This window comes from Podarcis filfolensis, assembly GCF_964270895.1.
Source record: "Podarcis filfolensis genome assembly, chromosome: 3".
NCBI lineage: Eukaryota > Metazoa > Chordata > Lepidosauria > Squamata > Lacertidae > Podarcis > Podarcis filfolensis.
The window spans coordinates 96495007-96567095 of NC_139606.1; the positions used below are offsets into that span (position 1 = coordinate 96495007).

At 44.7% G+C, this 72089-nt stretch overlaps 1 long non-coding RNA gene across 2 annotated transcripts; it reads left to right on the forward strand.

Annotated features, from left to right (window-relative positions):
- The first annotated feature begins 16482 nt into the window (after window positions 1-16482).
- Window positions 16483-36652, forward strand: LOC310758890. Of its 2 annotated transcripts, XR_014546060.1 has the most exons (5): window positions 16483-16742; window positions 20137-20286; window positions 22065-22181; window positions 22809-22900; window positions 36340-36652. It is a non-coding gene; the product is annotated as an uncharacterized lncRNA (long non-coding RNA). The 2 variants fall into 2 exon arrangements; XR_014546061.1 differs by lacking the exon at window positions 22065-22181.
- The last annotated feature ends 35437 nt before the right edge of the window (window positions 36653-72089 follow it).

The window sequence follows — 72089 nt, forward strand, 5'->3', positions numbered from 1 at the left end:
ACAAACACTCTGTGAGGTGAGTGGGGCTGAGAGACTTCAGAGAAGTGTGACTGGCCCAAGGTCACCCAGCAGCTGCATGTGGAGGAGCGGAGACGCGAACCCGGTTCACCAGATTATGAGTCCACTGCTCTTAACCACTACACCACACTGGCTCTCAATCCCACTGTAGCACTGTGAGGGGAATAGAGCTCTCCCAACCACTCTCAGCACCCTTAGCAAACTACAATTGCCAGGATTCGGGGGGGGCACAACTGCTTGCAATGTTGTGGTGTTGCTTTTAAGGTATAGTGCAGATGGGACTGCGGGGTCCGGGCTCCCACGCAAGTGGGTTATCATGCCACAAGCAGAATTTCATCATTCACTCCTGCAAACATCAATACTTCAAAAGTGACCTGGGCATGCCAGAAGCTGGATCCATGTCCATACACATGAGCAGAGCACCATATATTACGAGCAGGACTGGCAGGGCACAACACCAGAGACCACACCTATAGACCCTCCAAGTGACCCTATTTTCCAGGGAGAGTCCTGAATTTGCAGAAGCCATCCCGGTTTCTGGTTTGATCCCAGAATGTCCTGCTTTTCCTTAGAATTTCCCTATTTTCATTGGAGAAATATTGGAGGGTATGGAGTTAGGTGACCCCTGAGCCAATGAGATAAGTAACTATACAAACTCTAGAAAACATCTAAGGCAGACCTTTATAGTTTTATTGTGTTTTTATATATGCTGGAAGTCACCTAGAGTGGCTGGGGCAACCCAGTCATATGGACAGGATAATAATAATAATGATGATGATGATGATGATGATGATGTCTCTATTTTCATCAGAGAAATGTTGAACGGTATGCACCTGTTCATTTACTTTGCTGAGCAGGTTATCCCTGTTGCATTTAGCTGAGGAAGGTATACAGAAAGATCAGCAAATGGGAAGGATAAGTTGAAGATGAGACTACTACTTTGCCTCCCATTTCACTGGGAAATTTTTAAGATACTCCTAAATTCTCCCATTTCTGGGCTAGCAATTCCAGCTAAGAGCTGCACATGCAGCCTATTCCCATAGCCCATGCAGCCTTGTGGAAAGGTCAAGAAATGTTCGTTCTCCTTTTGTGTCATCTACCAGTTGACCACTGTTGGAATAATCATCACAGCTGCTCAGCAAGCTAAGAAGCTTTTGCCCATTCCCACCCCGCGCCCTTTCTAAAACCCTCCTTTCCTTGCACATTTAAAATGTGAATTTGCATTCCTTTTTTTTCTATGTCTGCAATATGATTCCCCCCCCCTTGTGCTAACATTTCTTGGGGGGGGGTTGTTGTTAAGGATTTATAATGGACTTTTCTTCCAAAAAGTATATGCAACCCAAAGTAGCTGATGCACAACCCATTCATTGCAATGTGAAGAAATATATTTGAAAATAAATGGCTCAACAATAGGAAAACGGAGAGAACAAGAGAAAGCAACACCGAGTGAAATTGAATGAAAATTTATGCCTAAACAGAAATGTTTTGGCTTCTCCTCTGGAGGACTCCTTGCAATTGTGCCACACCCCTAAGCCGCTACTGGAATTCCATGTGCAAGCCTTAGTGTGGGGTTTCTAGCTTTCTACTACTGCTCATGACTGCCAATGACAGTTCTCTTTTGGCACAATGCTTCTGTTTCCATCTGCAAAACAACAACAAACCTACGGTTACGTGAAACATACTCAGTAAACACACAAGACGTAACCGGCTGTACTTTTGAATAAATAAGGTATACTATTCATTGTATCAAATTGTAGATTTCAACGGAAGTCTCATAAAGTTCAACGAAAAAAGCAGAAGACCCAGTGGATCAGTTCATTCTTTAGTCAGTTCATGCATAAGGCCCATACATGTATAAGTATCTATTCCACCTGTCTGTTCTTAGAGTCCAATAATCCACATGCAGGGTTGTTACAGTTCCACAGAATCCTTTCACAGAGTCGAAGACAAGTACAATCTCTAATCCAAGAATTGCTAGTTGATCATAATCAGTCTTCTCCACCAGTGCATTTTTTAATGGAGATTCTAGATTTAGTTCCATCGAATAATTTCTTTAGGTTTGGTTCAAAGTACTTCATTCAAAAACAAGGTGTAGCTTTGGGCTTGAAATGTGCTCCCAGTGTGGCCAACATCTTTATGAGAAATTTTGATTTAGAACACATTGTTCATAATAATCCATTTAGTGAATATATTCTGTTTTATGGCCAATATATAGATGATTTGATATTTATATTTTCTGAGGATATTTTTGAACCATTTAACCGCTGGATCAACAGTGTAAGTCCACACTTGACCTTTGAAGGGACATCAAGTCCACATTATTTACCTTTTCTTTATCTAGAAATCGTTGTGGATGTTTTAAGAATCAAAGTGCGTCCTTATAAGAAAAACACAGATAGAAATTCTTTGTTACATTACAGATCTAACCATCCCAAACATCTCCGTGATAATCTTCCCTTAGGTCAGTTTCTAAGATTAAAAGACAATAAATATGTGTTTATTGAGTCTTTTTCCATCTGTGCAAGGAGCAACAAGTTCAATAAGAAAGAGCATGGGCTTCTGCTCAGTTATCTCACTTTTTCTGTATAGTGGTATGGGCTAAACCTAGATGGAGAGGGCAAGAGGGAAAGGCAGCAGTAAAATTTGCAAGGAAGGGAAGGGTTCACTGATTGCATTGCAAATATGATGATGATGATGGAGATATGATTGGCAAAGGATATAACACAAAATTATAAAAACTCATGTCTTTAAAGTCTAATTAATTGGCTGTTTTATGGTCTTTTGCTAGGACTGTCTTTAGCCCTCAAATTACTAATATAAATATTGGCCCTTTGCCGATATTATATGGAATCGAAAGTCCACTCGTCCTAAGCAGAAGTAAACCCTACTAAGTTCAATGGCACTTCCTCCCAGGTATATGTGTATAGGAATGCAGCCGTTGCTTCTTCCTTTTGTCAGGCTGCAAACAAATACAGGCTACATTCAAAGGAGTAATTCACCATGACTTACTCCTTATCCGCCCCCCACTTGTAACCGAAGCTCTGAAATTCCAAGTGCTCTTCTGTTCTTTTTATTTTAGCTGCAGCGTGTTTCAGCTATCCTTCCCGGGCTCTGTGTCAACCTGGCACTGCAGATTGTGAACTGTTTGCTTCTGTTAGGCTGATCTACTTTTTAGGAAACAGCAGCCTTCCTGGAAATGAAATCAATTAAAGTAATCAGGAGGCCTCTAGTGGCTTACAGTTTCTGAGGATATTTCCTCAGAGGCTGTGCCCATAAAGTCATGTAGAAACGCACACTGGGATAGCGAAAATAAAGAGGATTGGTGTATGTTGTTGCCTGGTGTTTAGAAATCAAGAGCTCTTCTGTTATATCAGGCTCCGGGTATTTATGAATAGTTTTCCTTGAAGTCCGTTGAGTATTTTACACAGGGCAATCAGCATTTCCTAGGAAGCGAAAAAGAGGCGGCCTTTGCTCGCCTGTGCAAATAACAAGAGAAGAATGTCAAAGCGATGACCTGTATATATTTGGACTGGCTTTTGAGGTGGTCTTGATCCCAGCTCCAGCAAAGTCCACTAACTAGAAATGCTTTTTGGGGAGAGAAATATTGTGCTTCATAAACTGAATTCCTCCCAAATAATGAATTGATTTTAGAATGCTGTATTATTTTACTGTTGTTAGCCGCTCTGAGCCAGGCTTCAGCTAGGGAGGGCGGGATATAAATAAAAATTTATTATTATTATTATTATTATTATTATTATTATTATTATTATTATTTTGTTCATTCAGCAAGGTTTTATAGGAAAGCTTTGTATCCCTGCTCCCTTTTCCTTCCTTTTCTTTTTTTAAAGTGGAGCAGGGTTCCATACCCTCAAGCTGTACCTATTTAATGCCATGATGTTATGTACTGAATTTATTCCTAGTTCTGGAACTTCCCTTCCCCTTAGAGTGACACAGTACTGTCTGTTTTGCTAGGGAACTAGATGAGACAACTTAGCCAGGCTGCACTGAATGTTCAGTTAATGTTTTGGGAGAATAAGACTTTGCTCAAAAACAGAAGTGTGGCAATCATACTACATCTCAATGTTGCACAGAAAAGAGTATTTGAACTAGACCCGAGAAGAAGACACTTCCTTCTTTAGAGTTTGTTTTTGACAAGTTGTACAACCTGTGGCCCATTTTTCAATTTCCGTTGGGTCCTCACTTAGCATTTTCATCTATATTCATCTGAACTTGGAATGTATCTCTTGGCAGTGAAATCATGTGACATTGGGTTGCCATTTTAGCATCCCCTCCTGCCTGCATCTTCCCTGAGTGGCTGTCTTCACCCATGTTTGATTTTGATTTGATCTTTTGCAAGTGGAGGTCAAAGCAGCTCACACCAACAATGAAGCATTCACAAATAAAAGCAGTATTTCCTAATTGTGAGGGATACAATAAATATATAAATATAATAAATGGATTGAAAATGATAGCATGACAAATACAATAAATGAATCGAAACTGTATAAATCAAAAAATGAGCACTCACACTTTACATTGTGGGTGCCCTTTGCAGGATCACGCGCGGCGTTACAGTTCCCAGGGAACTTAATGGCAAACAGGGGCTGGCCTGCCTCTCAGTGTTATTATTTGGAGGTTCACACCCAGCCTCAGTGGTCATATTTCGTTACTGGGAGGTGGGGCCAGTCCCATTTATATATAGGGGGTGGAGCCAACAGTAGCAGGCAGTCAGCTCAGGAGATTCACCCACCCTCCCCTCACTTTGTTGTTGTTGTTTAGTCATTTAGTTGTGTCCGAATCTTCGTGACCCCATGGACCTCACTTAGTTTAATGTTTTCTTTTTTGCAGGTTAACTTTTTCTTACTTTTTAGTGGGTGCTGCTGAGGTCTTTGACTGGTTGCTGTTGAAGGACCGGGAAGAAATTTTCCTGCATTGGCAGGTTTTGTCTTCCCCATAGCAGTTTGTCACAACTTTGGTGGTTTATGGCCTTGGGTGGAATCCTTTAGTCTTTTCTTCCCTATAATGGGGGGTGGGGGTGAAATGGTGACTCACCCCCCTGCGGCGGCGATACCAGGGTCGCCTCTCAAAAGGGTGTCACTGGCCATACACCGAAAGGTTGTCAGTGAACTACCCTGCATGCAGGGATATGGGCTGGGCTGCCTGCGTACACTTACGTCTCGCAGTGCACCTCCATATCCCATTTACCCTGATGTTCCCCAGTTCCCCTGGCTGGGGGGCTGGGAGGAGTACATGTCCAAGGCCTAAGCCAAGATCTTCCTAAATTCAGAAGTTTAATAAAGTTGTGGCCTAATTTTAATTCCATAACGCATTGTCAAAGTCTTTATTCCTTTCTTATGATCCCTGGGGGCTGGGGCTGTCGCTGCCTGGTCACACAATACGGATCAATCGTAATCAAGCGTCTCCACCCCCATCGTTCTGCCCGGACACTGAGGTCCAGGGCTGAGGACCTTCTGGCGATTCCCTCACCGCGAGAAGCCAAGTTACAGGGAATCAGGCAGAGGGCCTTCTCGGTAGTGGCACCCGCCCTGTGGAACGCCGTCCCACCAGATGTCAAAGAGAAGAACAAATACCAGATTTTTAGAAGATATCTGAAGGCAGCACTGTTTAGGGAAGCTTTTAATGTTTAACAGACCACTGTATTTTAATACTTTGTTGGAAGCCGCCCAAGGTGGCTGAGGAGACCCAACCAGATGGGAGGGGTATAAATAATTATTATTATTATTATTATTATTATTATTATTATTATACATCAATCAACCCTGAAGCACGACCCCTCCTCCAAATAAAAATAATCTATAACACCATCAAACAAGTCAATCCATCTCTCACCCAAGGTGCACATGATCTCCCCCCACCTCTCACCTGGGGACACAGGTTTCACTAACTGGGCGCAGAGCTTCGGGTGTGCTGCGGGAGGCAGCACAGCTATGATGTAAAATGGAAGGCGAGAGGCAGGTGGCACTAAATTTTGGTGTCACACAGGGTGCCGCTGAAATCTGAGTCTCCAAGCTCCACCACTGAACTGACTCTCATCTTCTCTCCACCTATGCCTTCGTTCACCACATCTCAGAGACATAAGGAGGCCGTGCCTCAAATTCATATTACAAGCTCAGCCCCTCATTGGTTGCCTAATATCCCCTGACATTAGTTATCCCTGCCGACCAATGAGACATTGGGAGGCAGCAGCTCTTGGAGCCCTGAGCGCCATCATCATGCAAGCTGACAGTACTGTCCTGAGTAGTACCAAAGGCAAACCAAACCATCGCTACAGATTTTTAAATAGAACACGTTTTTCAAAGAGGACTTCCACAAGATGGTGACGTTTTGCAGTGCTGCTGAAGAACACAGAACACGGTGGGTATTACAGTGCAAAGGAAAGAGAGTGAACAAGTGAGCACTAGTCACTTAAAGAAATTTCAACAAACATAGAAATAGTTTTTTCCAAAAGAAGTGCGGGAGAGTCAGTGAAAATCATGGTCCCATCAAATTAAGTCTGTTGTTTTTTTAAATGAAAACTGAAGCTTTAAAAGAAATCATCAAGTAGTCCTTTAATAAAGGTGACACCTAATTTCTCCTTGAACAGAATTTCCAGTGCATTTTTCCTACCTGAGATGAATCCGAAAACTCTGAGGTAAATTTGATAATACAGAACCCATATAAAGGTCTGTTGCTTTCTGGTAAAATACCTGTAGAATTTTGAGGGACTTGGGGAGAATCCAATTTCGGCCTTCCACAAGCAGCTTGCGTAACAGCGTTCTGACCTGGGATGTTTACCACCACTTTATCACTAGTATAAAGATATAAGGAATGCTTCAATTCAGTTTCAGAAAGGGTTTGTGGATATGGAATTGTTTCAGCTCACCTTTGGCTGGCTCCATGTACTTATGTCTATCATTGTTACCCATCAGACTGTACACTCGCTGAAGGTTGCAGGTGAATAACTACATGAGAGTGCAGCTCAATTGTTGGTGTTCACAGACTGTACACTCATTTAATGTGGTGTGTGCAATGCCAGCGCCTGGCTATTTTGTGCCCCAGGAAAACTACTTACTACTTGCCCTCTCCCTGTCCCGCTGCCCAAACGCTCAATAATGCCTACACTGACTGGCAGCAACCACCAAATGAGTGCAGCTCAGAATTGTCTACACTGACCGGTAGCAACCACTGAACAATACGGCTCAGTACTGTCCACCCTGACTGGCAGCAACCACCAAATGAGTGCAGCAAAGTATGACTGAAACTGACTGGATGCTAAAAGCAGGAGAGTGAGAGACGAGGCTGTGCAGGCAGAGAACTCCCCAGGCACTGGGCTGCTCGATCCAAGGCAAAACCAAAAGGCTTAATCCAAAGGCTGCAAAAGATGATCGCCACATAGGATCCAGCGAGGAAGGGCAAGATCCAGCGAAGGGCGAGAGAGGAGCATTCCCTGGCCATGCTATAATTTAAATTTCCTGTGGCCATGCCCCCTACCAGCACTGATTGGACAGCGGGGTCACCCCGGGTGTGGCCCCACCCACCCAATGCTGTTGATGTGGCCAGGACGGCACAAGGGGGTGTCAATCTCCACCCCCACCCCCACCAGATCACTGCAGGAGCCCGGAGGCCTGGCTGCAACACTGCCCACCGGAAAAGGGGAGCAGACTTAATACTTGCCCCCCCCCCAAGTCCCACTGCCAAATTGCTAACATCAGTTTTCAAAAAACAGGCGTCTTGTAGGGAAAATGGCAAGCACAAAACTTGAAACTGCTCCGTTTATTTTAAATTGCAAGAATAAGTAATGCAACCATCTTTGATTATCTTTCTCAAATAGAAAAGAATTTTTTCCAGCACAAAATTCATTTTGAATAATCTGGTGAATTATGATGTTAAAATTTCAAGTCTCTTCAAAGTTTTGATTCCAGGCACATCCGAATTTCGCTACGTGTGCCATTTCCTTTGCAATTTTGGACACCAGTTCCTTTAAGTCAACTGCCGATGCTTTGGGCATGGTCAAATGATATCGCTGCCAAGCCAACTATTTATTTTATTATTTTCACTAGTCTCTTTTGCAACATTGTACGTTTTTATAGGTCTGAGCTTTGGGGTGTGGGCGGGACTGCGTTCAAAATATAAAAATAAAATTATCAGAAATTTATAAGATATAATCAAAATTAATCTGTATAACACTGTGCCCCTCAAACGTCTGTGCCCTAAGCGGCTGCCTAGTTGGGCTAATGATATTATTGACTCTGAACATGGGAACACGCCGGTCAAGGTGGCCTGATGAGAGGGTGCTTAAAGGGGACTCACAAAAGTATTGCTAATTCTGGAGTGGTGCTGGTTTAGACGTTCTTGCTTCGTTCCATATGAATTTCCCTTTATCTGTTCCTGTATTGTGTTGCTGACTTCCTTTTTTTCTTTTCTTTGTTACAAAAGTTCTTAATTCCTAGCACTCTGAATCACCTCCACAAACTAAGCCTTGTAGGTGACTTAGTCACCATGTGATCTGCTTATTATTAGAACACATTCAGTTCTCCAACACCCTAAAATCTCCCTCTCTCTCTGCATATATATATATATATATATATATATATATATATATATATATATTTCTCTGTATCCTAGCAGAAAAGTGGCACATGACCTCCTGTCCTCAAGAATACTTGGCACAAATCCCTGCATCTTCACTGAACTCTATTGTTCCAGAGGGGAATAATACCAGCATACAAAAGTCTTGCTGACACGTCTAACTTGAAACACAAAATGCCATTAATCAAACGGTTGAATCTATTTGGGGTGGGTGGCACAAAATCAAGGCAAACACAGGAGGTGATCTTCCTTGGACAACCTCAAGAAGAAAATGAGCGAAAGATACGTTTTAAGACTTTCATTTTCCTTTGCACAGATATAAAGAATCTTCCTTTCTACATATGTTGAAAGCTGCTTCATACCAGATCAGACTTTGTCAGCCGTGCCCCGTGTTAGGTATTCTGACCCACAGTGGCTGTTCTGCATCTCAGTTAGAGGTCTTATTACCTCTTAGCTGATTCTTTCAACAGGAGAGGCCATGGACTGAACCAGGAACTTTCTCCATGCAATACATGTGCACCACTAATGGGCTCCAGTCCTATCACTAGATCAGATGTAGGGAACCTTCAGACATTGCTGAACTACAACTCCCATCACCCCTGGCTGTTGAGCATGCTTGGTGGGGCTGATGGGAGTTGCAGTTCAGCATTAGAGGGACTGTGAGTAGGGATCAACTCAGGCAAGCAATGGGTTGGCAATTCCCTTCCTATGCTAGAGGAATTGGTGCATGCCTGAGGCAGAGATGTAGTGGTCTGGAGTCATGAGTAGGGTCAAAGTTCCATTGCCATTTCTGCAGCAGATTCCTTATCTCCAACATCCTACGGCTGGCCAATCAGCTTTTTAGCTACTGAGAAGTCTTCTCACCCTTTGCGCTGATTGAAGCCAATCAGAGTTGAAGGAGGTGAGTCAGCCACTGATGATTGGCTCCTAGGGTGTCTCTGGAGAATATGTAGGAAGAACACCGTATGCTTCAAAGCTGAGCATTTGAGAAGGCTGAAAATATGAGGTGGTCAGTTTTAAGAAATGGCATGCAAGTTCTGTTACTTACAATGGATCTACGAGGAAAACACAACTTAAGTCACTCAGAAAGAACACATTGGAGCACTCTAAATCAATTGCACATGGATGTGCATAGCAAATAGTGGATCTAACTGAAAGGCAATGCATGCAGAGATCTGCATTAATCATTGCAGTGCATCCAAAATTACTGTTATTGTAGAATTATAAAATTATTGTATAATTATAAAAGTATTGTATAATCTTTGAAGGGGGCATGGCTGTGGGGGGCGGTGACTATTGTGAAGGGACCCTGCACTTCTGAATTTGCCACTAAACTACTGACCTCGGGTAGGGCTTGAGGAGAGATTGCACCTGTGACAATATGCCCAATGCCACAATTTTAGAGCGGTGCACAAATGGCCCGTGTACAAATCTGATGCGTTATAGACATCGATGCTGCACCACCACCGCATTTTCCAGAAGTTAGCGGCAGCCTCTCGTTCACGTCAATTTGGCAAAAGGCCGCTGAGTTTGTGCACCAGTTAGCTGCCAGCAAGGCAGCCAGGTGCTCTGCTCACTGGCTTAATAACAATGGCCTGAAGTGAAAGCATTTTCCCAGCTTTGCCTTTTAGTTCAGCTGGCATAATGGTAAGACATTGTTTTCCTCAATTCATATCCCAATCCCTGAAGCTGCTTGCCAGTTCTAGGAAGTCATAAGGTGGTCTCGTGTTAGCTTCACTCTCCCCCTGCCCCTTGCCCCTGGGGAACTGTACGTCTGTCTCCAGCATCTGCCCTGTCTTCCTTTTGTGACCATCTTGAGGCACAGAACACAGGACAAGCAGATGTCAGAAACATCTTCTGTGTCAGCACATTACCTCTGTTGTGTCTTGAGCGGCCTTCCTCCTCCTTCAATGACCTCATGCTTCTTCTGCCCTTGCAGAACATTGGCCTGTTATATGCCTTAATCTCTTGCACAATCCTCAGTTCCTTTAATTTTTTGCCTTTGCTTTCCTTATCATTTTCATTGCACTGAACTTCCATTCCGTAATCTGTCCACTTTCTCCAATGACCATGGTGTTTTATACCGTGTGCGTCTTTCCACTACTGTTTGCTCCTCGTTTTCCATCCATGTCAGCTCCTACTATGCCTCTGCTTTCTCTAAGGCCTGAGATGAGCATAAGAATATAGGGACATAAGAAGACCCCATCTCATCCTGCACCCTGTTTTCATCGGGGCCAACCATGGGAAGCCCACAAGCAAGACCTGAGCACATGAGCACTGTCCCCTCGTGCACTTCCCAGCAACTGGAATTCAGAAGCATTCCTGCCTCTGACATTGGAGGAAGATGCTTTGCAACTGGAAACCTACTGGGAAGCTTGCAGTGTTATAAAGATGAATGTGAGAGCCTAAATTTTGTTTAGAGTAGGGTATGGTAGTTGGTAGCCAGCAGGCTTGATCTGATCCTCTTAAGATTGCCATATCCCACTCACCCATCCCACCAATTCACAATGCTCTCCTCACTCCTTTCTGGGCCATGCGCATGACACCTGGTATATATGCACTCCCCAAACAATGATAACCTATTTGTGAACAGTAATGCAGAGAAAGAAAGTCAGGCAGAAGAACATTCTGAGGGGCCACTACAGAGAAGGCCCTGCTTCATATGGAAACTAATCCAATCTCCAAATAGCTTAACAACTTCAGCAAGGCTCCAATAGCTGATCTCATACTGAGCAGGGGGAGTCTGATGGGGAGGAAAAACTCTCCTTGAGATAAATATTTTCCTTCTTTTGGCATTCATCCTGGGGAAAGGATTATCCATTGAAACAGATAATAAATTCCTCTCATTCTTGTGCAATGTGCCTTTAAATGTTTGTCTTAAATGTCCCTCTGATTTCCGAGCATTTTTTCCTTCTTTCCATTTGAGAAACCCCTGGGATCTGTGTGTGCATAACTGTGCCCTAAAATTGCTGCCTTGGCCACTGACCACAATCTATCCCCTCTTTAGCGGCTCCTGGGTGCAGATGCAAGCCATCTCTTAAACTGCCACTGTTCTTTTGCTTTCAGTACCGTCCAAGGCTGGGCGAATCACAGAAATCCATAAAAAGGCTGCTACAAAGCACCTAATTTTGCTCTATTATTCCTAAGGGACACATTTCTTCTGGGCACATCTGGTGATCACATTATTATGCCCTGAAGCATGAGGACTCATCTTCCCTCCCATGCTGGTTCTGCACATCCATAACCAGAGATGTCTTAAAACAGACAAGACCCTCCGCGCTTGGAGGGCACCAGGTTGGTGGAAGTTGCCTTAAAGAATCACTTCCCTGCATCACCCAAAAGGACTGGCATGCACCATAGACAGTTAACATTTTATTTCTGAGGCCCGTGAACGGAGTGGCTGGAAAAACAAAAGGAACACCTGGGAATACATATCTGACAACATTTTACAGATAAAAAGCCCCTATTTTCACCCTATCCCTTATGCATTGCTGAAAGATCTTTTTCTCCAACTGCATGTTGTATTTATTTTCTCTTCAACAACCTAAACAGCCAGAGGTGCTGACTTCAGCCCCAGCCTGTGTGTGCCACATGATGTCATGATGTCATGACACCCGCACACCCATGCCACCACTGCTCTCTGGCGCCACTTTCACAGTGGCGATGGGGGTCGTGTGGCACAGCGTGGGTGCACGTCTGCGGCATCGGCAGGCCCCAACAGAGGTCCCACAATGGAGGCAGAGGCCCTGGACCAGTTGCCACCACAGCACCAGAGAGCTGGAGGTAAGGCAGCAGGCAGCGGTGGGTGGAGGCCGGGTACGCGCAGTGAAAATTTTGTTGGTGCCCAGGCTCCCAGGGCCCCCAGGAGTTGTCGCCCATGTAAACAGCATGGTAACCTTGTGCCAGCAACTGCCTCTCAGCCTAACAGAGTTATTGTGGGAGAGAAGTGCATATTGCGTTATGGCAGAAGCAGTTCCCTGCCCCAAGGAGCTGACAATCTAAACAGTGAGGAAGTAAGAGGGGGCCTGGGATAGGGTTGCTGTATTTCAGACAGTGAAAATCCGGACAGAAAAGTTGCTGAGCTTTGAGCTATTTTTATGGGGAAACGACAAAAACAGTGCTGCCAACATAGGCTGCCATACATCCGGATTTCCCCAGACATTAGACCAATTTCCACCCAGACACTGCTGCCAACTGCAGTATTCCAAATAAGTCCAGGAAAATCCAGACATATGGCAACCCGAACCTGGGATAAACACGATAAAACTATGAAGATCAAGGCAAATGTGGGGAGAAACATGAGCAAATCTAGTTTGACATGTTTGGAATTTTTCAAAGATCAGTTCAAGGTGTAAAATGTTGTCCTTCTCTTTACTCATTTTTGTGGGTCCCATTTTCTACCTTACACCCAGTTTCCTCTCCGCAAAAAGACCAGCTCTTCTCCCTGCTATGCTAACAAATGTCAAAATCCCCCCTTTCAGTTTCATCAGCAAAGAATGTGTTGAGATCACGCTGTTCCGTAACAAGGACTGCAGACAGGGATTTAAACGCTGTATACTCTCCATTCATCTTCAATATCATTACAACTTGTTTAAAGCATTTCCGTCCATTCAGTGAGAAAAGCCCGGGAGGCAGCAGGGGCTGTAGCAGGCTTCAGGCTGCTAAATGTTTCGCTTGAGAGACGGTATCATAAAAGCTGAAGGGTCTGATTTCTGAAAACAGTTTAGGTTTGTTGTGGAAGCGTTTGCGATGAGCAGACTGGAGGAAACAGAATGCTCAGGCACCTGTGCACCTGCCTGTACGGGCCCTCTCAAAGAGGAAGTGATGTCATTAAGGTCGCGCCAGAGTAACAATGAGGAGAAACTGATGAAGAGCTGTTTCATAGCCTTTCTCTAATCCTGATGTCCTGTCTGTGTCTAGAGGGCAAGTATAAAACATGTTTTTCCAAGTTGCAGAAGGAAGTATAAGCGATTAGTACTCACCAGACAACTCGCATAGAAGATTAATCAGGCATGAAGCTTGTTCTGAAGTGAAAAGTCTTCATGGTTTTTTTAGTGGGGGGGGGGAGAGATAGAACATTTCCCACACGTAGAGAAATTTAGCATAATCAGGAGCATAGTGGGAGGTGTGAAAGTATGTGAAACCTGCATGTGTAAGAAAGGAAATATTTTAGAAACTTCACTTTTGTGTCATATAATCATAGAATTTTAGTGTTGGAACTCCAGTGGTGATCTATTCCAGCCCCCTGCAATACAGGAATCTCAGCTAAAGCATCCATGACAGATGTCCTTCCAACCTCTGCTTAAAAACCTCCATTCTACTGTCAAACAGCTCTGACTGTCAGAAAGTTCTTCCTGATGTTTAGTTGGAATCTTATTTATTGTAACTTGAAGCCATTGGTTTGAGTTCTACCCTCCAGAGCAAGAGAGAACTTTTTCGTGGTTACATTGAGAGAAACGAGGGGGAAATTATTTCACTTTGGTTCAGCTTTGTTATCAAAGTTGCAAAGTGGCCTTCCTCATTCACCCAAGATGGTTTCCAAGACAGTACAATCACATCTTGTGGGAGGATTACATTCTGAAGATAGTGTGTATATGCAAAAAATGTGTATACTCAAACCTCCACCTTGAACCATCCCCGCTCAGGCATCCTTACTATTCTGGAGCTCTGCACCGAGTAGGCCTTGCCCCCCAAGCAAAGCTTTGCTTACCAGGCTCTAGGATGCTCTCGTGAGATCTCTCGGGGCCATCCAAGTTCTTGCGAGATCTCTTGAGAGCACAGTAAGCAAGGTAGAGAGCTCTTTCTGTGCTAGGAAATCCCTGTGCAAAAATAGTTTTTAAGCTCTCTGCCTTCCATGCATTTAATTTGTGTGATTTCAAGCTACTGGACTTCAACCGCCTAAGGTTGAAATCACACATGTGTGTAAGTTGTGATCGTACTGTACTCATAAAAACACAAGATGAGCCAATGGCCCATCTAGATAGATGATGATAGATAGATAGATGATAGATAGATATCAGAGCCCATTTGATCCCACCCTGCTAGAATATAAACAGAAAATTAAGGTCACAAGATCAGGGTGAATGAAAATCTTGCATCGGGGAGAGTGTCCAGAGGGCTGGTGCCACTGCAGAGAAGTCCCACTTCCATTTCGTCACTAGATGACAATCTGCAAGTAGTTACTGAGAGATAAGAGGACCTGTCCCCTTATCCCCTGACTGCTCTACAATATATCTGTTTTTTATATATTTGATATATTTGATGTACAAAGCTTTTTGAAACTATGCATGACAGCTTTAAAGCACATTCTAAGCACATTCTTTCCCTCAAAGAATTCTAGGCACTCACAGTTACAGTTCCCAGAAATCCTGAACAAACTACAGTGCCCAGAATTCCTTGAGGGGAAAATGTGTTTTGAACGTGCTATAAATGTATAGTGTGTACATAGTATATAGTTAGTGTCTTCTGGATCTTTTCTGTCCACCTGCTTATTGGCATTTTCAAAGAACTCTAAAAGGTTAGAGCTCTCCTTTGCAGTTCTTCTTCAGCAAGATGTCTTCTTTTATATGCTTGGCAATTTTATTTTTATTATAGCTTTCCATCAGTTATCTTGGAACATACATTAAGCTAACGAGTCTGTAACTACCCAGATCCCTGCTGCCAGATCCCTTTTTTTAAAAAAACTGCTGTTAGATCTCTTCTCAGTTATGGCCGCTGATCATAGTGATATGTTACATGTTAGAAGATTTCATCACCATTTTAAATGAATATTTTATATCTCAAGTTAAACAGCTTAGGAGTTATTTGTTGATTAAGTAGTAAATAAACTTGTAAAATAAATATATAAAAGGACTTCAATTTCTTTAAGAACTCCCAGGTGGCTACTGTATGGAGCTGGTGGGTTGTACATTTTTTTATTTATCAAGAAGGCCTATTTGTCACCACTATTTCTCTCAGCTCTTCAAACTCATCTCCTAAAAATGTCAGTTCAGGCATGGATCACTCCCCTACATATTCTGCAGTGAAGACAGACATAGCCATGTGTGTGGCTGATGAAGCATCTCAGCCCCAGTGCCTGTCATGACTCTTGAACCCACCCCTTGCATTAGCCTAAGGAAAACAAAGATGTAGAGAAAATACAGACCACACCTCTGTGGGGGCTCCCAGCACCTCTGTAGGCCTCACCTTCCTTAGACGTAACTCTCCCACCTTCCTTAGACATGGAGGTGAATTCTCCCCATCACTTCCACTGTGCCTACATAACTGAGCAGAGCCTTTTAACTTTAGCAAAGCTCAAGCAGACAAGACCGAGAGCTGTGTAGGCCCTGTCAGCCTACACAAGGCTTCCGAAGGTCTTGGCTGAGATAACACCTTCCAAAGCTCAGCAAGCAGGGCCCATCGGGAGTTGTCCATGGTCCTGACCTGCTTAGAGGGATATGCCTTGACATTGCCTGGACCTGACCTGCTTGATGTGCTTCTACTTCGCCTGCTAGTCCTAGCAGCAAAGGATAGCATCAAGAGAAACAGCTAAGGAGACTGGTGAGTGGAGGCGTGTAGAGGATGACCGTGGCTTTTTCTGGGCATATGCTAATGAAGACCCAGGTCTGGTGACTTGGGAAGCTGGAGGCCCACCTCTCATCCGTCTCACTTTTATAACTTTGAGACTCTTCCCTTCACTTTGGTAATAATGTAAAGTATCAACTCAAAATTGCAATGCATGCATTTCATTTGAGTTTTATTGCCTTAACAGACAGCATTAGATTACAAAAGAGAACATTTTTCTTCTCAGTTTTAGCTTATTCTTATGATTTACGACGAGATACAGCAAGAGTTCATAAACTTCCCTGACCCGCTGACAGTTTTTACAGGCTCCTTGATTTATTTTCCATCTCAGATTTAACAGCTTTCATGTGACTGATATTTCTCGAGTCCCGGCGTGGCTGCCGCGCAGCCCGAGAGAGCTCCTCTAATCTCCATGTTACTAATTTAAATGAAGTCTTGGTCTGTTGTTTAAAAAAGACATTTGTCATCTTGCTGAGGTTTACAGATCCTCTTGTAATGTAATGTCAGACACTTCTGAGATATGAGTTTTATAAAGCTTCCTGATATCGAGTGTTGGAAGAAGACATGCCAAGGTCAGTTGGATTTGCCAAACCAGTATTGGGGAAGGCGGCGAGGAGGGAGGGAGAGGTTTTTGCAGAATTGGAAAAGAGGAGTTCTTAAGGAGCCGAGCACATTTAGATACAGATTTATATATGCTTCGAGTACATTTTGCAGATAAACTCCGTGCTGGGGGAGCGAGGGGTGTGAGAAACATTTTTCAACCCAAGGAAAAACAGAGGCAGCCACTCAACAGCTACAAACTTCTGATTAAACTTAAGTAGGCATGCAGGGAAACAAAACTCTTCTCACAGTCATGTGGGCTGTTAATATCGCCGGTTTCCCAGTGTGCTCTGAAACTGTGGTGCCAGGCCGCCTCATTCAAGAAACTTACAGCTGGCTGGCTGTTTTCTTTGTACATCTGCAAACAACGCAGGAGTGAGCTGCGTTTTGAGAATAAACAAAGACCAAAGCTAATAAGCTAAATGGGAGAGATAAGGGAAGTATCTCTCATCTGAAATCAGAAAAGTTCTCTTCCCCGTCCCTCAAAAGAAAAAGGAAAAAAAAACGTCTGGAGGCTGAGAAACACAAACAGTGGCAGGGAAAGTCCAGAGACTATTGCAACCTGCTGTGGGTTTGTTCCAGAGGCTTCTGCTAGTGCAGAGTGCAGCAGCCAGCCTGGTGGTGGGGACAGACAACCGCCAACAGATGACGCTAGAGCTAAAAGACCTGTCCTGGCATTTCTTCTGCTGCCAGGTCAGGTTCAAGGTTCTTGTGCTAGCGTACAAAGTCCTAAACAACTTAGGCCCAATTATCTTTTTGTATACCTTTCAGTAGCGTTTGGCTGTGGAGCAGTTTATAAATCTGCTATTAAAATTAGTAAATTAATAAAATCTGTCAATTTCGGTTTCTCCCAGTGCCTCATGGTGTGTCCCCCCCCCCCCAATCTTAAATCCAATTGGCACATTTCTGCATCAGTTTGCATTTGTTTAGAAGACTTCCTAAAAATCAATTAGCATTTCAGGGCACATTTCTCCCCTTTATAATGCACTTTAGCTTAATATACTGTAGCGGTTTCCACACACACACACACACACCCAAAAAAATACATGCATTATCGTGCCTATATATGTATACTTTTTGTTTGGGGAACTGCACTGTCAGTTTGGGAGACGTACGAATTTTGAAGGATAGCTCTGCTTTTGGTCGTTGATTGTTTCAGGAGATGCAAATAAGGTAGGTTCACATTAAAATGTGAAGTGAACCGAATTTCTCCCCATCCCTGCATCCTACTAACAGATGCTTCCTCTTTACACAACAGTTATCATCTCTGGCCTAGCTTCACCAAAAGTATGCACTGGATTTTTAAAAGATTTAAAAGTTGCTAATTTTTAAATGTGACTATATATATATATATATATATATATATATATATATATGTTCTGATGTCCTAAAATGTTGCTTGGAATGTGCTCGAAACAACCCTTCAGAAAGCCTGCCTTTAATAATATTTTTCAAGAAAAAAAAAACAGAACACAGCCATTGGTCTCTCTCTGAGAACCCATGACAGATGAAAGACGAAGGGTTTCCGCTTTGTTCTCCAAGGTTTACTCATTGAAAGGTAGGGCATACAAGACTTCAGTTGTTGTATATGGAGTGTATGGCTTTATTTTCTAGAACAAAGGCACTGCTCCTTCAAAGAATACAGAAGCAGCACAAGAGAAACTCACATTAACATTTGATATTTTTCAGGGGTTTCAGCGCTAAGGCTTAGTTTTTGGTCCAGCTGAAAGGAATTTGACATTGCTAATTAAACAATTGATTGCATAGTTCAAAAGACAATGTTCAGGATTACACTACAAAGCATATTGTGTTTCCCACTTCAATTGTACCTTTGTAGCTGAAATACGGGTGGAATTGAGATTCTGGAATACCAATCCTGGGTTCCCCTAGGCAAATGGCTTGGCAGTGCACCAGGATGGACAGATCAGACTAAGTCAGTTTTGCGGGTTCTCAGTCTGCAAACCAGAGCCGTCTACACACTTGTCCCCCACAATACATCTACAATATGTCCCAAGTAAAGAGCAGCATAGTGACTTGAACATAGAGGAAATAGTTTCATGTCTTGGAGCCACTCAGAATTCAGGGGCCCCAGTTCTCATACAACATTGCATACAAAAAAATCTGTATATATGCTAAAATGATCACACCTTTTCATGAGAACTTTTTTAAATATTTTTTTAAAAAACCCATGCAAACGGATGCATGGGTTTAAAAAGACAGGAGTGCCTGGCGTGCCTGGCGTGCTCTGGTCCATGGGGTCACAAAGAGTCGGACGTGACTAAATGACTAAACAACAACAACAAACTGATGCTGCAACATTGTGTCAGAAATTCAGCCTGGAAAAATGAGAAACTGGGAGAGACTGAAAGTGACAGATTTTTCAATCCCCTAGCTGGGGCAGATGGGGGTCCAACACCACCTGGAGAGCCCCAGGTTCCTTATTCCAGTTCCAGCACCTGGTAGACACCAATATTTGTATTGCAGCTGTATTTGTAGATCACATGTTGTGAAGGGTTGAGCTGAAAGATCTCTCTTCCACATAAGCATGGTTCTTCTGCCACAGTTTTGCTTAGCTGTGCCTCCAGGCATATCCAGGCATTGCTGAAGGACTTGACTTTGGCATCACATTAGAAGCTTTGACCCTTTGCACTAGGTAAATGTTACAATGGTACCTCGGTTTACGAACTTAATCTGTTCTGGAAGTCTGTTCTTAAACCAAAACCGAGGTGCGCTTTCCCTAATGAGGCCTCCCACCAGTGGTGCCCTTCCACCATTCGGATTCCATTCTTAGACTGAGGTAAAGTTCTCAAACCAGGACACTATTTCCAGTTTTGCAGCATTTGTAAACTGAATAGTTCCTAAACCGGACTGTTGTTAAACCACTGTATTTATTTTTCATATTTATATTCCTGTTTCCCATATGATTTGTGAGTGAAGATGGAGTTTAGGTTTCTTTTACAGAGCATTGTGTTTGCAGTTCTTTCCTAGCTTGCAGTTCTCTCTTAGCATTCTAGAGCAGACTTTTTACTTGTTTGTTTGTTTGTTTGTTTGTTTGTTTGTTTGTTTGTTTGTTTTGCCTTAGAGATTCTGAAGTAGCGTAGTTCCACAAACATTTACTCCACTCCTATCTAATTTTCTTTAGGAAGGTAGATAATAGGCTGGGAAGCCCTTGATTTAGACATATGAAACATGTCCACGAAATTTACATGTGTTAACAGGATACTTTGCTCTAAGCTGCACAGCTATCTCCTGTCCTTGCTTAGTCACCATCTAGCTCTTCCTTAGTTGATTGGTAAAAATTCTAAACCTTCAACAATGGGTTCCAGAGCAGGTTACGTACAAACAAAACAAAACATTACATTACAGACATTTGGCTATCCAGATCTTGTTGGACATCTAGTCCTATCAGCCCCAGCCAGCATGGCAATTTCAGGGGAAAGAGGAAATATCAACTGTAGCCTGAGGAGCCACAAGACCAAGAATCTGAACTTCATGATCCAGTACAGAAGAGACAAAGTGAGTCTTATTGATATTTTTTCTCATGTCTCTGGCAGTAAAAGAATTGCACCGACGGCATCTGATTCTCAACAGTCACATAAATACAGAATAGTCAGTTTCTCTTTCAGAACCTGCCATTGCAGAAGATAGCACCACCAGGAGTGGAAACCAATCGGCAGTTACTAAGTGCATGCAAACTTTGCAAGGCATTCTGAAGAGTTATATTAAAAGCATAACATCAATTGTATGGGATCATTGCTGCCTTAGACTGCAGAAGTGATTGTGGCTAGTAACTGCTCCGGTGTTTCCTTGCGTAAAAATGATGGGGGCTGATGACTGCATTCCAACAGCTGTGATGTATGCACTGCATCCATGTAAGTAAAAACTTCCGATTTTTGCCTGTGAAAATGTAACATATGGCATACATAAGAAGAGCCCAGCTGGATTGGGCCAAAGGCCCATCTAATCCAGCATCTGTCCTCACAGTGACCCAGCAGAAGCCTATCAGAAACAACAGCACTCTTCAAATCCATCTTCCCGTGCAACTGGTATTCAGGGGCATAATGGCATCTGATACTGGAGGTAGTCCACAGCCATCGTGGACTATCTGCAGCCATTGATCATCTTATCCATGAATTTGCCTAATGTCCATCCTTCCATCTTGCAGTAGTGAGTTCCATTGTTTAACCACATGCAAGGTGCCCCTTTTGGTTGTCTTGAATCTTCCAACACTGAATGACCTTCTGTTCTAGTAGCAGAGGTGCCGTCTTGTGCCTAAGATTGAGGGGGCCTGGTGTGCAGTGTGTGTGATGTCATGTGTGCAATGCATGATGCGTGCGTGACGTCGCATCATCAAGAGGAGGCAGAGCATGGACCCCAGCACAGCACAGCTTCATTTCTTGCCCTCAGGAGGAGTCAGCCACTGAACTGGGCTGTGCCCGACTCCACGCTCAGCTTCCTTCAACACTGAGGGGGCCCAACATTGAGGGAGACCAGGGTCCGAACACCTACTCAGCCATGAAGCTCACTGGGTGATGGTGGACCAGCCACTGCCTCTCAGTCAGTGAGGGAATTAAATTTGGAGGAGAACCATGTATACCACCTTGAGTTCCCTAGACAAAAAGGGGCGCGATAAATAAAATAAGCAAATGTTCTGAAAACACCCCATATGTGCTGACTTAGGGGAGTTGCTCCCTCTCAGACAGAACAGAAATTGGGGATTCCTGTTCTAGAGAGAAGACTGGGAAGCCCCCTGCACATGCAGAGTTCTGTGTTAACAACCCTTAATTCTAAAAGTGCTGCAAGAGTTTTACAGCCCCTGTCAAAAATGAGGAGTGACAGCCGGAGAAGTTAAACGTCACTTTCAGTGATCAGAAATGGTTGTGCGCAAGAGTGTAAAGGTTGTGTTTTCAGCATTTTACTTTCATTTCTTCCTCCCCTGTGCTTGGTTTATACAATGGCATGATTAATGTCTCGTTTGTGAGACGCTTATTCAATAGCAGGGTTTTTTAACGTTTCACGGGCCTGACTGAGAAAAGACATAATAAGGGGGTTTAAGGCCTCCCTTGTAATCAGAGCTTGTCAAGAGAGGATAAACATGCATTGGAGCAAGCTAGTTACCAAATAGTTGTATATTTTTTATATATATTTAACTTGAGGGCAAATTATGAGGGAACATATTCTGCTTTGCGGCAGACAGCAGAGGAAACAAGCCTGTGACATGTTAGGAACAAACCTCACATTGCACGAGAGATCTGTGATTTATCTCACAGTGTTTCTTGCTTTTACTTCAACAGTGACTGAAAGTGCTCAAAATGTTATCAGTGCCAGGGATCGAGGAGGTTTAGCCCTTCACCCCCACAATGCCTCTTACCTCCTTTGGGCTGCTGTTGGGTGGAATGGGGGAAATGCAGGTAAACTATTAGAACAGGACTGGGCCAGTGGGCCAGATCCTTATCTCTCTTACCTCTCATACCCGTCACAGACAAAATTATGACATCAGGTGACGGTAGACCCCAAGCAGGGTCCTAGAGGGAGGGGAAAGTGCAAATGGGACCCCAAGAAGTGTCTGAGGCTGGGAAGGAGGCCAGTGGACTGGGGAATGGACAGATAGATTGGAAGGGGGGTGGATCAAGTGGGCTGGAGGAGGAACCCTCAGATTCTTTGGGGGAAGTAATGTATGGGGTGGATGTGACCCCAGTCCTTTGGCCTCACTGCCCTGATACAAATCCTCTGGCTGCTGAGTGGCATGATCCCTCAGCCCTGGCAGATGCTGGATGGTCAAGCTCCATGCAAGCACTCACTTCTATGATCTGCAAACTTTCTTCATTATAACTGGATCATTCTTCACTCCTAAGTATAGAGATGGCCATGGTCGGTGAAAACATGCCAGAATATTGCCTTGGTGGGTAGACTACATTAAAAAGCTGAAGACTGCCTGAAGTAAAATATGGTTCCCACGAGTTGTTTGGAAGTCTTATTGATTTGTTGTTTCTCTTATGTTTTTATCCAGCCTTTTTTTCCATCCTGGAACCCAACAGGGCCAGTGCAAGAGGCTGAATTGACTGAAGAAGGGGACCCACTGCCACCACCTCATTCTTCTTCCTCCTACCTGTCCCTCATGTCTCCTCAGGTTCTTTTTCTCTTTCTTTTTGCCACCACAGCGGTGGCAGCTCTCCTTCTCCACCCTGCTGTGCTATGAGAAATTGGCCACTGAGGCAAAGCAAAGTTCTGACCACCCTACCCAGAATGCATTGCTCTGAGAATGGACCCCTCCTCTCAAGCCGAAGCACTGTGTCTGCGCATGCGTGCAGTGCAATTTAACACTTCTGCACATGAGCGAGTGGCAAAACCCGGTAGTAACCCATTCCGGTACTTCCGGGCTGCCGCGGGACGCAACGCGAAAACACATAACCGGAAGCAGATGCAGCATGAGGTATGACTGTACTGTGCTGTGTTCCTGCTTGTGGATTTCCCACAGGCATCTGGTTGGCCACTGTGAGAACCAGATCCTGGACTAGATGGGTCATTGGCCAAATCCAGCAGGACTTTTACGTTCTCATGAGCCTCTTGCAGAAGACTTGCAAAGGCAATGGCAGCCCATATAAGGCTCCAGTGGGCCCAGATCAGCAGCAAGGCAAGCAAGAGGGGGGCAGCACCAATTTGGTGCCTGGTCTAGCCCTGAAGGCAGTGTAGGTGTGGTCCCTAGGCAGTCCCCCATCCAGGCGCAGACCAGCCCCAGACCTGCTTAGCTTCAGAAAGGTGCTGGCCTCACATGCCTTCAGACCATACCCGGGGACTTCCACTTGTTCAGGAAAGAAGAACCTGCACTCTCTTCTCTGTTTTCGACTTTACTTTGACAGCAGCTTTAAAACAATTAGCAAGCAGGTGCTGCCTGGTTAACAGCATGTGTGCACGTGTGTGCTAGTTCTGCATCTTTGTCTGCCGTTGGTGCCGTTTCATTAACTGAATCTTTTTAATTAGCAAAACATCTGCCAACTCCTGCAGTCTGTCAGGGAGCCCCATGGATGTTCTCTTTGTTGTACCTTTTTACAACATATGCCAACAGGTGGAACGAAAAGCTTGTTGTTTGTATCTTTGGGGTTTATGAGTAGGTGAGAGCTGGCTCACTTGTATATTTACTTATACATCTCTCTGTTCTGCTCCCCATATATTGATATCTGTAAAACCTTATCTCTCCTCGTTTTACAATAGTTATCCCCACCTCTGTTCTAAACACATTATGCAGAACAAAGTGGAGACAACATCTATTGTTGCCGTTTTGGTTTCCAGAATAGGTATTATCTTCACACTGAATTGGCTTCCTTTGCTGCCCGTGATGCCATCATGCAGGGAACTCTGATTGGCCATCACTGTTTTTAGGAAGCAGCTAACGTGGATGGCTCTGCTTGACTCACCTTTATTTCCAACTACTTTTTCCACTCCTTGTGAGCATTCAGAGCTTTTAAACAATGATATGGCATTGTGAAAAGCTGGTGGCTATTGATAATTGTTCTACAGTCATGATACTGTACATTTTATGTGTGCTGTAAGCCGGTCAGAGTGGCTGGGAAAACCCAGCCAGATGGGTAGGATATTATTATTATTATTATTATTATTATTATTATTATTATTATACCTGAAACTAGCATTTGCAAACGTGTCTTCATTCCCAGCCATTTAGCAATCCAGATATTTGACTTTGCCTCCAGTGCCTAGTCTACTGCATAACTGCCAGGTGCAGACCCAACATTTCATTTGCCTGTATATATTTATAAGGTTTATTGGCAAAGATAAAAGCAAGCTGAGGGGAAGGATGAGGTTCTGCACATGTCTTGCACTGGAAGAGGGAGGGATTGGCGAAAAAGCCATCTTTTGACATTGCCTGACCCTTGCAGCCTACAATAGTCCATTCAGTTAAGAATCATTTTGCCATTGTGGACGAAACTTCTTTTGTGATCACCATGCTTAAGAAATAATTGGAGCATGAAAGACAGCTAGATAGAAAAAACGGTGCCTACAATATCCCTTTGGGAGAATAAAGGTTTCCTGAAGCTGTTCAAACAGGTAAGAACAAGGACAAACAGGAACTCTTCTGTGAGAAGACATCCAGCTATCCCACCTGTTCCATTGCTGCCCACGTAGCCTGAAGGGGTGTTCCTCTGCTTGGCAGAAGTGGTGCCTGTCTCCCATTTTAAAGAAGATGAGTCATTTCTGGGGGGAGGCAGTTGGGATGGGAAAGCTGCAGACAGTGGCTAGAGCACAACTAGGGAATCTGGCCCTGGTTGGCCGGGGATTGAACATGGATTTTTTTGCAGACAAAACAGATACTCTATCACTGAGTTACCTGAGGCCCTTCCCCTCAGTCTCCAAACCCTTGAGGGAAAGTGGCTGGTGCACAGAGAAAGTGGAAGGTGGGGGAAGCATCATTTCCTCCCCCTTGCTGTTGTTCCAGTACAAAACCCTCCCCTCACCATGCTCAGCATATAGGCAGGAAAGCACAAAACATGGGCTCGGACTGCTATGTTTCTCCATGCAGAAGGAGAGTATGAATGGAGAACGTGATGGAGGTGCACAATTCAAACTGAACCTGTTTACAGCAGGGGCACTATGATCCTTGAATATTTTGTCTGGAAACTGGGACTTCTCATGCTATGTGTTTCGCAATAGTTGTATTCCTCCAGAGATCCTCAACCTGCTTCTACTGCAGGGCTTCCTCCCTCAGAAATACTGTTGAAAAACGAGAAGCCCTCTGGATTCCTGGGCATTGGGGTTTGATTGGTGCCTCTCCCCATATGAAGCAACCAGGATGCAGCAATCATCTGAGGCCCTTCTTTGTGTGCCTCCTCCAATCATGGAGGGTGTGAACCCGAGAAGGGGCCTCTTCTGCCGTGGGTCCCTATTTGTGGAATACTCTGCCCTGGGAGACTCACCTGGCATTTTTGTTACATATCTTTAGGCTCCAGGCAAAAACACTCCTTTTAAACTGTGGCAGAGGGGAGCTCTTGTTTTGTTTGTTACTATGGTATGTATTTCTGTGTTTTTATATTGTAAACTGACCTGTGATCCTTGGGTGAAGGGCAGTACAGTGGTACCTCGGGTTACATACGCTTCAGGTTACATACACTTCAGGTTACAGACTCCGCTAACCCAGAAATAGTACCACAGGTTAATAACTTTGCTTCAGGATGAGAACAGAAATCGTGCTCCAGCAGCAGGAGGCCCCATTAGCTAAAGTGGTGCTTCAGGTTAAGAGCAGTTTCAGGTTAAGAACGGACCTCTGGAACGAATTAAGTACTTAACCTGAGGTACCACTGTATAGGCATCCCGTAGGCATCTTGTTGGACATTCTGGAAACATGATGCTGGATTAGATGGTCTAATAAACAGATCTAGGAGGTTCTTTTTATTGTCATGAGTTACACAAAACAGTTGAGATCAGGCTTGGATGGGCAGGCACTGACAGAGGAGCAGGAGCAGGAGGAAATGGAGAGGGTGCTGAACTGTGGAAACCTGGTTTGGAAGAGGGGGAATTCCCCCTTTCCACTTCAACTACAGCCACTTTGGAAGGAGGGAAGAGATGCTGGCCCTCCGGTCCAACCTTCCTACAGAGCAAAAAGGTATTTAATTAGTTGAGAGCAGGAGGCTGATCAGGAGGTGGCATCTTTGTCACCTAGAGAGTGGACCTACCCAGCCACAAAGCACACTCTTGCAGTCTCAACATTCCTGCAAGGCGAGAAAGTCTGGCAAGTGATTGCACTCTGCCTCATCTTTAAAGGCTTGGCAGAAGGAGTGGGGGAACTTATTGGAACATCTTTGTTGCTTCCATCCAGTTCGTTCACTTCTTGCCGTGGTCCTGAACTCCTATATCATGGGTCGGCAAACTAAGGCCCGGGGGCTGGATCCGGCCCAATTGCCTTCTGGATCTGGCCCATGGACGGTCCAAGAATCGCCACATGGATCAGCATGGGGATTCAGATAATTCGGGCTGCACCATTCCCACACACACACCGCGGCGGTGCCCCCTCCCTCCCTCTTCCTGGCTTCTCCCTCCCCTGCCTAGAGGAGGAAGGGGGCTGGGCTTTGTTGAGCTGTGGTTGGCTGAGCGCCATTTTAAGCAGCCCCTCTCTGGAGCCAGCCCTTTCAGGCCACTCATTGTCCCCACGCCGCCAGCCCCTGCCGCTCGCAAGACACAGGTAAGCAGCCACTGGGGCTCGTCCGGTGCTATGGAGAAGGGAGGGGAGAGCTGGGGGGGTTATTTTTCAAAATATAGTCCAGTGCCCCCCCACAAGGTCTGAGGGACAGTGGACCGGCCCCCTACGGAAAAGGTTTGCTGACCCCTGTCCTAAATTGTGATACCTGAGCACCGTGTCTGCTGTGGAACCTGTACCATTACTTGCTCAAATAATGATCTCTTTCCTGCAGTAAGAACCTCTGTCTGCATGTTTGGGCTGGGAGCCAGACCGCTCATTGGCCATGCTGTCTGGGGCTGATAGGAGTTTGAGTCCAACAAGATCTGGAGGGCCACAGATTGCTCACCTCTGTGGGGAAATATTCAGAGACAGGGTACCAAATTAGACACAGTGTTGGTTTAACGCGCTCAGGCTTTCCACTCTCTTCAATGCAAAAGGTTACAGCCAATGAAACCACTCTGCAATTATCATCCTTTCCCCTCCATCCCTGCGTCCTGATGCTGTTTCTGCTTAGAAATTGCTCCAGTCAAACTGTGACAATCTCTCCTCACACAATACAAAAGACATCCCTTAGCATTTTCTGACAACAGAAGGACAATGGATATCACAAAGAGAAGGCCTTGCCACCGCCACCTTTTCGAAAGTGCTCACAACCACATCGAACATCAGAAGTGTTTGAACTTAAGCAATTAGAACAAGTTGTCAGGGACACAAGAAGCTCTTCAGAGGAACACAAAAGCAGCATGGATGTTGCCCAACAGTGTCTCAAACCTTCCACCTAGGTATGGTCACAGCTGAGTTGGTAGGGTCGGAATTTTTTAAAAAAATAATAATAACCCTTCATGCTAGCCATTATATAGTCACAAAGGATTTTTTCTCTCCTGTATTACATCTTCTTCCCTGTGGCTTTTCCTTCTGTCTCCAAGTTCTTTTTAAAAATGCATATTCTTATATCTGAGCTCCCCAGATACACACACATACACACATTTTCCAGTTAGATTATCCACCTTCTTTCTTTTATTTCCCATCTTTTATCCTTTCACCTCGACTTTCCCTTCCATTCATTAATTATTTTTGCAGGGAAGGGGGCTCCCTTCTGTGTTCCCTTTCTGTGTTTAAATCTGTTCATTGCTCTCCTTTCTTTTGCCCGATTGCTCCCATATCTCAGGTGAGTGTCTTTGCGTTCACCTCATTGTGTTCACTCCACCTGCCACCTCGGAGTTTTGACTTGACTCTTTGATCCTTTACTGAAGTTGTTAATGGGGTAGATTGCATGCCAAAGTTGACACGCAGCTCAAGATGCTCCATTGAACTGGGAGGAGAAAAGGCAGCTTCTGATCTCGCAGAGCATGATGTGACCCCACAGGATCCTCTCACACAAGACGGCATTCTTGGGAATGCGTCTCTCAAAAGAAGGGTGTGCAATATGGCACAAGAGTGCATCAGAAATACCTCTCATATTCAGTAACCAATATGTAGCAAGAAACTTGGAGCGGCACTGCCAAGAGAGTGAGCCCAAATGCTCCCTGAATTTCACAACCCTCATTGTAGACTGCAAACAGAGACACCCTCTTGATTTTCAGGGAACTCTTCAACCAGGAGTGAAACCTTTGCCCTACTCATAGCTGGCAACTATCACACTTCCTTCATTTGCCAGACATTTTTCATTTGTTAAAACAGGGGTGGGAAACCTTTTGGTTTGGGCTAATATTGGGCAGGTTCCACATCAGCAAACAGGTTACTCGAGTGCTGGGCATGGTTTGTCCTTGCGCTTACTTCAGACCTGGGCTTTTTTCAAGCCAGGAACTGGCCTGATCCAGCAGGGCTATTTTTATCTTCTTGTAATAGATAATGGTTAAATATTTGGTGCAAGGTTCACAACAAAGTGGTGTCCAAAACTGAAAAACCCTTGTGTCAGGGAACTGCCATCGGAGCCAGAGGGAGAGGGAGGGCTCCAGAGGGATTCCAGAGAGCGTCCCGGGAGGGAGAGAAGCAGCCCATCTTCTGGAGAAGGAAATCAGTGTAGCACCAGTGGAGAAGGGGGGCAGATGGGGGAATCGGCGAGGTGGCTCCATGACTCCTCGCCGGAGACCAATGGGGGGAGCACGGGTCCTCCGCTGCCCACGCCCTCCCTGCGCAGAAGGCTTCCGCGCAGGGAGAGTAGGCGGCGACTAGGCGTCAAAGAGCTTCTTTGCTGGAAGAAGTTCAAGAAACGCCCACTGACGGATTCTGCCAGCAATTGAGACAGCCACGGGTGAGTGGCTGTCCGGACAGAAAGAGTTCACCCAGTTAACCCAGCCAGGTGTGGCACCAATTTACGCACGAGCAACCCCTAGAACCATTACAGCAATCCGTCAGTCACTGACGTTGCTTGTGCGCAGCCCCGGAGAGGCAGCACGATGAGCCAAACAGGGACAGCCAGAGAGACGGAGCAACCAGCTGCAGTGCGGAGTCTGGTCGAGAGGAACCGAGACTTGGAGCAGCATGTAGCTATCCTGACAGCGCAGCTGGACGAAAGATGGACTCAGGATGCACAGGTCAGACCCACCCCCATCGCAAGGAAGGTACCGGGGCTGGTACACAAGTTTGGTGGGAAGCCCCAAGACTACAATGCTTTCCGAACGGAAGTACAGTACGCTTTGGAACTGCAGAAAGATGACTTTGCTGATGACGGGGAGAGGGTGGCTTACATTGTGGGGCATCTGCAGGATGGGGCGCGCGAATGGATCAGGCCCCTAATGGCAACGCAAAATGATGCCTTGAAGGACCTTAAGAAATTCTTCCAGGCAATGGATGCGATGTACTCCAGCAAGGTGGAGCAAAGTGTGACTCGGCGGGAACTGATGGGGTGCAAGCAGGGGAGCCAGTCCGTCAGAGACTACTGGTCACGTTTTGCGATGTTAGTCCACCGGCTCGGGTGGGATCTGGACTCTGAACCGATACAAATGTTGTTTGAGGAGGGTCTGTCCCCCGCAGTGAAAGACGAGTTGTCCCGCGCGCCCCAACCACGGTCGCTGGATGAGCTCACAAAGGCTGTGCTTGCGACTGGCGTACGCCAGGAAGCGCGGGCTCAGGAGAAGCGGGAAATGAGAGGGGAACATTTCCATGACTACCGCATTCCTGAGATACCGAGACAGCCTTCCCAGGCGGCGGAGCCAATGGAAATTGATGGCGTGCGCGCGCGAGAGGTTTCAAACTCCAGTGAAGGTCGTAAAAGGGAGGGAAAGGAGTGGAAAACTACCAAGAAGTGTTTCCTCTGTCAACGACCAGGACATTTTGCTAAGGTCTGCCCTCAAAGAAAAGCCTGGCAAGGGATGGTGGGGGCTGCTGGCTGCGAGGAGAAGGGGGAGGAAGGGCAGGTGCAGGGAAACGACAACACCTGGCTGCCAACCAGCAGGGGCAGCAACCAGGCCAGCAACCAATAGAAGTGCCCCAGCCTGATCCTCCCAAGGCAGCTATAGCCATAGAAGTGGTGCTAGAACTCCCAAATGGGCACACTGTCAAAGTTAAGGGACTGCTGGATTCGGGCAGCTCGTGTAATTTCTTCAGCAGAGACTTCGCTCTGGAGCACCAACTCCACCTGTTGCCTCTAGATTTTCCCTTGCAAGTGACCACCATCGATGGCAGGGAACTTCTGGGGAGGGGAGTGACACACCAGACCCCGCCAATGCGAATGAGGGTTTCCAGGCACACGGAGACCATTGCCTTTCACGTGGCCACACTGGCAGGACCCCCAATAATACTGGGGATGAGCTGGCTGGCACTGCATGATCCAGTAGTGTCATGGCATCAGCAGTCAGTCACCTTTGGGTCAGCTTACTGCTTAGGACACTGTCTGGGAGGGGAGAACCCAAGAATGACAGTGGCCAGGGTGGCTGGGCTGGCCATGGAACAAAAAGGGGAGGTGCCACCACAATATGCTGACCTGAAGGAAGTCTTCAGCGAGAAGGAGGCAGATAGACAACCCCCCCACAGGCCCTTTGACTGCCAAATCAACTTACTCCCAGGGGCTCAGTTGCCGGTGGGTAAGCTGTATGCCATGTCTGACCGGGAGATGCAGGAGTTGCAGCAGTTTATTGACAAGAACCTGAAGAGGGGGTTCATAAGGGAATCAAAGGCGGTGGGAGGCAGTCTGGTGTTCTTTGTGGACAAAAAAGAGACTAATCAGCCCAGATTAGTCGTGGATTACCGGGCCTTAAACCTGGTGTCAGAACCCGTGACCTTCCCAATGCCCAGGATTGACGACATTTTAACACGGGTGAGGCAGGGGGAAAATTTTACCAAGCTGGACCTCAGGGGAGCATACAATTTGATTAGGATAAGGGAGGGGGACGAATGGAAAACTACCATGTTCACCCCCCTGGGGGCTTTTGAGTACTAGTCATGCCATTTGGATTACAATCGGGCTCCGCCTGCTTTCAAGCATTCATGCACCACGTGTTGGGGCCCCTGCTGTACAAGAATTGCGTGGCCTTTTTGGATGACGTCTTAATCTATTCAGACAATGAGAAGCAACACGTCAGAGACGTCAGGGAAGTGCTACAGAGACTGCAGAAGCACCAGTTGTGGGTCAAGCTGGAAAAATGCCAATTTCACACCAGAGAGGTCGAGTTTCTGGGGTACAAGTTGTCAGACAAGGGCCTAGCTATGGATCCAGGCAAGGTGAAGGCAGTGCTGGAATGGAAAGCCCCCAAAACCCGGAAGGATGTGCAGAGGTTCTTAGGGTTCAGCAACTTCTACAGGAAGTTCATAAAGAACTTCGCTCACTTGACAGCGCCCATCACAGATTGTCTCAGTAGCAAAAAGAAGTTTGCATGGACAGAAAGTGCCCAGCTATCCTTTGAAAGACTGAAGAAGGCGTTTGCTTCAGAAGAGCAGCTCCTGCACGTTGATCTGGAGAAGCCCATGAGACTGGAGACGGACGCGTCTGACCGAGCCGTTGGAGTGGTCCTTTGCAGCCCGGGGCCAAGCAGGGCTGGAGGCCGTGTGCCTTTTTCTCAAGGAAGCTGAGCAAGTTAGAGCAAAACTATACAGTGTATGACCGAGAACTGCTTGAGATCTATGCGGCTTTTCGGCAATGGAGACATCTGTTGATAGGGGTGTGGCACAAGATCCAGGTTTGTACTGACCACAAGAACTTGGAATACTGGAGGACTGCGCGAGTACTCAACCAGAGACAGATTCAGTGGGCCCAGGAGTTCTCCAAGTTTTCCTTCGAGATCCGATACGTGCCGGGAGAGGAAAACGTAAGAGCAGATGCTTTCTCCCGGAAACCGGAGTACATGGAAGGAGAGGGACCGCCGGAGGTCCGCCACGTGTTTCCCGAGGACCGATGGGTGTGTGGGGGAGCGTTAGTTGGGAAACGAGAACTGGCCGGGCTTACTAGAGACGACGCGTTCGCTCAATCGAAAATCAGGGAACTCCGGGACGGAAGGGAAGACCATGGAGGGTTTGAGGAAAAGGAAGGGTTTCTGTACTATAAGGGGGCACTGTATGTACCGGGGGAGACCTTGAGGGGGAAGGTACTTAAACAACTCCATGACAACCCAACAGCTGGGCACTTTGGACAGCACAAGACCATGCTGCTCGTCACCAGGCAGTTCTGGTGGCCAAAGGTGAGGGAAGACGTACGGGAATATGTATGGGGGTGCGACTGATGCCAGAGGGTAAAGCGGGAGAGGGCTGCCCCCGCAGGGTTACTGGAACCCTTACCTACACCGGGAAGGCCCTGGGAGGTGGTGTCCATTGATTTTATGACAGATTTGCCCAAGTCAAGGGGGAAGACAGCAGTCATGGTAGTAGTCGATCTACTGACAAAAATGTGCCATTTCATAGCTTGCTCACATGCGGTGACGGCAGAGGAGACAGCCAGGTTGTTTGTGGATCACATTTTCAGACTGCATGGAGCTCCCTCGAGGGTAATCTCGGATCGCAGGAAACAATTTACTTCCAGGTTCTGGAGGAAGCTCATGAGCTTGCTACAGGTCGAGGTGGGCTTCTCAACGGCGAGGCACCCGGAAACCAACGGACAAGCAGAAAGAGTGAACAGTATACTCCAGCAATACCTACGCTGCTACGTCAGCAAGAGACAGAACGATTGGGTAGAGAAACTAGCGTTGGCTGAATTTGCGTACAATAATGCTGAACATGTGTCCACGGGAATGAGCCCGTTCATGGCCAATTATGGGTGTCACCCCAGGGCCTTCCCAGGGAGGGGGGAGGAAGGATGGAGTGTACCCGCGGCAGAGCAGTTTGTAGAAGAAATGGAGGCCTTGCACCAGCAACTCAAGATGAACTTGGAGCGGGCCAAGGAAGTTTACAAGAGGCAGGCGGACAAGCACCGTCGGGAGGGGGAGGCCATATGGGTGGGAGACCGGGTGTGGTTGTCAACCCAAGGGTTACCCCTAAAGGGAGGGTGCAAGAAGTTGCAGCCGAGGCGGCTGGGGCATTTTGAGGTAACACAGCAGCTGAACCCCGTGACATTCAAGCTCAAGTTGCCTGACAGCATGAAGATACATCCAGTGTTCCATAGGTCCCTACTTTCACCGTACAGGGAGGGGCGGGAATTTCCAGGGCAGGAGGGAGTAGTCACCACCCACCCGCTGGTAGAGGAGAGGGAACACCGCAACCAAGCCACGGAAATACTCGATTCAAGGTGGCGAGGTCGCCAGGTGGAGTACTTGGTAGCTTGGGAGGGAGAACCCAGGTCAGAAAACACGTGGGTCCCCACTGAATCAATCAATGACGGCTATCTGGTGGGAGAATTCCACAGTTTGTTCCTGGATAAGCCAAAACCACTAGCGAGATTCTGGGAGGAAGAATTTGGAACCACAGACGAAGGGGACTTTGTGGGTTTTCCTGCCTCCGAAGAGGAGGGAGGGGAGGTGTCAGAGGGAGAAGAATCAGACTGGGAGGTCCACCCTGCGGGAAGAGATCGGAGCGGGTGGGAAGCTGGTTTTGAATCCTCAGAGGATGGTGACAGCTCCTTCAGGGGATTCCCCGCATCGTCGGCCGAGGAAAGAGATGAGGTTGAATCAGAAAATCGCGCCGGGGTGGAGGGGGTCCTGGGGAGGAGGTGGATGTCAGGGAACTGCCATCGGAGCCAGAGGGAGAGGGAGGGCTCCAGAGGGATTCCGGAGAGCGTCCCGGGAGGGAGAGAAGCAGACCATCTTCTGGGGAAGGAAATCAGCATAGCACCAGTGGAGAAGGGGGGCAGATGGGGGAATCGGCGAGGTGGCTCCATGACTCCTCGCCGGAGACCAGTGGGGAGAGCACGGGTCCTCCGCTGCCCACGCCCTCCCTGCACAGAAGGCTTCCGCGCAGGGAGAGTAGGAGGAGACTTGGCGTCAAAGAACTTCTTTGCTGGAAGAAGTTCAAGAAACGCCCACTGACGGATTCTGCCAGCGATTGAGACAGCCACGGGTGAGTGGCTGTCCGGACAGAAAGAGTTCACCCAGTTAACCCAGCCAGGTGTGGCGCCAATTTACGCACGAGCAACCCCTAGAACCATTACACCTTGGTTTCCATTTTTTCCACCCTATCCACTGGTAAAAATGTTGTGGCAAAGTATTGGAAAGTGTAAACCTTACACTGCAAAGGATTTCTGTTAGTTTGCATAAATCCTACTGGCTGGGTGTAGTGGGAAATTAACTCAGAGAGAGGGTTTTTTTGTTTGTTTTAATTATTTGAGACAGTTGTGTTTGTAAATGTGATTGACACTAAACCTCTGTTTTGGATGGTTTTGAATAAATGGATGAACATGAAACTTAGTCACTGTAAGCATACAGAGTAGGGGCATTGTGAATATTACAAAAGTTTTGCTACTGCTGGGGTCCTTTGCTGTTGCTAACTCAATAAGTTGTATATTTTCAGGATAGGCAACTGGGGGATGGGAGAGAGAGAGCGCCATACAGTCGTACCTTGGAAGTTGAACGGAATCCATTCCAGAAGTCCATTTGACTTTCAAAACATTCGGAAGCCAATGAGAAGCCGCAGAAGCCCTGTCGGACATTCAGGTTCCAAAGAATGTTTGTAAACCAGAACACTCACTTCCGGGTTTGCGGCGTTCAGGAGCCAAAACGTCTGAGTACCAAGGCATTCGGAATCCAAGGTATGACAGGACTGGGGTACATTTCTTAAGGACTGTTTCCCCTTTCTTGGTTTCCTACTACTGCCAGTCAACAGGCACAATAATAGAATTCAGTTATTCAAAAGCATGAGCTGGATAGGCTTTGATGGTCACATGACAAGACCCTCATCCCTACAGGGGCTCCACTGCCAATTGCTGGAGCTTGCTGTCCTTGTGGCTTCTCCTTCTTGCTCTCACTACAAGCATATGAGTAGGGGCAAGGGACAGATTATCCCCTTTCATTTGTCTCATGGTCTTCCTCTGGGGACATTGTACAACACAGGCACAGAGGGAGGGCAAGTGAATAAGGAGTGGGAATAGGAGAAGGTGAACCCACCCAGGGAGGGCTTCCTCTGTGGACATTGTCCCCCAAAGCATTCCCAAATCACTGCTTGTTGATTTCCCCGTGCCCAAGGTTCTGAGCCACTGGAGATGGCTGCTTGTCACCTCAACTGCATATAGCCTACCAGAAACTTTAAGCTGAGCAGGGCTCAATGTGTAGTGAAAATTGATGCAGAAGGAAAGAGTGAGTCTATTTAAAAAACCTATCTGTCCAGTGGTCTGAGGGCTGTTAACCAAGAAGTACATTGCAATGACTCCATCAAAATATGCTGCTATTTATTTGTCTCTTCCATTTTGGAAGTTGTGGTGTGATGCAAGTCATCTCCTCTTTCCTTGGGTCTCCCAGTTCAAGTTTGTTTGTTTGTTTATCAGGGAGAACATCCATGCTGGAGAGAAACAGATTGCCAATGTTCACTTATTTGTCCCATGTCTGGGAGAGGAATCAATCCAATGAATACCTTCAGTTGTTGTTGATAACAGTCTGCTAACAATACATAATTGATTGTCCTGTCCCCTCCGTTGCATTTTATTTCCTTTGCATTGAAATGAATGGGGTGGGATATTGTGATGACCATTTATGTAATAACATAATTACATAAATAACGTAAGTTACATAATTTGGTGGAAGATGAACTGGAGCAGAATGGACACGAGAGCCAGTGTGGTGTAGTGGTTAAGAGCGGTAGTCTCGTAATCTGGAGAACCGGGTTCGCGTCTCCGCTCCTCCACATGCAGCTGCTGGGTGACCTTGGGCCAGTCACACTTCTTTGAAGTCTCTCAGCCCCACTCACCTCACAGAGTGTTTGTTGTGGGGGAGGAAGGGAAAGGAGATTGTTAGCCGCTTTGAGACTCATTAGGGCAGTGATAAAGCGGGATATCAAATCCAAACTCTTCTCTTCTTCAAATACAGGGCGGAATGGAAAATGATCCTGTCTTACTTCCCTACCGTCCAGTCCAGATGTTTTTGGACTACAGCTGGGGCTGATGGGAGCTGAAGCCCACCACCACTTGTGGAGCCACGAGTTCCCCACCTCTCTTTTAAGCAATAGTAAACTAAGACAACAGCATGTAAAATGGCACATCCTTGTAGTCAAAGCGTGCCATCTAGTTTTCGTTAACACTGGTTCTGGTTCAAACATTTCCCAAGCATTTTAAAGGTGGGAGCAGATGGAAGCCGAGTGAGGAGGATTCAGATCCCTTTTCTGATCTTCTGGTTTTCTGAAGGGCTTATTTGTAAGATAGGAAGGGGACAGCTGGGCATCCATCATTGCAATGTGTGTGAAGATTTAGTGAGATTGATGCAGAAGGAAAGGACAAGTGCATTAACAAACCTATCCGTCCAAAAGTCAGGGGTACTGTTAACCAAGAAGTACATTACAGTGATTCCATCAAAATGTTATGTTATTTATTTAACTTTTCCATTTCCATTTTTATTTGGGTAAGATAATTGCTTGCGATAAGCTGCCTGTGCAGGAAGCTGGAAGCATGGAAGGAGCACAGCTGTTAGGCTGGGATATGTACTTTCAGCCGTAGCATTAGAACTGTGTGACGGCCCAGGCTATATTTGCATATTGAAATGATCTCAATTAAAGTCTTTTATCAGACAACTTCACAGAAAGAATCTCTAGAAACACAGGATTCCATCCAGCCTCCCCCCGCACCCATTATGTAAAATGTAGGCTATTAGGGTCCCAATATGTTTATCTGCGGTTGTATAAATGGTCATTTTATAATTAATTTCATAACTAATAGGTTATTATGTTATTATTATATATTTATTTATACCCCACATTTTTCCCTGATGGGACTCAGGCAGCTTACAGATACAAAAATAGTGTGGGGGGGGTGTTCCCATTCAAAAACAATTAAACATTAATAGAATTAAAACTATATACACATATATAATCTATTTAGAACATAAAAATAATTGCAATCAAAACAGCACGGCAACAGCCCTGTCATTAAAAGCAGTCAGTTCCCAAAAGCTTGTTGGAACGAGAAGGGCTTCACCTGACAACGAAAGGACAACAGGGAGGGAGCCTGGAAGCTGCCACTGAGAAGGCCCTGTCCTGCATCCCCACCAAGTATGCCTGTTAGGGTGGTGGAACCAAGAGAAGGGCCTCCCCTGAAGATCTAAAAACCCAGGCAGGTTCACATGAGGGAAAATGGTCTTTCAGGTAGCTTGGACCTAAGCCGTGTAGGGCTTTATAGACAGTGGAGCTGTTCTAATAAGGGAGTTATATAACCAGCTCCCTATAACCAGCCCCAGTCAGCAATCTGACCACAGGTCTTTGAGCCAGTTGAAGTTTCTGGGCACTTTTCAAGGCAGCCCCATGCAGAACGCACTTCAGTAATCCAAATGGGCTCTAACTGTGCAAATGCACTCCTGGCCACCACAGAAACCTGAGCGAGACCTGGACAAGAGCACTTGTTTGTTTGTTTGTTTGTTTGTTTGTTTGTTTGTTTGTTTGTTTGTTTGTTTGTTGCATTTATATCCCATCCTTTTCTCCAGGAAACCCAAGGTCTGAGTGTTTGTTCTCATTTCATCTCCGCAACAACCCTGTGAGGTAGGTCACCATGGTGAGCTTCATGGCTGGGTGGGGATTTGAATAAAGTGGAGAAGTGGATGAGACAGAGAGTGAGGAGGTATCTGTATGCCCCCTTGAGCTCTTTGGGAGAAAGCTGGGCTGTAAATGTAATAATAAATAATGAAAAGGTACATGCAAAGATGCAACAAAAATGACTTCATGTACCAAAATGTAAAAAGTGAAAGGGCTTTAATATTTTTAAAAATGGAAGAATAAAATGGGACAGGGCAAAACAGCAATATTACATATATCCAGTCCAGATTTAGATAAACTGATAGAATATTTACTTACCCTTTTGAGTTGCATTTCAATACACCCAAACGGCAGTGCACTCATTACAGTTTTTACATGCAGATTTTTATGGTTGTTAAGATTTCTAACTGCTGCCTTAAGGACTCTCCTCCTTTTTCCACACTATATATACAGTGGTACCTCGGGTTACATACGCTTCAGGTTACATACGCTTCAGGTTACAGACTCCGCTAACCCAGAAAAAGTGCTTCAGGTTAAGAACTTTGCTTCAGGATAAGAAAAGAAATCATGCTTCGGCGGCACAGCGGCAGCAGGAGGCCCCATTGGCTAAAGTGGTGCTTCAGGGTAAGAACAGTTTCAGGTTAAGTACAGACCTCCAGAACGAATTAAGTACTTAACCCGAGGTACCACTGTATATAGTGGGTGTGCAATAGCCTCAGCAGCATATTCTGAGCCACCGAAGGATCCTGCAAGGAGCGTTTTCTTGCTAAACATGGTTTTGTTTTGTGTGTTTCCCTCCACACCACAACTCGAAACCAAGAGGTTGTCCCAGCTGACATTGAAGAGGGAGAAGTGATACAATGTCGGAGGTGGGAAACCAAGCAGAATATATTTCCGCGAGGCTGTCAGGTCATGCAGCAAAGGGGTGTGTCCCAGAGTCAGTAATAGATGTAAACCACGAACATCAGTTCAAGAGGGAGCTGGGGCAGCGGAGAGAGATGGAGTGAGCCGCAGGAAAGATAATTGGGCTTAAGACGGTGAGCTGCCATAGAAAGTGATTTGTATCTCCAGCATCGAGAGATGCAGGCCTTTGATGGACTGGGTGGTTTTCTCCTGGCCATTTGTATGTCTCCAGAAAGCATTCCATGCTATCACAGTAGTAGTGGTCATAAAAAATTGAGTTAATAATATTACTTGTCCTTTAACCCATCCATTTAGGTTTGGTTGGGAATTGCCTCTGAATCTCTCCTCTTGGACCTTCCTTCCTTTATTTCTGTCATTTGTTTGGTTGTATTTGCAGACCACAATTCCATTTTAAAAAAATAAAATCATAGAGAACCAGTATGGTGTAGTGGTTAAGAGCGGTAGTCTCGTAATCTGGTGAACCTGGTTTGCTTCCCCGCTCCTCCACCTGCAGCTGCTGGGTGACCTTGGGCTAGTCACACTTCTCTGAAGTCTCTCAGCCCCACTCACATCACAGAGTGTTTGTTGTGGGGGAGGAAGGGAAAGGAGAATGTTAGCTGCTTTGAGACTCCTTCGGATAGTGATAAAGCGGGATATCAAATCCAAACTCCTCTTCTTCTTCTTCTTCTTCTTCTTCTTCTTCTTCTTCTTCTTCTTCTTCTTCATAGTGGTTTAGGAGACGGGCTGTAACTCAATAGCAGAGCATCTACCTTTATTGCAGAAAGTCTCAAGTTCATTTCCAGCATCTCCAGGTAAGGCTAGGAGAGACTCTCTTTGGGACACCTTGGAGAGCCTCTGCCAGTCAGTGTAGACAATACTAAGGTAGGTGGACTCAATATAAAGCAACTTCCTATGCCCCAATGTTTAAGACCACTAAAGAGAAGAATGATATACAAATTGCAACAGATCAATAGCTGACCACTACGGAAAATGTTTTTCAACCATTAAAATGTTTTTAAACCATTAAAAATGTTTTTCAACCATTAAAAACTTCCCTGAACAGGGCTGCCTTCAGTTGTCTTGTAAAAGTCAAATAGTTGTTTATCTGTTTGACATCTGATGGGAGGGCGTTCCACAGGGCAGGTGCCACTACCGAGAAGGCCCTCTGCCTGGTTCCCTGTAGTTTCACGTCTTGCAGTCAGGGAACTCCCAGAAGGCCCTCGGAGCTAAATCTCAGGGTATGGGCTGAACAATGGAGGTGGGCTGCTGAATCTGTATCAGAAGAGCAGCGCTGATGTCAGATGAGCCTCGCCAGCTTGGGGAACAACCAGTGGTCTCCTCTCTGTGAGTAAGCTGGAGTGTAAGGGTTCAGGCAGTCTCCTATCTGCAACTGAGGATTAAACACATTTCCAAAAATGTACCTTAGCATGTGTGAGTTCCTCTAAGATGTCATTGACAGAATGACATGTGGCCCTTAGAAAGTGGCCCAAAGAAAATAAAGTCCATGAAGAAAAAAAAGGTCCCCCACAATTCCTGTAAAGATATGTGTCCCAGAAGTTTTGCTTTGAACCGCAAGAGTGCTAAGCATGTTTGCTCAATACCATGAGCTTTCCAATCAACCAAAAGCATCCTCTCAACAAGACTTATCCATGCACTATTCAAGACATTGAAGGCGCATGCAGATACACCATGCAGAAGTCTTTCCCCACCTGTATGTTTCGCACAATAGGTGCTTCTTCCTCAAGAGCAGGGGCCAGCAAACCTTTTCAGCAGGGGGCCAGTCCACTGTCCCTCAGACCTTGTGGGGGGCAGACTATATTTTGAAAAAATAAATAATGAATGAATTCCTATGCCCCACAAATAATCCAGAGATGCATTTTAAATAAAAGGACACATTCTACTCATGTAAAAACACGCTGATTCCTGGACCGTCCATGGGCCGGATTTAGAAGGCGATTGGGCCGGATCGGGCCCCCGGGCCTTGGTTTGCCTACCCATGCTCAAGAGGCTTACACTTTTCGCTAGCTAGCGCACAAGATCTAAACAATGAGCTATAAATAAGTTGAATGATCTTCATTTGAACAATGCATGCTTTATATCAGAAGGACCATCTGTTCCCTATCAGTGATGAGTTGAAGGCGACTGTCAAGGTGGACCCAGGAGCTGGGAATCACACCAGGGATCAGACTGAGGAGCAGCCACACCAGAAACCTGAACCAAGGATCAAGGCAAAACCCAAGACAGATGCTTACTCTTGATGGGCAACTCCATCAAGTCCATTTTTATGGATCTTTAGGCTGAGACCTGACAACCCTTGAAATGGAAGGCTTCTTAAAAACAGAGTACTGCCTTCCGACAGTCCTTCAAATAGAGGACTGACCTCTATAGGGAAGGACACATGGCCACCCTTGAGGTGGGAAGAGACCATGTGAGCAGAAGGCCTTTTCTTCAAACAGCACCAAACTGTGGTTTGCTCTGATGTCTATATGTTTCTTATTGCTGGCATGGGTGGTGCTAGAGTGGTACAGAGGGGCAAGCATTCCCCCCCAAAAAACCCCCTATGTTTGCCCCCATCATTGCTTGCCTCCTACCTTTAGCAGATACTGTTATTTTTCTTTCAGATATCTTAACATGTGGGGCACAACCCACCCGTCCAGAAATACATTGCCCCTTCTGTGCCCTCCCGCCTCCCGGGAAAAATTATCTGGCACCACCACTGACAACTGAATGTATTTTAATGTGTGAAAATGCAGAATGAGAGTTGGAAGTGTAATCCCCCTTTGAGAGAGAGAGAAAAAAAAACTGTTGCTTCTTCACAGGAAGAACTTCCTAACTTCATTAGAGGAAGGTTATTTCTGTATCTATTTCCTGGAGGAAATAAGGCATCCATTGTTATAGGAAACCTTCTTTCTCAAGAGACATGAGTAACTCCTTATTTGAAAAACATGGGCATGACAACAGGTGTTGTCCTGGTAAATGACTTCCTGTATACAGGACTTCCTTTTTTATATACCCAAAGTGATAATTGTGTAACATTCTTTAATCATTTTTTATGGATATGCCCTTTGTACTGTGATTTGGGGCAAGGGGTGGCAGGAAGGGAAAGGGGGAAAGAATAGAAAAGGCCTGAAGTCTCAAATAAAAAAATAGGAACTTGTTGAATGACTCGAGCAAAAGAAAAAGGGGGGGAAAAGATGGCTGCCTCTTTAATTACCCTTTCTTTGCATTAGGTTTATGGATTTGCTATCAGGAAAAACAAAATAAGTACAAACATTCTCAGAATTACAGTTCCTGCTGAAACCACACATCAGCCAAGGTGGTACATTGGATACCTTTTATTAAAATGACAAAAATGAAACGATTCACTTAAAGTAGATTAGTATTAATGATACAGTCTCTGTGCTCTGGTCCATGGGGTCACAAAGAGTCGGACATGACTAAACGACTAAACAACAACATTGAAGGAGAGTCCCTCATCTTCCAAGCTAGTCAGTTCCGCTATCAAGCAATTTGCACCATCAAGAAGTTCCTCCTAATGTTTAGCCAACAATCACCTTTCTTATCATATAACCTGTTGGTCCAAGTCCTACCCTCCAGAGCAACGAAAACCAAATCTATGTGATGGCTCTTCAGATATTTGAAGATGGTGATCTTATCATCTATAATGGTCTCTTCTCCAGGCTAGAGACAGCCAGTTCCTTCAGTCTGCTATCCTCATAGGACTTGACCCCCAGGCTGCTCAACACCTGCACTGCCTTCCTCAGGACACATTCCAGTTTGTTGATATCCATAAATGGGCAGAGTACTTTCTGACTATGTGAATGAACTCAATGTGTTCTGTGGCTGCATTGCCATGGCTCTCATGTCCCAACCACAATGTCATGTAAAGGCAATGTCAGGGAAATGGTACCCTAAAAATTTTCGTGGTGCTGCTTCTCTCCCTTCAAATCCCTTCCCACTTTTTTCAAAAAACCTATGACACAACTGCTTAGTAAAATTAAACCATTGTACATGTCACTGAAATGAACACATATTCTCCCCTCATTTCTTTCTTCCCTCTCTACCTCTGCTGACTCCCCTAGGTCAAACTCAAGATTGCAGTTTCCCTGGTTCAGGAACCTATCCTCATGTCAGAGCCTTCATCCTAAGCACCAGCTCAGCTATGGAGTGATTGGCCAGATGGTGGTGGTGGTGATGATGATGATGATTTATTGAATTTATAGTTCACAGAATAAAATCAAAATCACAAAATACCTAGTAAAAATAAAAACATCAACCCAATAACCCCCTCCACACAAAAACACATTTTAAAAGGGCATAGGATATAAATTGTGTCAACCAAAGGCCTCGTTAAAATGGAGTGGTTTTGCCTGGTGCCTAAAGGTGTGTAATGAAGGTGCCAGGCGAACTTCCCTGGGGAGAGCCTTCCTCAGACAAGGAGCCACTGCAGAGAAGGCCTATCTTGTGTTGCCACCCTCCAAACCTCTCAAGGAGGGGCACACGAAGAAGGGCCTCAGAAGATGATTTCAGGGTCCAGGTAGGCTCATATGGAAAGATGCTGGAATATGATGAATCCCGGCTTAGCCTGAACCAAAGACTTACTCATATATGATCTGCATCCTGAAAGAACGACTAGAAACCCTGTGCTTCCCACACAGGCCCATCAATGCAGGCCATCAGCCTGGAGAAAGCATGCTGGGCTGCCCTTTTAAGATGATCCTCAAGGAAAGGAAAAGGGAGGAGACTAGGAGATACCCTCCAAGTGTCCCAATTTTCCAGGAACAGTCAGGGAAAGGCAAAAGCTATTCCAGCTTCTGATTTGATCCTGGAATGTCCTTATTTCCCCTTGCAGTGCTGCCACCACCAAGTTCAGCGAGGAGGATGAGCCAGTGTTGTCCTGAGCATCCATGGCATCTCCATGGCTGCTGCTGCTGCTGGCCTCCTCCTTTGGGTAGCCCATAGCAGCTGCTGGAGAGGAGGAGAGGCACTGGGAATAAAAGGGTCCAGTGCATTCCAGGCCTTGAATGGAGCAACGTGCTGGATAATGGGAAATAAAGTTGGCTAAGGTGTAAACCCACCTCAGCAATAAGACATATTTCCATGCCTATCAGGGGAAGCTCTGCACATGCTCTATATGCAAATAGAGATTTCCCACTCCAATCTGGTCATTATTGACCAGGACTGCTGTCCACTGGGGTTCATTTCAGACTAAGTTAGTTGCACTCAGGTCCCACCAAAACCAATGTAAAGTTCCTCAGGACTTAGTGCAACTATTTTGGTCTGAATCCAATTCAACATCTTCATCCCCTCCACACACACATCATAATTGCCAGGTTGGTATAATTTTTACATGCAAACATTCATGTAATTGGCTCCTTTAAAATTCAAGTAGACATTTTACGAAGGCTCAGACTTGTGTTTTTATATATGTATATATAAAAACCAGGGGGGTGAAGCTACAGAAGTGAATGTTGCTTTTCTGATAACTGATAATTAAATTGCAAGATTTCAGCTAATTAGATGGGGTTGGGCAACCCATTCAGCACTAAGGGCCACATCAGAAATACATCACGAGCATGAGAACTGTAGCTAATTTGCAGAATTTATTTGCATCTCATTAGCACAATTTACAGGGCATCAGCCTGCCAGATGCCAGCTAGTTGCTGAACATGTTCCACTTATTTTACAACATTCTTATTCTGAAATGGTGAGCCTTCAATGTGAAAAAACCCATCAGCCTTTAATATTCCCTGATAGATGGATTTAGACGCAAGAGTTCAGAACTAAATGTCTTTTTAAAATAACAAAACAAAACATTTTATCCCTTGTTTAATGTCAGTTTGCCCCACTACTCCTCCAGCTAAATGGTAGGGGAGAGGCTGAAATGATGAGAGCAAATATTCCTTGTGAAATGAAATCTCAAAGTGATCATAGTACCATGCAGTTGGAGGGGATATACAAGGTCATCTAATTCAACTCCCTGCCAAAGCAGGGAACCCCCTAGTACATTGCCCCTGATTAGTGGTCATCTGCTCAGAAACCTCTAACAAAGGAGAATCTATCACCTTCTACCGCAGGCATGTGGAACCTCTTCCCCGCAGGCCAAACTTGGTCCCTTTGGCCCATCAGGGGGTTTTGAGCAAGCCACACCTACCAGGTGCCTTCAAAGGAACAATCTGGAGCTTAAAGTGAGCTCTTGAGTGTTCCTTTGCTGAAGGAATGTGTGCTCCCACCACCCATCATCTGAAGATGCACTTCCACAGCTGCTCCTTGAACATCTGAAAACTGGGGGCTCCAGGAGCAGCAAGGGGTTGTTTGCAAAAGGGCTTTCAAACAGCCTGCACTGCTTCTTGAAGCTCTGAAAACCAGAGGTTCAAAGAGCAGGGCAGGGGAGCATCACCTGACAGGATAATATGTGATTGACAGGTGAGCAACCCTCTATCTGGTCAGAATGTGGATGTAGTTTTCGGGATGCACAAGAGTTCTTTTCTGTGCATATTTTGGTAACAGTTGCAATGCATCATGGGCCATGTAGTCTTAGGCTGGGGCGCTTCATTAAACACTTCCTAGATGAACTCAACATGGATCTGAAAATAACAATGCAGATTTTGCTAAGTCTACCCATATATTCAGAACATGATCTTGTGCTGTACAACTCCCTGTCTCTTACCATTTCAGATTAAAATCCTGAGCTTGCCCTACCCAAGAAAGACTGTGAGTGCAAGTACAAGTCTCTGGCTGGGTATTATAATGTGCAGTTGCCCGCTTGCAACACAGTGTTGACTCTGGCAATCAACAGAAATGTTGCCATTGATCTCCATGGGAAGAGGATTGTGTCCTTGCTTATTAAAGAGGCCAATTTCTTCAATGTCTTTGTTCCTCAAAGGAGAGCAGTTTGCCAATAATTGTTTTTCTCCTGAAAGGCTTTGTCTGAAACTCAGATTGGGGTCGAGAACCACAGGAAAAAATGTTTCGGCTCGCTGCAAATTTTGCATAAATCTCAGATGAGTGCATGGAAGCTTGTTTTATCTCATCTGCGACGTCTTCTGGGAGGAAGCCAGATGCGATAGCGCTTGTTTAAAACATGCATTTTGCTGCCCCTTCCCAAGACTTCACCCAATTCACCTGCTAGGCCAGCGGCGCCTTAGAACTAAAGCGGAAGCTTTTCAGGCAAAGGGAGGGGGGGACAGAAGCCAGATGAGAGCTCAGCTAGACAGACAGCCATCCCCTTAACTCTGGGTATCAAAATTCCAGAGAAAGAGAACAAGCCCAGCATTCTTGGATGGGAATCACACCTTCCACACTTTTATTTTTACTTGAGCACACCTACTGTACATAGTAGCGTGGCTGCTTCCAGTCTTTACCATCTGCTCATTTTTTTTAATTTTTTTTTAAAGATATTTATTGTGATTTTACAAAAACATAAGTTTACAAAATAGAAAAAAGTCACATAGAAAGAAAAAATACAAAAAAGAAAACATAGAAAAATGCATAAAAGAGAAAAAAGAGGAATAAAAATACAAAATACAAAAAACAAATAGATAAAAAAGAATTAAAAAAAACAAATCCGTTTTTAGTAACTTTAAACTCATTAGCTTGTTTCCTTGACCTCCTCACACCTCCCCTTTTTGTATTCCCATTTAAATAATCAAATCAGCAAATCCTTACCTTCTTTCGTTTACCTTAACTCTATATCTTAACATATTATAACTCTATATTTTCATCCATTTATCAATTCATTTTTGCATATTCTTATTAACTTTGTTGCTAATGCCACTTATTTTCAGTCCAACATCATTTTAACATTCATTAATTTTACAGTGTTTCTGAAGGTAGTCTTTAAATTTCTTCCAGTCTTCTTCCACCAACTCTTCTCCCAGGTCTCGGATTCTGCCAGTCATTTCCGCCAATTCCATATAATCCGTCACCTTCATCTGCCACTCTTCCAGGGTGGGTAACTCTTGTGCCTTCCAATACTTTGCAATAAGTATTCTTGCTGCTGTTGTTGCATACATAAAAAAAGTTCTATCCTTCTTTGGCACCAATTGGCCCACTATGCCCAGGAGAAAGGCCTCTGGTTTCTTCAGGAAGGTATATTTAAATACCTTTTTCATTTCATTATATATCATCTCCCAGAAAGCCTTAATCTTTGGGCACGTCCACCAAAGGTGAAAGAATGTACCTTCATTTTCTTTACATTTTCAACATTTATTATCGGGCAAATGATATACTTTTGCAAGCTTGACTGGTGTCATGTACCACCTGTATATCATTTTCATAACATTCTCTCTTAAGGCATTACATGCCGTAAATTTCATACCGGTGGTCCACAACTGTTCCCAGTCAGCAAACATAATGTTGTGACCAATATCTTGTGCCCATTTGATCATAGCAGATTTAACCGTTTCATCCTGCGTATTCCATTTTAACAGCAAGTTATACATTCTTGAAAGTATCTTAGTTTTGGGATCTAACAGTTCTGTTTCCAATTTTGATTTTTCCACCTGGAAGCCATTTTTTTTATCCAAATTATAGGCCTCTCTTATTTGATAATAATGAAGCCAGTCTCGCACTTTATCTTTTAATTTCTCAAAACTCTGCAATTCCAATTTGTCTCCTTCTTGTTCCAATATTTCCCAATATTTCGGCCATTTGGCCTCCATATTGAGCTTTTTCTGAGCCTTCGCTTCCATTGGTGACAACCACCTTGGGGTTTTATTTTCCAGTAAATCTTTGTATCTTATCCAGACATTAAACAATGCTTTCCTGACAATATGGTTTTTAAATGCTTTATGTGCTTTAACCTTGTCGTACCACAAATATGCATGCCATCCAAAAACGTTGTTAAAACCTTCTAGGTCCAAAATGTCTGTGTTCTCAAGAAACAGCCAGTCTTTCAACCAGCAGAATGCTGCTGATTCATAATAAAGTTTAAGGTCTGGCAGGGCAAATCCACCTCTTTCCTTTGCGTCAGTTAATATTTTAAATTTTATTCTAGGCTTCTTGCCCTGCCAGACAAATCTGGAAATGTCTCTCTGCCACTTCTTGAAACAGTCCATCTTGTCCAAAATTTGCAATGATTGAAACAGAAATAACATTTTTGGCAATACATTCATCTTTATAGCTGCAATTCGACCCAACAGGGAAAGCTTCAAATTTGACCATATTTCCAAATCTTTTTTCACTTCTATCCAACATTTCTCATAGTTATCTTTAAATAAATTTAAGTTCTTAGCAGTCATATTAACCCCCAAATATTTTACTTTCTTAACTAATGTTAAACCTGTCTCCTTCTGAAACCTCTCTTTCTCAATTGGTGTAAAATTTTTCTCAAGCACTTTGGTTTTTGACTTGTTCAACTTAAATCCTGCCACATGACCAAATTCTTGAATCAATTCTAATACTCTTTTCGTACTAGATTCTGGCTCCTGTAACGTCAAAACTAGGTCATCTGCAAAAGCTTTCAATTTATATTGTTTGGCTCCGACCTGAATACCTTTAATTAGACGGTCCCTTCTAATCATATTCAGCAAAACCTCCAGAACCGAAATAAAAAGCAATGGGGAAATTGGGCAGCCTTGTCGTGTCCCTTTCTCTATCTTAAATTCCTCTGTCATCACATTATTAACTATTAACTTAGCCTTTTGTTCTGAGTAAATTGCACTTATACCATTTTCAAACCCTTGGCCCACCCCCATTCCCTGAAGATTTTTCTTCATAAAATTCCAAGAAATATTATCAAAAGCTTTTTCCACATCTATAAAAATTGAAACTGCTTTGGTATTGATGTTCACCTGCAGCTTCTCCAAAATGTTAATTATATTCCTCGTATTGTCAGACAGATGTCTACCTGGGAGAAAGCCGGCTTGATCTTTATGTATCTCTTCGACTAGTACCTTTTTTAATCTATTAGCTAAGATATCAGCAAAAATTTTGTAATCCACATTAAGCAGGGATATGGGGCGGTAGTTCTTAAGTTGTGTCTTTTCAGACTCAGTTTTCGGTATAAGTGTAATGTAAGCTTCCTTCCACGACTCTGGCGCCTTTTTCCCCTCCAAAATTTCGTTACAGACCTCCTTTAGTGGCTGAATTAACCAATCTTTCAAAGATCTATAGTATTTGGAGGTTAGACCATCCGGCCCTGGAGATTTACCCAACTGCATGTTCTGAATGGCACCTTCAACCTCCTGTTCTGTAATTTTGTGATTCAACATTATCCTATTTTCTTGAGAGATTTTTTGTAATCCATTTGTTCTTAAAAATTGGTCTAAATCAGTCTCTTTATGTGGCCCTTGTGTATATAATTGTTTAAAATATCTCTGGAAGCACTTTCTAATCTCCAATGGATTCTGTATGTTCTTTCCTTCCACTTCCAAATTTGTGATGGTGTTTAATTTTTGTCTTTTTCTCATCTGCCAGGCTAGCAGTTTCCCGCATTTATTAGCCGATTCAAATGTCTTTTGTCTCATCTGCTTAATTTTCCATTCTACTTCCTGATTTATCATTTTCTTATATTGTACTTGATATAGTTTTATTTCTCTCAGAATCTCTTGCGACTTTGGTTTTGCTCTTAATTTCTTCTCTCCTTTTATTTTTTCCAAGATTTTATCTTTTTTCTCCCAAGACTTCACCCAATTCACCTGCTAGGCCAGCGGTGCCTTAGAACTAAAGCGGAAGCTTTTCAGGCAAAGGGAGGGGGGGACAGAAGCCAGATGAGAGCTCAGCTAGACAGACAGCCATCCCCTTAACTCTGGGTATCAAAATCCCAGAGAAAGAGAACAAGCCCAGCATTCTTGGATGGGAATCACACCTTCCACACTTTTATTTTTACTTGAGCACACCTACTGTACATAGTAGCGTGGCTGCTTCCAGTCTTTACCATCTGCTCAGATGGCATGATGCCTACACACATGTTGGATGATATATAGGTGCCAGGCAACAATGCGGATTGATGGGCAGTCTGCACAACTCTGCAATTTCTCTCTCTTGTGCATGGAGGCTGTCCTCCGCCAGAAATGACGCATTGGCACTTTGCGTCTCCATAGACTTGCTCGCACCTGTTGACACTTCCATGCCAAAAAACGAAAAAAGGAGAAGGAATACTTGAGCAAGGGAAACAAAGGAGACATTAACCTTACAAGAGCAATCATTTCCTAATCACCAGCCATCTACCTGGCATCAGGAATATGGAAGACTCTGGCCCGTGGCAATGTATCGCCTGTAATGAACATCTTCATGAAATTTCTCTGTCCTCTGAACTCTGGGCCTTTTGCTATGTCTTTGTCGTTCACCAGCAGGAACATCTGAGCAGATACATGAGATTCAGGGGATGTAATTGCTGTGCTTCACCTCGAAGCCTAGACAGATGAGGGCGTCCGTGAGAATAATTTGGGTGAAAAATAAAGGATTCAATAGATTGACAACCAGTGTGGTGTAGCAGAGTGTTGGGATTAAGACTTGGGAGATCAGGGTTCAAATCCTCACTCGGCCACGAACCTCACTGGACCAGCACCTTGGACTAGTCACTGCCTCTCAGCCAGACCTACCTCACGGGGTTGTTGTGGAGATTAAATGAGGAGGGGGATCCATGTGTGTCACCTTGAGTTTTTAGGGGGGGAAACAGGATACAATGGCAACCAATAAATCAATGAATAATGCCAGCACATTTGTAAACTCACCCAGCATTCTGAAAGAATTCTGGCTCCCAGTCCCAATGAGCATGCATAAGATTGCAGCCTCTGTAACTAAATTATATATTTAGGATTCTCTTCCTAGTATATCTTTATTCACTGAAGTACCTCTATGCCGCCAATTCACAAAATATCAAGGCAGCAAACAGCAATAGGTAGGCAGTAAAAAAATAAAGCATCATGTTTTTAAAAGATATATAAAATAGTCATTAAAATGACTCGCTGATCCAGAACATCGTAAACAACTGCATAGGCCCACCAGCGTAAAAAAAAGCCTTGCAATCCATTAACAGTTCATAGGTGTTAGATGGCATAACGGTAATAGGTATTACTACATAGGTGCACCCAGTCATTGCCAGGTACTTTTTATTTTGATGGTTGTTTTTTTAAAAGAAAGAAATATCATCGCTATGTAAATAACTCGAGTCATAATTATATGGGAGAAAGTGGAGAAATGGGTGAGTAAGTGACGACTGCGCAGCTGCCATGACTATGCTGGAAATGTATCCCTCAGCAGCCTAAACATTCATTTGACAATGTACACCATTGATTACTTAATTACATTTAAATATATGTGCCAGGCACATCAGAAGCCCAAAGTAAACCATTACACTGCGCTATAAAGCCACACGCATGCAAATGCTCGGCTAGGTGACTTTTAGAACAAAACAAAACACAACACTAATTTATTTCTTGGATCTGCGAAAGATCCTTTCCTTCCTGGCTCTGGAAAACATCCCTTTCCATTTCCCCAACAGGTAAACAATTCTAAGAAACATTAGCTGTCTGCGTGGGAGCGTCCATCTTCAGCCTTACACAGCGGACTCTTACAAAAGATTCTTATTCTAATGTATATTTGAACAAGAAGATCTACATATGCTTGATCTCACTATGACCTGGTTTTGTTGCCAAGGTCACCAATTAGACCAGCGCTGTTGACTACGGAGCAGTCAAAGCATTTCTATTAATTTCTGGGGAAAGAGTGTTGTTTTACAAACACTACCGTACCAGCTCCCCCCTTAATGCACGGTCCATTATTTATTTTGCATACTTCTTTTTAATTCCAAATCCATGTATTTTATATGCATGTAACATGAACCTTTTGTTGTTCCTTGTTAGTCAGGACCTAACACAGTCCTCTCCCAACTGGACATCTTTAGCTCATTCATTCTATTCTTGCCCATAATGGCTCCGGATAGTGAGCCGGTGTATAATCTCTCATTTCAGAGGCATTGACCCTCACATTTTCATTGGAGCAGGGGTGCCATCAGAGTAGGACTTTCAGGCAGAAGCAGAGGTGCAGCGTGGGGGGCCCCACAAGGGAGGTTGGATGTAAGGCTCCAATCCGAAACCCACTGGGGAGTATACCTAACTGAACTCAACTAGCAGAAGGAGAATGGGTGGGGTTTTCTTCATGCTCCAGGGTGAGAGTCTGCTGCTGTGAATCTTGCCCCCGTCCTGAGTGGGAGAGTGGAGGGGAGTGTTGCATGCCAGGACTGTAGGATTCACCCCTTCAAGGCTCTGGTTATTGTAATGTACAGCCATACCTCTTGTTATGTTTGCTTCAGGTTAAATCTTTTCAGGTTGTGTCCCGTGGCAACCCGGAAGTACCGGAAAGGGTTACTTCCGGGTTTCGCTGCTCACGCATGCACAGATGCTCAAAATGACGTCACGCGCATGCGCAGAAGCAGTGAATTGTGGCCCGCAGGTGCGGGTTGCGTTCTGCTCATGTTGTGAACGGGGCTCCGGAACGGATCCCGTTCGCAACCAGAGGTACCACTGTAGAGTTAAGAAATATTTTGTCTGTTCCTCTGCAATTGGTATTCAGAGACATGGTACCCCTCATCCTGGAAGTAACATATGGCCATCAGGACTAGAGGGCCATTGAGACAGGAGGTGGGCAGGTGTGGAGGACTCCCTGGTCCTGAATGGGGTAACTGTGACCCTGAAGGACCAGGTGCGCAGCCTGGGAGTCATCTGGACTCACAGCTGTCCATGCAGGCACAGGCCAATTCTGTGTCCAGGGCAGCTGTTTACCAGATCCATCTGGTACGCAGGCTGGGACCCTATCTGCCCGCGGATGGTCTCGCCAGAGTGGTGCATGCTCTGGTTATCTCCCGCTTGGACTACTGCAACGTGCTGTATGTGGGGCTACCTTTGAAGATGACCCACAAACTACAACTAATCTAGAATGCGGCAGCTAGACTGGTGAGTGGGAGTGGCTGCAGAGACCATATAACACCAGTTGTGAAAGACCCACATTGGCTCCCAGTATGTTTCCGAGCACAATTCAAAGTGTTGGTGCTGATCTTTAAAGCCCTAAACAGCCTCAGCCCAGTATACCTGAAGGAGTATCTCCACCCCCATCATTCAGCCTGGACACTGAGGTCCAGCTCCGAGGGCCTTCTGGAGGTTCCCTCACTGCAAAGTTACAGGAACCAGGCAGAGGGCCTTCTTGGTAGCAGCGCCTGCCCTGTGGAATGCCCTCCCATCAGATGCCAAGGAACTAAACAGCTATTTTAGACAGACTTTTAGAAGACATCTGAAGGCAGCCCTGTTTAGGGAAGCTTTTAATGTTTGATGCATTACTGTATTTTAATATTTTGTTGGAAGCCGCCCAGAGTGGCTGAGTATTATTATTATAACCTTATCCTCCAGGAATTTGTCTTATCCCCCTTTAAAATTGGAAACCATCACCACTCACTGATTGCTATAGTCTCCTTCCACACATACAGCCAACCAACAGAGGAGGCATCCACTGGCCCCAATCCCCAAATGCATACCATTGAGGTCTGGTTGGCAGCAGGGAGAAAGAAGAGTGCTGCTCCTCCCCAGGTGAGAACTTCTTGGTGAAACCTGGCCGCTACCCCATCAGAGAGACGGTAGGCAAGTGTATACACCCTAGGCAAGCAACAGGGGTGGTTTAACTGGTGCTTTTTTCTATTTCTTGATGCAAGGCTAATCAACATTCCTAACTCACATCCCATATGACAGATAGCTCTTTTGCAGTTCTCCAATTTCATATAGATGGGATGGATTGCTTGGATTGGGTATACTTTTGCCTTTTGTTTCGTTTGCATTTATACAACATCTTGCCACTTTGGGGGGGGGGGGCCTTGAGGTCCAGAGCGATAGATCAATAAGTCCCAGCGCATCCCAGAAGGACTTGCTTTTCAGCAAACATACACAAGATCAGGCCGCTCATCCGCTCCTGCAACCTGGTTCCAAGCGCCACTGGCCTGAGATTAGTCCATGATTTGGGGAGCGCGGGAGAGCTATTAGCTCCGTGTCTGAATCTTCCATTCCCTTTTCAGAAAACTCATTTCCCCCTTTTTTGTGTGTGTCTTTTAGCAAAAAGCTTTCAAATGCTTGAAATAATGTGCAAGCAAAATGGTTTCCCCTTCTGGAGCAGGGCACTTGCAATATACGGTATGTAAACCACTCCTCCCCCCCCCCCTCCAGCCGCATCCCTTCGTCCATCTATTATATTAACTCGAGCCTTAGTGATACAGTGGTTAAAAACAGAGGACGGCCGCATCTAAATGCAGCGGTGGGGGGGGGGGGAGATGTAATAGGTTTCCCTGCTTAATGTAATAGAATTGGCAAGAGGTACTGGGAGCAGGAGCGAAAGTAGTCACTCAAGCATTGCGTTTGCATGATATTTAAATACAAGTGGCTGAGGTATAAGTACCTCTAAGTACACCTGAAAGAGATGGTGCCTTGTAATCATTGTTTCAGCAATTGACAGTTGTTTACACAACAGCCGCACATTCTCTGCTGATTTGAATAATAAACATGCTTAAACACCAGCTGGATAATAGAAGGATAATTGAAACATAGTTTAAAGCTCTGATTTACAGGCATTGTGGCACCACTTTTATTTGTGGTACAATGCTACACTTTGGGGCTGTCTCTTGAAAAAAACATAAGCAGGCATTGTTCCCCGACCAACCCAAGACGTGGGTTCACTGGATGAATCTATGGGGTGTTTTGAGTACACGTGGAGCTGGGCGCCGAACTCTTGTCATCTCATAGTCAAGAGGTGGCTTGGGTTTTTTCAATACGGGGGTAAAATGCACTCAGAGGCCTTGTTATCAATGTCAGTGGCTGCAGTGGGGATTTCGTTAGGCAGGATCCTGAGAGACTTTTGTGGGAGAGGAACAATAACAGGTGCCGTCAGGACAGGGCTTTATTATTATTATTATTATTATTATCATCATCATCATTATTATTAATATGCCAGCCATCTGACTGGGTTGCCTCAGCCACTCTGGGCAGCAGAAACTACAAAAAACACAATGTGACATCTAACACAAAAAACTTCCCTCTACGATTTATTCTCTTTTTATTATTATGATTTATTATCATTCTTTTAACGTGTTCAAAACCCACTCTTTTCCCCTAGGTTGCTCAAAGTGGCATATAGGGTTCCTTGTCTCCTCATTTAGTCCTCAGAACAACCTTGTGAGGTAAGTTAAGCTGAGAGGCAGTGACTGACCCAATGCTCACTCAGGCTGAGTGGGGATTTGAACCCTGGTCTCCCAGGCCCTGTGGGACGCAGGTGGCGTTGTGGGTTAAACCAGAGAGCCTAGGACTTGCTGATCAGAAGGTTGGCAGTTCAAATCCCCGCAATGGGGTAGCTCCTGTTGCTCGGTCCCAGCTCCTGCCCACCTAGCAGTTCGAAAGCACATCAAGTGCAAGTAGATAAATAGGTACCGCTCCAGCGGGAAGGTAAACGGCGTTTCCTTGCACTGCTCTGGTTCCCCAGAAGTGGCTTAGTCATGCTAGCCACATGACCCGGAAGCTGTATGCCAGCTCCCTCAGCCAATAAAGCGAGATGAGCGCCGCAACCCCAGAATCGGCCACTACTGGACCTAATGGTCAGGGGTCCCTTTACCTTTACCTCCCGGGCCCTGGTATGGCACACAAACCACTACACCTCATACTGATTCTCAATGAGGAGTCAACAGGAGGGCCTCCAAAGGCAGCAGAGATGATTTCCCACATTTTGGAGTAAAGAAGTGAAGTAATACGCATTGGCGTCTACGGGGAAGTCCATGCAGTACCATTTGAAAGTCCACGGTCTAAACCAGGTGATGCGGCCCTCCGTGCCTCTTTCCTCAGCCCTCAGCACCCTAACCAGGCCGCAGCCCTTTCCCAGACCATAACCCTCACTGGCCCAGATTCATATCCTCAATTTTTGTTTTCTGGCCTGGCTGGGGTGTGTCCTTGAATTCTAATGCAGTCTCTTGCCTGTCTGGGTGAAACGTGTGTGGAGCAACCAACCTACTTGCTAAGGTATCATGGAATTGCTCCATCCATTGGAATGTGGCCCTCGGGAGGTTGACCAGAATGGATTATGGCCTTGGGGTTAAGAAGGTTTCCTGCCTCCAGTCCAGAGGCGCCGGGTTCTGTCCGACATTGGGGAGGCTTGTCACATGCTTGTGACGTCACACGTGGGACACACGTGGGACATCATGTGGGTTGTGAGGAGTCCATGGGGCCCAATGAGGCCCGCCACCACCACAGCCACTTGAGACAACCACCAGCTCATCCACCTCCCCGAGCTCAGCAGTAGCGGCACTGGCGTGGAAAATGGAGACATTCCAGGATCAAAACAGAAGCCAGGATGGCTTCCGTAGTTCTGGGAATGTCCCTGGAAAAGCAGGACTCTTGGAGGGTCTGCAAAGCTCAGCTCGAGACTAGGCCCTCCTGCTTCTTTTCAGATTCAACCAGGATCTCCAATCCTCTCAGACCCAAACTCAACATAAGATTAAATGCGCCTTTGCATTTAACAGTCAGTCTTTTTTTTAAAAAAAAATGCAAATAGCATCAGCTGGGGGGTTGGGTTGATCATGATCAGGACTGCAGCAGGTGAGGGGGAGTGGAATTTAACCCTTTCCCTACCTGACGTGGTCCTGGTAGAAGCAGATATGCTTTATTGTACCAGACAAAGGCCGGGACAAAACCATACAGAAACTATCAAAGAAAAAAAGATATAAAAATCTATATATCCATGGTCCTGGAGATAATCCCTCCTCTGAAAGTACTTATCCTGCAAGCAAATACCACCTTCAAGTCCACAACAACGGAGCAAAATATTAAATCCCCTCTCTTGGAATGCTGCGCTCTTGCTCATTATCAACCCACCCAACATATTTTTTAAATTATCTGCACATTAAAGGTAGATCATGCCTAGTTTGGCCCCTAGACGCCACCTGCTCCATACTGGAGCACAGGCAATGTTAAGAAAGCCATTAGCTTTCATTGCAGTTAATTCACAATAGGGATGTGGGCACCATAAGCGTAACCCATTGCCCGTGGTACGCTATTATAATTCATTTGTGATGCTCCAGAGCAACAGGGCTTGTAGGTCCAAACCAAGTATTCTTCACTGCAGAGTTCCAGTTCTCCTGTACATTTGTGTGTGGTAAATCACTGTACGGTGACATTGCCCTGTCCATTTCATGGAGTGAGAAGTGCATCTTATTGCACAATCAGAAAAGAGTGGGATCAGTAGTGACTGATAAATTGATTTGATCAATAATATACTCCCTTTCTGCCGAGAACTTCACAACCATTTCTAATTCAAAGCAAAACAAAGCTTCTGAAAAAATAGAGTCCAAAAAGTGGCTTTTTCAGGAGCTGATGGCATGGGCACTCAGGTCTGAATTTGTAGAGCAAATAAACTATAACTGTTCATTTCTTATTTATCTTAAGTTACTCACATTATTTTGTTTAATGGAAATTAAGATGTATAGCCAGGCAAAGTGATTGTGGAGGCTTGGGCTCCTTAAGTTTAGGCCCTTATATAAAGTTGTTTGAACCCAGTCAGACTGGAGACTATTGAAAATCCATATCAATGCTTTGAAATTGTGATTACAAAGTAGTAATAGTAATAATAATAATAATAATAATAATAATAATAATAATAATAATAATAATACTGGTGTGTTTGTTCTTCTTTTTTGACAACCTCCTCTACTGCCCTAACATGTCACATCTCAAAATCTCCAGTCCTAAATTGCCTTGTTCAGATAGGTGTTTGACAATGGAAAAGATCTTCACTTGTTATTTATTGCCTGCTGGGCGTCTAGACATTTTGCCTTCCCTTGCAGGAATATTGCATTTCCTCAACTGCAATATTTTGCTCCTGAATGTGGATAGTCCTTGTACCAGCACTAGAATCAGCGTTTACATTCGCTCTTCATCTCCTCTCATAGCACAGTGAATGAGCTTTTCTCAGTTTCTCTTTGTGCTGGAAAAGGCACCTTGTCAACTTCCCTTCCCTTCATGTTGATGGCAAAAGAAAAATTGACAGCTGAAGGGAAAAAAGCAAACTGGCTATGATTTGCAAGGTGAGTTGGTGAAAACTAAGGCTGCAATCCTAGGCGAGCATCTCTGGGAAGAAGCTCCACTTGGGACTTTATCTCTGAGTAACATGCTTAGGATTCTGTTTTATGTTTTCAAGGAACCTGCACAATATGATGGAACAGAGGAAGACACCTTTATACCCAGTTTGACCATTGGTCTGTTAAGTATACTACTTTAATTCACTGAAATTGCATATGCTTATATGCATTACTATGTGCTTAAATTAGATTTGATTGGTAACTGAATTCTAGAGAGTTCTCTAGTAGTTCTCATGTGATCGGCTAACATTGGTATGCCCCACAGAGGACCTTATGGTCTTCAAACAAAAACATCTTGGAGGTCCCAGGCCAGAGCCAGGGCTTTTTCGGCTGTGGCCCTGATCTGGTGGAACGCTCTGTCACAAGAGACTAGGGCCCTGTGGGACCTGACATGTTTCCACAGGGCCTGCAAGACAGAGCTGTTCCACCAGGCCTTTGGCCAAGGCACGGTCTGACCCCATCCTTTGGTAATCCTCATAGAACTCTAGCCCAATGGTTGCCATTAATTTGATTCTGAATTGATTCTAGAATGAATTGATTCTAGAATGGATTGATTTTAGAATGTATTTCAATTAATTGATTGTGATTTTATGTAAACTGTGTTACTTTTATTGTTGTTAGCCGCTCTGAGCCTGGCTCTGGCTGGGGAAGGCGGGATATAAATAATTCATTATTATTATTATTATTATTATTATTATTATTATTATTATTATTGGAGGTATCTAGTTAAGGAGAGGCTGCATTTTATGTGAAGCTAGATTACTGTGTTTTAGAATCCACTGAGAACACTGCTAAGATGAATGGAGTGTTGGAGTCCTTCTCTTGAAAGAAAGAGAACAGAGCTGCAGGAGAAGGTAAAAGTGGAAATCTCTCATAGGAGCTGCAAGGCATGGCTTAATTGAGATACAAACGGCCGAGTGCTGAGCACTTGAAAATACAGTTGTTTGGAAGTAGACTGTGTGCCCATAAGCACATGACTGTAAATGTTACGTTTTGATTCATCCACAGCTATAAATTTCTGCAAGTAAAGTTTTTGAATGTTAAATTCTGGGCATTGGCTTAATTTCCAAAGAAGGGTGTCAGTCATATATATGATTTGAGTTTCTTAGCTGCGATTTCGCTACCTTACTTCAACATGGGCCTTGGTGCTCATACTTTATATAAGTGGTGACAGGCAATGGCTGCCCATGGTTTCAGACAGGGAGATATTCCCAGCCCTATCTGAGATGCCAAAGAATGAACACAGGGTAAAGCAGATGCTCAATCACTGAGCCCTATTAGTGAACTATTATGGGTTAAATCAGGATCCGGTGGAATCCTAAAAGATGCATGCTAGAGCAAAAAGAAACAAAAAAGGGGGATGCAACAGCACAGGAGCAAAACAGGGTATTAGTAATGCTAGTAGTTCTATTTATATGGACTATTTGACACCCTTATTTGAACAGCTCCACTGTTTCCAGGCACAATTGAAAGTCCTGTTTATGACCTGTAAAGCTCTACACAGCTTAGGTCTAGGCTATCTGAAAGACTGTATGTCCTCCTATGAACCTGCCTGGGTTCTGAGATCTTGTGGCCTGTGGTCAGGGATGGTAGGAGCTGGAATCTAACACACTTGGCTAGAATAGAGGACATCCTCTTTTCTCTACTGTACAGACTTTATCACCTTCAAAATTAAAGGAAAACTTTTGCCTGCTGCCCACACAGAAGTCTCTTCCGCTCTCTCTTCCTATCTCTTTCCAGCTGACAAGAAGAGATGGAAATCCAGTTCTATTTGCTTTCCACTTGCAAACTTCCAGGCATTATTTTAAAACATTATTTTCTCAGGCAAGTGCTTTGGGTCAAAACATCTCATTTTTTGAGAGCATCTCAAGAGATAGCAGCAACAGAGAAAAAACAACTCCTTTTTTAATCAGGCACAATGCATATAATATGACTTCTGAATGCAACAAGTGCTATTATATATTACATAATAATATAATATAATATAATATAATATAATATAATATAATATAATATAATATAATATAATATAATATAATATAAATAAATAATATTCAGTGGCTTGTAAGTAGCTAGAGGTGAGCAAAAACACTTATCACTTTTGTGACAAGGGGGAAAAGAGGGAGGTGGAGAATCCTCAACACTTTGCCTTAAAATATAATGTAAGCAGCTCTTACAAATTTATGAGTACAAAGCCTTCCATCTATTAAGATACACCCCCCTCATGGGTACCAAAAAGCTTTGCTATTAATGTGCCATTGTGTCGAGGACAACTAATGAAGCTGCATTTCATAGTCCAAAATGATCCATCGAAATCAGTGTGTGTGTGTGTGGACACAAAAAGTGCCAGGTCATGTTCAGCAAACCATCAAAACATATTTTCATTGTATTATTGAAGGGTTCAAGAGTTTAACAGGATAAAAATGCATGGACTCGATCAGTAGCAGGTAAACGGATGCATCTCTTTTATTTCTCACTTAGTATTGAATCAAGCTCAACATAATACCTTCTCCAGTGCTAAGGAGATCTAGGAAGCCCTTCCATTGCTATGGGAGGTGGAACTTCATTGCTGAAGTCATTCTCATTTAGTGCCGCTTACAAGACCTGGGAAAGCGGGGAGCAAGACAATTCCAACAAATTGACCTACTGGCCACATCATGCGCAGGGCTGGTCCTACCATTAGGCAGAGTGAGACTGCTGTCTCTGGCAGCAGATACTGGCGACTATGTGCAGCACACCAGCCTGGCTGCTCCTCTTGAACCCACAGCTGCTCCAAACTTCATGTAACGTCTTGCCCGATGGAGTATTCTGGGGAACCCAAAGACTTGCCACCATTTTGTGACATTTTGTCTGGTCCTAACAAACCATGTTGGCTGGCTACAGATTCCCCCCACCCTCCTCATAGACTTGGTCCACATCTGCACTGTGCAGTTAACTCAGTATCATACCACTTTAAACAGTCATGGCTTCCCCCGGAAAGTATTTTGTTAAGGGTGCTGGAAGTTGTTCGGAGACCCTTGTTCCCCTCCCGGGGCTACAACTCCCAGAGTGGTTTAACAATTGATCCCCTTCCCAGGGAATTCTAATAGGTTGCATTGAGGGCACTATTAGAAGTCGCAGAATTGCTACCCCTCTTTAACAAACACCTCTCAGCACTTTCTAGGAACTTTCCCTCTTCCTTCGTTTACCCAGTCGTGGCCTATCTGGCAGCTAACCTGCCCAAACCAAATTGCGTGCCAAGGCTCTGTGCTCTGCAGTTCCCTAGTGATTAATAAACACATGGACACAAGTAGATTGCTTTATGGGATAATAAAGGCCACAGCTTTATTGGTTACAGATGTGAACCGTTTGGCTTAGGCATTGGGGGAAACTAGGCTATATCTCGACTTCCGCCCGTCTGCAGGGAGTCCAGCTAAGGGTAAACCACCAATAGAGGAACCCTATGACTTACTTCAAATAGGGGCACCCCGAGGTGTCCCCGTTGGGGTCGTGGCATGGCCCTAGCCCACGTCCGTGCATCGGACAGGATCCACAACCCAGGATCCCTTTAACACGATACCCTTTTTGAGGAGGGGCAGCCGGAAGCTTACAACCTCCCTTCCAATAAACAAAGGCTTACCCAACGCCTAACCTTACAAAGTTGTGACAATTTCTACAAGGCAAGAGAAATCCAAATGGTTGCTGCCAGTTCGCCAAGTGGAAAAATTCCCACCCGGCCCCAACAATATGGCAGCGACATATGTCCATAGCAAGGTTGTGTCATAGGTAAAGGTAAAGATACCCCTGACCGTTAGGTCCAGTTGTGGACGGCTCTGGGGTTGCGCGCTCATCTCACTCTATAGGCCAAGGGAGCCGGCGTTTGTCAGCAGACAGCTTCCGGGTCATGTGGCCAGCATGACTAAGCCGCTTCTGGAGAACCAGAGCAGCACACAGAAACACCGTTTACCTTCCTGACAGAGTGGTACCTATTTATCTACTTGCACTTTGACGTGCTTTCGAACTGCTAGGTGGGCAGGAGCTGGGACTGAGCAACGGGAACTCACCCTGTCGCAAGGATTCGAACCGCCGACCTTCTGATCAGCCAGCCCTAGGCTCTGTGGTTTAGACCACAGCATTAAAAAAGCATAAAAAGAGGGTGGGTGGGTTGGGAGATCCGGTGTGAAGGTTAAATCTCCTGCGGTCATGCCCATGCCCCCATATTTGATACATTCCTGCTTGTTTCTAACAGATCTTCTCACAGCTACTCTTGAGTACTGAGGGCTCCTGCTAAGCTGTCTTAACCGTGGTGCTAAAGGTAGCAGGCACAACCACATTTTGTTGGAGAGGATGTTGTATTCCTGCTGCTGCTGCCAGCATCCAAAGGCACAACAGCATATTGTTGGTGAACAGTGTCAACTTCAGCATTGTGGCACTGGACTTTTCCCTCCCAAAATTTTTTATTTTAAAACAAAACAAAACAAAAATCCTTCAAAGAGCTGTAAGGCGTTTTGCAAATATTTAGAAAGAGAATTAAGGTAATATATGTAAAGATCTGCTCATATTTGATAAACTTGAATCAATTTAATAAATCCTGTCCAGTTTTAATAAACACTGGATTAGGGTTTGACTTCTTAGGAACAAATTTATAATGAAAATATTTAATATGTGATGTCTTGTGTATATACTGTGCCCGGTTGTTTTGTTTTCCTCTTTATCAAGGACCCGTATCATCTAACAGTGTTAAGAATTTAAAGAAATGTATTCAAAGAAATTGTTTGGAGACAGAATGCACTATTAATAGGTAGAAAGGCACGATCGCTAGGCTAAACAGAGCTCGAGTGACTCATTCACACTGATCCCACTAAAGGCCATATGAACACAGAGGGAGGTTTCTGCACACATGCCTCTACTGTGCACCCTGTTCCTCTTCCCAATCTAGTTGCTGGGGCTACATATCTAAAGCATTCTTTAAAAATAGTACAAGAGCTTAGTAGCTCTATTCCCTGATCTTGCCAAATAGCAATAGCTCTGTACACATAACCCCAAAGATGGATCAGGGGGACAAATGATGCTCAGAGTTCCTCATCTAGCTAGGGATGCAGCCTTCTGAGTAGATGCTGCCTATAGGTGGATCAGGACAAACTCATTCTTCTGAGTTCATATCCAACCAAGTTATTCTATCTTCCTATCTACTGAATTATGTTGTGTATATATTTCCAACATCATCTACCATTCTTTATGTTTCGGCATCATCTTGCCAGGATGGGTTTAGGAGGTCCTGTTTTGCAGTAGCTTTTGGAAAACTAGCTCTTAGAAGGTGGTGCTGGGGGACTTTGCCTTGTGATTTTTGGCATGTGGAGTACTAGAGAATTCCATCTGGTGCTCCGTGTTTTCAGCACCTACATGAAACCGCTGGGAAAGGCCATCCAGAGATTTGGACTTGGGGTGTCATCCAGTTTTGCTTCCCTAAATCATGAGATTGGCTAAATCCGAATCAGAGAACTACACCAATTGCATAGGGAATCTCCAGATTTAAGAATGATTTAAGAAGTTCTACCTCTCTTTCAAATCAGAACCAGTGAAGGTGGTGAAGGTCCTGTGTGAGTGTCTGGAGGCGGTTGGAGGATGGATGGTGGCTAATGGATTGAGGTTGAATCCTGACAAGACAGAAGTACTGTTTTGGGGGAACAGGAGGCGGGCGGGTGTGGAGGACTCCCTGGTCCTGAATGGGGTAACTGTGCCCCTGAAGGACCAGGTGCGCAGCCTGGGAGTCATTTTGGATTCGCAGCTGCCCATAGAGGCACCGGTCAATTCTGTGTCCAGGGCAGCTGTTTACCAGCTCCATCTGGTACTCAGGCTGAAACCCTACCTGCCTGCGGACTGTCTCACCAGAGTGGTGCGTGCTCTGCTTATCTCTCGCTTGGACTACTGCAATGCGTTCTATGTGGGGCTACCTTTGAAGGTGACCCGGAAACTACAACTAATCCAGAATGCGGCAGCTAGACTGGTGACTGGGAGCGGCCGCCAAGACCACATAACACCGGTCTTGAAAAACCTACATTGGCTCCCAGTACGTTTCCGAGTACAATTCAAAGTGTTGATGCTAACCTTTAAAGCCCTAAACAGCCTCGGTCCAGTATATCTGAAGGAGTGTCTCCACCCGCATTGTTCTACCACTGAGGTCCAGTGCTGAGGGCCTTCTGGCGGTTCCTTCACTGCGAAAAGCCAAGTTACAGGAAACCAGGCAGAGGGGCTTCTCGGTAGTGGCACCCGCCCTGTGGAACACCCTCCCACCAGATGTCAAAGAGAACAACAACTGCCAGACTTTTAGAAGACATCTGAAGGCAGCCCTGTTTAGGGAAGCTTTTAATGTTTGATGGATTACTGTATTTTAATACAGTGGTACCTCGGGTTAAGTACTTAATTCGTTCCGGAGGTCCATTCTTAACCTGAAACTGTTCTTAACCTGAAGCACCACTTTAGCTAATGGGGACTCCTGCTGCCGCCGCGCCGCCAGAGCACGATTTCTGTTCTCATCCTGAAGCAAAGTTCTTAACCTGAGGTTTATTTCTGGGTTAGCGGAGTCTGTAACCTGAAGTGTATTTAACCTGAAGCGTATGTAACCCGAGGTACCACTGTATTTTGTTGGAAGCCACCCACAGTGGCTGGGGAAGCCCAGCCAGATGGGTGGGGTTTAAATAATAAATTATTATTATTATTATTATTATTATTATTATTATTATTATTATTATGAACACAAGAGCCTGCTAGATCAGGCCAATGGCCCAACTAGTCCAGCATCCTGTTCTCACAGTGGCCAACCAAGGGGAAAGTGTGAGACAGCAGTAGTTGGAGGAGAATGTTGTGCTGACTAGGAGGCACGAGTGGTTCACAATCCACATTAAACTGAGAAATGGATAGACCCTTAAAGAACAGCATCACCACTGCCAGAGTAAACTGTCATTACGCTCCAGCCATTGTTTTTTCCACATATTAATTATTTTGGGAGTTTCTTATGGTGTTAGATTTGGTTCTTGAGATGCTCATAGCTGCTCCATTTTCTGTAGTTTCAAAACAAAAGGGATTGCCATTTCCTTGCAACTTGTGCATGCTAATGGAACACTGAAGAACTAAGAATTAAACTGGACATAGAATACAAAGAACAGCAATGTAGAAATGATAGACAGACAGTGTGCAACCTGGGATCAATGAGCAACTCCATCACAGAAGCGCCAGCATAAATATTCCCCCTCCCACATGATACCCTTCCCAAGGGAATCTGGATCCGGCATCTTCTTAAATCTCATCTCTTATTAAATTTGCTGAAGTTGTATATAATTTGAAAGACATTTTTCAATTGTCTCCCGTTGGAGATTACTGCTTTAAAACACTTAAACATATATTACTCAGTCTTCCAGCAGTTTTGATTTGACAGATTAACTGGAAAATCTCTTCTTCTGAATTCCTTTCCCCCCATACCCCTGCCTCCAGAATTTGTGTACCGTTCGTAATCTCTTTAATATAATCTTTTTCAAAGATAATTCTTCAGACGCAAATGAGGAGATCCATGAAACAACAAGAGAATCTGAGCAAATGCTCACATTGTATGCGTGCCCCTCATTTCCTTGTACCACAGCAACCCTGTCCAGTCATTGCTCACATGAAGGGTCAACACAAGTATTATTATTATTATTATTATTATTATTATTATTATTATTATTAATTAAATTTGTATACTGCCCTTCATCCATAGCTCTCAGGGTGGTTCCCAACAGTAAAGCAGCAAGGGGCTTTAGCCCTAGCCCAATTGCGTGGTTCCTTCTGGCTTTCCATGCAGTCAGAAGAAGTATCTGTAGCACAGAGCCTATGGTACTCATGTAGGCTTTCCAAATCCTTTAGAACCCTGCTTGTGCAAGGTTCTAGATCATGAAGGTTCTAGATCCAAACTCCCTGCTACAGGCATTTATTTGCCCTGGTGACAGAAGGAGCTGTCCAGCAATGGGGAGCAAACTAGACCCACAATAGCTTTGTCTTCACCTTGTCACTTCCCATGAGCAGTGACTGATAAAGGCTACAGTTCTGTTGAAGCAGACAGATAACACAACAGCCTTAATATTAAAACTTACTTATTCCTACTCACAAAAGAAGACTTTTAAGCCCTTATATGTGCATCCAGAAGGCAGAAGGCAGCATGTGGTGTAGTGGCTAAGATGTGGGAGACCAGGGTTCAAATCCCCACTCAGCTATGAAGGTCCTGGATGACCTTGGACCTGCCACTCACTCTCAGCCTAACCTACCCCAGAAGGTTGTTGTGGGGATTAAATGACAGAGGAGAACTATGTATGCCACCTTGAGCTCCTTGGAGGAAAGGTGGCATATCAATGAATTAATCAATCAAGAACTTCATGCTAAAATGCACCTTGGGAGGTTGCACTAAGGAGTGCACAGAACATTCTGCAACCAGAAGCACTGTCGGAGCCTCCGTACAACCGAGCTGTGAAGGCTACTCCTCCGGCTCTCCTCCAATGGTGATTAACGACCTAAGCCTTTGAATGAGACTTCAGGCACGCTCTCCATTGCACAGAGTACCCCGACAACAGCAGAAGGAGACAGAAATATGTGCTACATTGCTGCTTTATTTCTCACTAAGCAGGACAGAAAAGAATATGTGTCTGCTCTCTGTGAGAGACAGAAAACAACAGAACAAAGAAACAGGAAACCAGTAACTTCAACATCCGTCTCCCATCTCCCGTGAGACTTCCAACAGTCTGGAATGTCAACAGAGTCTTGTGACTTCAAGCACTGCACAGTGGCATAACAGAAACCTAACAAGCACACGTCTTAATCACAGTTCTCTCTTCTTAAGCAGTGATTTTGCACAAAGTCATAAAAGGCCCTTCTGCATGCAGAAGGGCAGCTCCAGATCCAGCCTAATATCTATTGAAGTTTGAACATCCCTACCATAGAGGAATTGCAGAGAAAAGCATGGATACAATACTATTTTCTCAGAAGCACCTACATTCTTGTTTAATGCACTCTTACTAAGGGAGGGCAAATCTGTCAATCTCAGATTCTCCCTGTTTCTCATTCCGATCCTAAATTCAGTTTGACCCATTTCCACATAAGTTTTCATTTTAAAAAATTACATGAAAATTTGTACTAATGTCCATGGACATTTCTCCTAATATGCCTATATCTGTGCATAGTTCTGCCTAGAATATGCATTTTAAAGCAGCTTTTCATTCTTATATGCATATTTGTGAATGCATTCTTTAATTGGAGAATTGTATTGCAAAATTTGGAGAACTCTGAATTTCAAAGAAGAGCACTTTTGGTTCACATTTGGGAAGTGTGAATTTGCATTAAAATGCAAACCATACTAATTCTTACTATGGTACCTTTTTACTTCGTTTAAGTAATCAAATTTAGTATGATTCTTGTAGTTTACAAACCTGCTGCCTTTTTACATGCAGCCTGCAAGCTCACTGTTGCTTCTATCTCTCAGAAGATGTTAAGAGAAAATATAAAAAAGCGAATTAGATTCCCTCTCACTTTAAGCTTGAGCCAGTCTTGTGACATAACTAACCTCTGTTCCTAGTTACCGTATTTTTCGCTCCATTGGACGCACCGGACCATAGGAGGGGGAGAACAGGGGGGGGGTTCTTGTTCTCCCGCTCTAAAACAAGGTGTGTTCAAGGTGCATTCACCCGAGCTTGTGGGGCTGGCGGTGGGGGGAAGCACTGCTTTCCCCCACCGCCAGCCTCAAAGATCCCTGAAGCCTTAGGAGTGCAGCGCCCCGCTGCCTTGCAGAGGCTTTGCGCGCAGCCATCCCCAAGCTAGAGCAGCGAGACGGAGCCCTCCGTCTTGCTGTTCTGGCTTGGGAACAGCCTTGCCAGCTTCTGCAGGACAGCGGGGTGAAGGCACCCCGCTGCCCTGGAGAGGCTGTGCGCGCAGCCATCCCCAAGCTAGAACAGCGAGACGGAGCGCTCCGCAGTGTTCCGTCTTCCTGTTCTGGCTTTGGGCTTAGCGGCGCAGCCTGCATTCGCTCTATAGGACGCACACACATTTCCCCTTAATTTTTGGAGGGGAAAATGTGCGTCCTATAGAACGAAAAATACGGTAACTGTTTTTCTGTCAACTCAATATTTTGATGTCAGTAGTAAAGAAGATGAAACTTCTCCCTGTCTGAGCCAGCAGAAATCTTCCTCTCTCTCATAAAATGATATAAGAAAAGGATATAAGGATAGCTATCTGCAGGGAAGCTGGTTAGTTAGTGAAACTCCTGCTTTTGCTTTCAATGCTGAAATGAATGAAAATGAGAGGAAGTATATTGAGACATATATATATATATTTGAGCTGTTAATAATAATAATAACGCAAGCCCAGAGCCACTGGAGTCAAAGGAAGGAAACTTGAATTTGATCCAAGATGGGATGGTGGGCCAGATTCTCCCTTTCCCCATCCCCTCCATAGGCAATATAACATATAAGAGCAACAAGAAGAGCAGGAACAACAACAGTTTACCCAATGCAGATGCTGACATAAATTATTACTATCAGGTAATCCAGGTGTCACATTCCAGGTAGTTTGATGTTCCTAATAGACCAAGATAGTTTGCATCAGCCTCTAAGCGAGGCATAGGCAACCTCGGCCCTCCAGATGTTTTTGGACTACAATTCCCATCATCCCTGACCACTGGTCCTGTTAGCTAGGGATGATGGGAGTTGTAGTCCCAAAACATCTGGAGGGCCAAGGTTGCCTGTGCCTGCTCTAAGCCCTTACAAAAAACCAATAAGGATTCTCAACCAAGGATTCTTAGTTTTCCAGGGGAACTTCCACTATGGATATGTCAAGTAGCTGGCAAGTAGACCTATTGCTTTATTCAAAAGTTTCAGGGTGCACCCTGGTCTACTAGATGTCACATTAAGCACAGTTGGTTGTTGTCACACATTTGGAAGAGATAGCTCCTTTATCCTTATGTGCCCTTCGCCATTCAAGCAGGTCAGGCTATAACTCTAAATAAATAATTTGGCCGTCTACCAATTTAATCTTTCACTGTGATCTAAAGATGTGCAAGGAACTGCATGTTTAAAGAGATGTGGCAACTCCGTTCCCCTCTAATGTGCCTTTGGGGTCCTTTTTTCCTCTCCCTTTTAAATGGCAGGGCTGAGTAACTGAAGCAACGTGGCTGTAACCTCAATTGACTGAGACTAAATAGAGTTCAGAGGGATGTTTAGCAGAGGAAGTGGAGAAATATCTTTTCGAGGAATCAGGAGGAAGATTGTCGTAAAGTGTCTCAGCTAGTTTACGCCGAGCCTTAAGAGTCGCCCAGCAAAGAGCAGAATTTGGAAATTGGTTGTTTCCCAGCATCCCAGCTATTGAGATTTCCCTGGTTAATTGGCTTTATTTTCCTCCAAACTCTCCTTAGTCTCAGTAAATTGAGATCCGTAACAAGTTATTTCAAATACTTAGGCCTGTCATAAAACGATACTGCATTTCATGGTCCTTAATGTGGCCCTAGGCTTCAGCTCACACTCTGCAAACCATTTTATCACATGGTTAACTGCTGCCTCCATTCACAATGCTGTCATATTTCCTAGCAAGAGGTCTATTTTTTTTTCATCTGGAATGTACAAATATTTGCTTTTCAGTCAACACTGCAAAGCAGGGTCAGGTTATCTAGAGTGTATCCAATGTTACATGCCTTATAGTGAAGAAAATCCGACTAGGACTCGTAAAATCCAGGTTCAAATCTCTACCTGCCCATGAAGAATAGTGTGTGAACAGTCATTATTTGTCACCTCACAGGGTAGCCACAAGAGTAAAACTGACCTATGTACACAACTAAAGCACCCAGTCCTGCCCCGCTTGCATAGTGGGTAGGGAAACCAGCAACTGGAAGGACTTGCTAGAGATAGGAGAGGCTTTATGGACCTCATCCTTAACTGGTTTGGATGCTCAGGTATCTCATTGTTCTCCAGATGCATGGAACTCAGAGTTCTCTATGCCTTCCAGTTTGATTAGTTGACCTGGGAGGCATGGGAAACAAAAACTCCCATGTTTACCAATAGATAATGGCAACACCTTTTTTCATGTCTTGGGGAGTGTGAATAGAGTCTGAATTTCAGTATTGAGATCAGAGTGCATTATTGCTTCAGGGTGATGTTCTTCACTTAGAACTGTGGTGCTAGAGGGTCACAGTCATGTCTTATTCAAAATGTCTTATGTTTGGTAGGGCCACCACAAAACACATCGCAGTCACATGGAAGGGCTTTGAAGTTTCAAGAGCATATTAAATGGTCTTGGTACACAGGTCTACCTTATCAGCAGTGCTAATTCCTGGCACCTGATTGTGTTGGCTAAGAGGCAGCTTCCCTTGAGAAGAACACATACACAGTTGTGATTTTCTGACCAAATGTAGGACAACCATCTCAGTGGGAGGAAAACTTACCTCCTTCCCTGAGAAAGTCTTCAGATACCTTTGTGATATAGTCAATGACAACTTAAAGGTTGGCAGTTACAGGGTTAAAGCACAGCTATGTATCTTAATCATCACCACATCTCAAGGTTTTGTCAGCAAAGGAGATATCTTCCAAATGAGAAGAGGCATTTTGCTGTAAAGAATCCCTCATCAAAGACAATAGAATATGAAGGTACAAGCTCGGCTGTTTTCAGACTGGCATCTAAGCAATTCAAAACCCTGAGGATAATGTCTTATTCGGAGACCTGAAATACAAATGAATAGTAACGTTGACAACCTACAACCAAATACAGGGAGCAAAGAACTTGAACGCTTAATGAAAACGTCTTTGTGCAAATGTATTGCTTTAAATGAAGCAGGAAGGTATCTATAGATACGAAACCCAAATGAATTGGACAATATGTTCATTATCCTCATACTTGGGCAGTAGACTAATTCCTATGTGGTCCATCATTGTGCGGAAGTCCTGACTCTATATCTGGCACATATTAGCGTCGGCCAGCTATCTTTCAAGAGTTCCAGGACATCCGGCTAGCATCTAAATCCTTAACAAGTGTTAGAACACTTGACTATTCATATTGCTCTTTGTGTTTAAAATATTCAATCATTGTGGCATTTACCGTATTTTTCCCTCTATAACACGCAGATTTTTTCTCCTAAAAAGGAAGGGGAAATGTCTGTGCGTGTTATTGAGCGAATGTGTGGTCCCTGGAGCCAAATGGCAAAAAAAATCAGGCAAAAATCAAATCGTGCGTCTCGGAGAAGGGAAACCTGAAAAGAGGAAGTGGCTGCTTTCCTGCATTCTGCCTCAGGGTCTTACTGCCCACCCTCCTCTGTTTCCTTGCTGTGTTTGCTCAAACGGAACAAAGAGCAGGGAAAGCCCCTCCCCTCCAGGCAAGCAGAGTGTCGTCTCTGTGCTCCGGTGCTGCTGAAAACATGCAGGAGGGAGAGAGAGAGAGAGAGAGAGAGAGAGAGAGAGAGAGAGAGAGAGAGCTGGCTGGCTTGGGTGGGTAGATGAGGGAAAACTTTTGCCTTCCTTTCCTCCCTCCCGTTATACCCCTCTCCTGCATTCTTAGCCAGCTGCTTCTCTGCACACCCCTCTCGTGCTCCTTGTCCATTCTGTATTTTTCCTTCCTTCCCCACTTAAAATGTGGTTAAAAAGCATGGATCCACATGGATCCTCAGGATCTTTGCATTGGGTCACCCCAAATTCACCATCAGATCACATAGCATGTCCATGGCTACAGCCTGCCCCCCAAAAATCACACACGCACTGTTGCCTGGGGCTGCAATGGTGCAAAAATGTGGTTAAAAAGCATGGATCCACATGGATCCTCAGGATCTTTGCATTGGGTCTCCCCAAATTCACCATCAGATCACATAGCATGTCCATGGCTACAGCCTGCCCCCCCCCCAAATCACGCACCCACTGTTGCCTGGGGCTGCAATGGTGCAAAAACGTGGTTACAAAACATGGATCCTCAGGATCTTTGCATTGGGTCACCCCAAATTCACCATCAGAGCACATAGCATGTCCATGGCTACAGCCTGCCCCCCCCAAAATCACACACCCACTGTTGCCTGGGGCTGCAATGGTGCAAAAACGTGGTTACAAAGCATGGATCCACAGGGAT